Here is a 70624-nt window from a genome sequence, read left to right on the forward strand (position 1 = left end):
TTGGATAAGCTTCCCGAACAGAGGGAATGAATGAATAACCATCCTATATGATATTTGTTCAGCACCTGGTAGTTTACAAAGTGTTTTCACTTATCTTATTTGATCTTCACAATAACCCCTGAGAGGTAGACAGGGCACGGATTATAAGGATTACGAAAACCCCACATTTTTTTTTCTTTCTCAACAGATAAGTACTCTAAAGGCTTAAAGTCACTCGAGGGAGGTCAGAGAGTTTGGGGACTAAATCTCGGGCCTCTAATTCATTCATGAACATATTTCAAAAACATTTATCCGAAGCCTGTTCCAAGCCAGATGAGATGGCAGTGGGTACAAAGATGAATAAAACACGGTGTCTGCGTGGGAAGAAGATCACGTTCCAGCCTGGGGGGAGACAGCAGGGAGAAGTAAACATGTCCCTGCTTCCCAAGGTGATGAGTGCTCCAGAGAAAGGAACAGAGTGGGGGCCACGTTTCTAATCTGATGTTCTCACCGCAAACCAGCTCAGTTGTTATTGACAAATACCTGTACTCCAAAGGGGGGCGGCGGAGGAAGGGGGAGGAAGGGGCTTGGCTGTGTGCCTGGGGTCAGATCTCACCGGGGTGGAGGGAATAGGCCGTGGCGTGGGGACAAAACTCTCCCTCATTGGGCAGATTTTTCCCGGGGTGTCGCGCTGAACCCCGGGGGGTGCACACACGGGCTCCCCGAATTCCACCCCCCCCACGGGGTCTCTGTCTTTGGAGGGCCGTCCGCACACCCCTGCAGCCCCCGCGCGGCCCGGGTGGTCGCCAGCTGCCGTGGCTGCTCGCGCGCCGAGGTTCGGTCTGGCCGAGCGGCTCCCGCCGCCGCGAGCCGCGAGGTCCCCGAGCTACCGCCCAGCTCCCGCGGCGCGGCAGCCGCAGCCCGTCCTCGCAATTAACTCGCCCGGCGCCGTTCACTGGCGCTCTCGGTTCTTTTTATTTTAATTTATTTTATTTTATTTTATACATTTTTCCATTTGCCTCAAAGAAATTGTTCACATTAATTGTGAGATGCACAACGAGCGCAAGGGAGCATTCTCCGTTAGAGAAAAAGCACATGGTGGTGGCGGTGGGGGGGTCACTGGCGCTTTCCCCAGCGCCCCGGGTCTCGCCTGCGCCCCGCGGGGGCCGCCGTCCGCCGGCACCCTCGGCGAACCCTGGACCCGGCCTGGGGGTCTCTGCGTGTGCACCCCGCTTCGCCAGCACCGTGCTCGGCACACGGGGGACACCAGGAACACACATGTGTATAAAGTTTGTTCGATGCAGAGACAAAGGCAGGCGCGAGGCCCACTCGGGGGGCTGCAGGGCGACGTCCCTTTGTTAAAACCCCAGTCCCAGGAGCCCTGCCCGCAGCCCCGCGGGGGCCCGGCTAGCCTGGGACGCGGGAAGCCGGCCCTGCCAGGCCCAGGGCCGGGACAAGTGGCCGGCTCTCCGCGCGACCCCAACCGCTGGGGCGGGCGCGCTGTGCCGTGTCGACCCCCTGGGGCTCAAGCCTCGAAGTGGCTGCGGGCTAGACGAGGGCCTCGGCGGGGTGGCCGTCTGCCCCTGGTCGCCGCGCGCCCGCCCGGGCGGCTGGAGCCCGACGCGGCCCCTCGGGGCCCCTGTTCGAATCCCGCCGGGCCGGGCCTCGGGCGGCGTGTCGGGGTGCGCTGGCTGCCCCCAGGCCAGGCCAGTCGCGGGAGACCAGGCCGGGGACGCGGGGGACACGGGGGTCGTGGGGGAGGCGGGGCCAGGGCCCAGCATGTGGGCGCACAGGCCCAGGGAGAGGACAAAGTTTATTGGAGGGTGGGGGGCGTCTAAGTTTTCGGGGAACTTTTCCACTTGAGATTCCACAACCCTGCAGTGCCCCCTACAGAAAGCGGCAGTTGGGGAGGGTGGGCACCCCTCACGACCCCCGGCTGCTGGCGGCTGCACGGCCGCGGCGGCCTGGAGCTCAAGCTTCCTTTTTTTCCCTTTTTTTTTTTTTTTTCTGGTTGTTTTTCGGATACATTTTTTTTTTTTTTTTTCAGAGTTAAAAAAAAAAAAAAAAGCGAGCGCGCGAGCCGCCGCCTGCAGTGGAGCGTGCTTGGCCTGCAGAGGCAGTAGTCTCCAACTTTTCCTCTCCCGCCCAAACTCCCCGCGCCCAAAACTTTCTCAAAAGAGCCCAAATTTGCCTGCCGCACAACTTCCACTCTAATGCAGGCGCCAAGACCCCTGGCAGCGGTTTGGACCTTAGGGGCCACGCTCCCGAGGCTGGCCGCCCCGCTAGCCTGCTCCCAGTGCCTGGGCCCAGCTCGGGAAGAGGAAACCGGGAGTCCCGGGAGCACCTCTGGAGAGGGCGGAGCCCTCCCGCGCCCCGGGGCAGAGGGGCAGGGAGCTCCTGCGCCCGGAACGTTGCTAGCAAGGCTTGTGAGCGTCGCAGGGGGGCACTCGCGAGGGACGGACAGGAAGAGGGCCGGGGGGAACGCCAGAAAACGGGACCGTAGCACGGAAATGGCCTGGGACTGAACTGCACTGTGATCCCGGGATGGAGGGAACCAGAGAAGAGGAGTGAAAAGGCCGGGGAGGCAGCCCCTGTTGTCCTCCAGGAGGCCTGCAGTCTGCTGGCAGTGAAGGACGAGGCCGCCCAGGAAAGGAAGGGGTCAGGAGGTCGGGCCTTAGCAGGCTCAGACAAGGCCCAAGAAGGAAGCAGCAGGCACCCTAAAGTTCAGGGTCCTGGCCTGGCTCAAGTTTTCCAAAGAGGGCCTAAGCTAGGCCTCTGGTGGGGAAACTGAGTCAGAGCCAGGCCTCAGGGCACGGCCTAGACGCTTAAGAACCAAGTTAGGGATAAAGGAAAAAGACATTCGAGGTTCTAAGAGACTAAGGAGAGTAGGGGGCTTCAGAGCCTCCCACTCCAGAGCCGGATTGGCGAGTTGGACGCTTGTAGATCCAAGGCTGGATTGGGGAGGGGGTCTCTGAGCCGTTGGCTTGCTAAGCAACGATTGGGGGGATTCAAGTGCTTAGAGATCGAAGGCAGGCCTTGGGTAGGGGGATTAGACAATTGGAAAGCCTAGGTGGTTATTTGGGGAGGGGTCTTTGAGCTTTGTGGAAGCTCGAAGCTGCTGCCTTTTTGGCTTGAGGCCTGAGGCCTTGTCAGGGGAGGTTTCTGTGAAAGGGTGGGCTGGCCAGGCCAAGAGCAAGTGAATAAATCTGGAATATAATTGGGTGGGGGTCCCCTGAGCGGGGGGTCACAAAGGGTGAGACATGGCCACCAGGCGTTTAACCGACGCTTTCTTGTTGTTGCGGAATAATTCCATCCAAAACCGGCAGCTGTTAGCTGAGCAAGTGAGTAGTCACACCACCTCCAGTCCTCTGCATTCACGTAGCATTGCTGCGGTGAGTCTCCCGGCGGCCTCTCCGACACACGCACCGTGTGGACTGCGGCTCTGCCTGTCTGTCTGTCTCTGTCTGTCTCTCTGTTTAAAAAAGAAGATAAGAATAATAAGACTAATACGGAAGTGCAAGGTTTCTTGGCTAGGGTCAGGGGGCATCTAAAACCCTGGATGGGGAATAAACCGTATTAGGTCCCCGCTCCACCTCTGCCTGCCTCTCTCTCTTCACTTCCGTAGCACCCCCGCCCCCCTCCCGGCGTCACAGCACGACCGGCTGCCTGCAATTTACATATGTTTTAACACTAAGATTTGGAAGCGCTTTGCCTTTCTGAAGCCTTCTTTTTGTTTCGTTTTGTTTTTATCCCCCCTCCCTCCCCCCCTATAGTGAGCCTCAGTTTGGCTCTAGTGGCTGGGTTGGTGGATCGCGGACTTTAATCCTTGCAAATGAACGACTCCCTCCCCCACGAAAGGAAGGAGTTGTGTTGTTTTGGTTTTTTTCCTTTTTGCCCGTTTTCTTTTAATGGTCTCGCAGCCCTCTATGTGGCCGCGTTCCTGATGAATAATTGCTTCACTGTTTTTCCTGGGGGCTTGTGTTTGTGAGAATGTAAGGTGCTAGGCTCTTCGTTTTCCATTTCCCAGACAGGAAATTAAGCTTTCCTCTCCATTCGAACTTTTTTAAAAAACATAATGTGTATGTGAAAATTAAGCCCCCAAAATAGGAGATATGTTTTTATTTTATTAACCAGAACCTTTTAGCCTAGCAGTAGGGTTTTTTAGGGAGGTCCTGGTTTTTTGTTTGTTTTTTATGGGGGCTACCTTTCCCTTTCTGAGACTCAGTTTACTGCTCTGTTAAATAAGGGGGCAGGTCTGGATGATCTGTACAAGACAGTGATTATTAGCTCTGTAATATCTTTAATTAAAGAGTGAAGTTATGAAACTAGTTGTTGTGGGAGGCTACCTGCTGTATGTAGAAAGGCAAGGTTTGAATAGCAGCAGCACTGAAGCATGAGGGAATAGTCATCCCAAAACCAGATTCTTGGGGATTATGCTTGAAATACACAATTTTGGAAATCCCACACTTACTTCACCTCTTAGGAACTGTATTGTCTTTTAATTTTTTTTTATTATTTTATCTAAATGCTTCAGAAAAATTATGCCATGTGTCATGATTGTCGACATTTCTACAAAGCGTCTACAAAGACAATTTTTCCTTTTAGTAAATCACAAGTGGAAAATGTCTTTGGCCATATTGATCATAGGAAAGCGATTTTAAGCCATGTGAGCAGTTTTAGAAATAAAAGCATGTAAACTCAAGGGAAAAAGCATAGAAAACAGGGATGGAGTATGTTTGGGTTTTCATTTAAGAATTTGGAGATTTTTTTTTTTTACATTTATAAACTGAAAGAAATGACATTATACATAAGTATAGCACCGAAACAGGCTAATTCCAGTGCTAATTTTGAAAAGAGTATCCTGAAATAAGCCACCAAATAAGAGAGTAGAAATTGAATGAATAAAATTCCTCAATGGAACTTTAATTATGTTAAATCAGAACTGCGTATTCCTTATTGACTTGATTTTATGTTACTTATGGGGGGGGGACCAGAACTAAAACTAAGGTTAATGTTTCCAGGGTTATCAGTTTTAATTAAAAAACATTTTATTTGCTTATTAAATTTTAATCATATAAGGTTCAACACACCTTAGGGTAACATGAGATTTTTTTTTTTTTTAACCATTAAGTCAGACTGTTTAAGAACCTAATGTCTGAGAGATGGGAAGGCTTTCAAAAGTGCATCTCTGAGTCAAATCGCTTTTTAAAATGATTTACTAACTTATGCAATTTTTTAAAAATATATAAGCTAAGTAAAATAATTAAATATGGATAGCTAAAGTGTGCAGTTTGTAAAAATAGATATGTTAGCAAATGTGCATATACATTTAGCTAACTCAGTTTTTTTGAAAATAGATTTCTAAATCCAACTAAAAATACATGTCTAAGTCAGAACATTAAAAAATATTTTCTATATTTTTCTGTATTTCTATGTCAGTCATACCATTGAAAATGTTACATGCTTATATTAATCTGACCATTTAAAAATCTTTCTCAGATCATTAAAGCAATCAGATCATTTAAAATATCCTTGTAGTCAATTCAGACTGTCTAAAAAATAGATTTTACAAATCTAACATAAATAGTTTGCCTAAGTTAGAATTTAAGAAGAAAACACACATTTATATTTTTTAATTGTGTGCTTTAAAAAACACAGGGCATGTCATAAATTTCTGAAGTGTTTAGAGGTAAACTGTTAAATCTTCAGTTTGCTTACAAGTGATTTTACAGATACTATTTCTGCACACACACATACAAAATCAAATATGGCAAGATGCTAACATAACTAAATAGAGGTTACAATTTTCTCAACTTTTCTGGAATTTGGAAAAGCATAAACATTTTGGAGAAAGCCATGTCTAACACAGTTTTTAAAAACTGTTGAATAACTCATGCAGGGCTTTCCACTGCATATCTAGCTCATAAAAAATTTAAAGCCTCCTTGTTTCTGACTTGTAAATTTCAAAACCATGTAGCAAATCAAAGAAAACTATATCTCAGATTTGAATATGAACTAGGTATTAGGTGATATTAAGGAATTATTTAAACTTATAGTTAATTTTTTAATTTTATTAGACATGACTACTGAAATGTTTAGTAGTTAAATGTCAAGAAGTATATTACTTAAGTACTTAATCCCCCCCAAAAAAAATAGAGGAAGCAAATAAGGCAAAATGTTAGTAATTGGTAAGTCTAGTGATGAATATATGGAGGACATTATATCATTTACATACTTTGTATTTGAAAATTTTTAAATAAAAACTTAAACATATTTTTTATAGTAATGTAAAACAATTAAAGAGAGATATTTGTAAATGTGTATCTAAAAGTCAAGCAATTAAAAAGAAAGACACAATCTAAGAGTTTAATTTAATTTTAAAAATTATAACCTGAAATTTTAAGTTTCTAATTATAAGAAAAAGCTGTAGAAGTTGCTCTTGATGTATTTGTTATCTCACAACTAAAAATAAATCACAGCTAAAATAATAGATTTTTTAAAAATTATAATCCTGAATTTTCACATCCTTATTTGAGGAAAAACTTGCAGAAATTGATTGCAAAGTGATATGTATGTATATCTCACATACCTCAAAAGCACACCTAAAGACATATCATTAAAAAAATTTAAACTCAAATTTTTTACATCCTAGTTTGAGGAAAAAAAACTAGAAGCTGGTTGTTGTTGGGGGGGGTGTTTGTGTGTATGTGTATATACGTGCAGACTTGCACAGCATTCAGGCAGATACTCCACAAATAAGCAGGAATTTAAGAAGGATATACAGTGACCAAACAAACACAAAGTCCCAAGGGCCAGAAGGGACCTAAAGGTCAGTTGGCCCAACGTCCCCATTCGTGATAACCCCTCATGCCTGCCTTGCTTGACCACATTCTGTGACAGCAATAGGAAATTCCAACAGCTAGTCTCCCTACGTTTTTTACTACCAAAAATTCTTTACCTTTATGAATGCTGGTCTGTGTGTATCTCCCATCCTGTGGTCGTAGTTCTGGTCCTGTCCCTTAGGGCCTGTAACTCAGGCAGCCTCGTCGTTCTTCCGAGAGATAACCCTGCAGCCTTCTTCCCCGGAGTTTTTTCTAGGCTCGGCAGCCGGGGCTCACTCAGACTGCACAGTTAGGTTTCTTTCCTATGAATGATGTTTAGTTTTTCTATATCCTTTCTAAAGTTCAACACCCAGAACTGAACAAAATCATATTTACTTGTGTTCTTGGTTGTGTTAATTGTTAAAAGCAGACTGGGGTTTGATTTTACACTTTAAGCAAAATGCAGTTGTTGACATTTCTTATGAATTCCCTTTGTTACATTTTGGCCTCAGTTTTGGGTACCCCATCACGTTTATGCCTCAGGGCAGCATGAAATAAAGGAAAAAGCAGTGGACTGTAAGCCTGGAAATTTAGGGTTAAGTCCCATTCTGCTCCTGACGCAGCGTATGTTTTTAAGCAAGTTTTAAATGTTTCTGGGCATCTTTTGCCTGATTTGTAAACTGAGGGGTTTAAGTTAGACAATTTCTAGTGGCCTTGTCAATTCAACAGTGTTCTCTCAAGTTTTGTTTTACAACATTGTTTCTCCTGACCTTAGCTTTAATTTGAGAAGTCCATAATCATCAACAGTGTTGTGGCTCTCAGCCCAAGGTTACTGACAGAAATCCTTAGAAGTAGCCCAATACTGTGCAAAAGTAACTTTGACATTCTGTCGGTCAAGTACAGATTTTAAGACAGCACCTCATTCAAGCAATTAAAAGCCAATTGGCTTTAGGAAGCTGAATGGATTTATGAAGTTGAAAGAAATCATTCAATAAATCTGTAAAATCTTAATGAGTGAAAGTAGATGTTGAATTCTGTTCTGATCTGATCAAATTCTTTTGTGGATTTGTATGATTTCTTTTGAACTCTTGCAATGGATCTAATATAGGGGTTGGAGCTGCTTTGTTAGTGTTTACTGCCTAATCTATACTCTGCTTTAAAATAATGCTTAATCTATAATTGGAAGCTACAGTTAATTGGTCTTAGATTAGCTTGAAACTAGCACATTATTTTTAATAAAACATATGCTTTAGAAAAAAGAAATTAAAGATTAACTAACTATGGCTATAAGAAACCTTATTCAGTCTTGACTACAATATTAGCTGAGATTTATTGAGAGCTTACCATGTGCCTGGCTCTGGGCTAAGCCCTTTTGCCTGAGTAAGGTCATCTTCACAGTGCCCTATGTAATAGGTGCTATTATTTTTCTCATGATACAGATAAGGAAACGGGTTTAGAGGAGTTGGGAAACTGGCCCAGTGTCACTCGCATAATGGGTGGGTGGGTGGGTTGGGGTGCTGCTGTTTCTCGAACACTGGCAAACCTGTCTTCAGAAGCCAGTGCTCACCTCCTGGGCCACTCTGGTGCTGGCTGCATTTTCCAGGACTTGTACTACAGATCCTGGGAAATGGAAAGACTATTGTTTAAAATAACTTTTTTTTTCTTGCAATAGACTAGCATCTTTCTTTATCTCACTTTACAACGTTATATAGTCCATTTTAACTTGCATATTGAAGGTTCTCAGTTTGAGTCCAGGCTGAGTCTGTTGGAAAATTAGTTCTCTGTCTTTAGAATCCAAGTATGAAATCATTGTATATTTCTCTTTAGATCTATTTGCTTTTCTGCTTTTAAAGATTCCATTTGAGCAGTGAGGCTTACTTGAGAAAAAGGGTACTTTGTTGGGTAAAAGTGAAGCAAACTTTTATTTTGGCAGTAACAGAAATAAAGTAAATATCACTATAGCATAGACCTGTATTTCCAACTCATTTTGCTCAACTTTTCCAGACTTCCTGAGTAAACACAGATGGGTTTCCACTTATTTTTCAGTTTTATGTAGAAAGTTCTTTAGACTATAAATTCTACATGCTACTTGGAGTTTTCAGTATTTGCTTGATTGCATGCCATTGGCAGGTCAAAAACCTAGATTTAGACATTATAAAGATTTAGAAGGTGATGATGTGTAGTAACATGTTTTCATTTGGCTGTGTTTTGGTCTTTCCTGATGGTAATTCTAAATGTTTTAATTCAGTTCTTGATGATATTTCCTGGTAATTTGGTGGCAGGGAGAGTTTTGAAAGCCTTCTGTTTTTAAATACCAAAATAGGAGGAGGGGGTTTCTTTGAAACGATGACTTGAATTTAATTCCTGATGTTGTGCGATAGTAGCTGCCTATCACAAATAATTCCTTGAATTGTTAATAAAATTAAAGAGGCTGGAAGGTGGGGTGGAAAGAGGCCTGAACACCTGGATCTGTCCCTATCCTAACCATTAGCTCTGTGACTTCTGGCAATGCATTTATACATTTTGAAGCTTATTACAGAAAAGAAAAAGAGTTGTTTCTAGCTCTAGAATCCCATGATTCTGATTTCACCTCTTATTGACTAATAATTATAGAAATAAAAAGATCAGGGTGCGTGTGCTCAGTTAATAATCCAAAACGATAAGCTCATGTGTAGCAGAGATTTTTAACCGAAGGTTTGCAGTAATACTTGTTCAAAGATTAAATGCCAAGGAGCCACTGCAGAATAGGAAGATTGAGATTGCCTTACATTGTGTTTTATTAATAAAAGATTTCTGTGTTCTCTCACTGAAAATGTAAGCTTTTAAAAAATAAAGACTTGTTTCTTTTTAATGTAAAAGGTAATTGGATCAGATTTCCATTTGACACTATCTTCTCTGTTAATACCTTGTAGCTCTACTATTATGGTAGGATGTATATATAAATATAGTTCCTTTTTGCTCTTAGCAAACTGTAGAAGGAATAAAGAGGATTTTCAGCTTTCTATAATGTCATCTAATTGGATCTTTACATGGAGAAATGTTGTTTGATTACATTTTTATTGCTATCATTGCTTAGTAATATTTTGGCCCTGACAGACCAGCTTCATTTGCACTATTAATTTTTAAAATAGGAAAGTTATGGTTTTTATTTTCTGAATTTACTGTTAAACATAAAAAAATCACCACAGTTGATTATTGAAATTCACCACTAATTATTTCAGTAATCAATACTGTAAAAAAAAAAAAAAAAAAAAAAGACCTGGTTGCTAGTTGCTTAGATTATCTGTCATTAGTAAATGTCTGTTCCGAAGATAGAATTCCACGTTGATCTAGAAAAAAATCTTCAGTTTTAAATTGAAACTTAACCCTCTGGTGCCGTGCTTCTCCCTTCCAACTCCCTTTTAAAAAATCTCTTCTTCTTACCTTTTGTTTTGTCTTGTTTGCTTGCTTTTATAATAGCTTTATGTGCTCTTTCTGTACTAATAATAATACATACCAGGCACATGGTAGAGTTTTTCTTTTATTTTACCACCTGTGTCTCTCTCCGGGAAAGAGTGGTTTCTCAGCTCTCTTTACCAGGGATAAAGCCGTGTCTCCGGGATTTAATTTGCAGAGACCTTACATATGTGGTCAATCACATATTATTTGAATACAGCCATAGACAATTTTTGTGGTTTGTTCATTTTTTAATTTTGTTGCATTTGCAGGGCTGATTTACATTTTGAAATATACATTTATTTGACATGGTAAAATTACATTTTATCTTTGCTCTTATTTTATCTTCCTAAGGGAAATTTAGAATGTGGTACTATACAAGATATTTGATATTTGTGAAATAGATTAACAGTATATTTTAGTGAAACTAAAACAAGTATGTTTTATATGTTTCTAATGTATTTTAAATTTTACAAGTATTTACTGCTCATTTCCATTTCATTTACCAAAACAACAGTCATAGTAAATAAAAATAAAAACATATATTGATGTAGCTTATTTTTTTTTAAAAAAAAAAAAAAGGAAGACTCAGAAGAGGGATATTTTTAAATGCCTTGCTTAGTGGATCTTTATTTTTAGTCAATTTAGAGTTGCTTCAAATCTCGGTGTTTTCTCAACTGACCATGCCTTATCTGTCTGTCTGTCCCATGCATCTTTCCTTTTGCTATCCCTAACTGGATGGGACTGATGGGAACCACAAATCTCTTCAGGAGCTGGATGAGGTATTGTGTTTTGAATATTTTTTATATGTTAGATAATTTCAGTTTATAAAATACCTGCTTTTCATGAAGTCTTTGCTCATATATAAAATGCCACAGAGCTTATACATATTTTAGCATTTGTTTTGATTACTTTGTAATTGTGTTTAGCAGTTTAGTATTTAAAATTTGCTTAACATGCTTTCACACCATGTGAATTGATGATTTAGAAAAAGGGATAGGAACATTGTTTACTACTCTCGGGAAAGTGGCCTGACTTTGGAAGCAGTGAAGGTTGAACATTTTCTTGAACCTGAAGTAAGCCAGATTCTTTTTAGGATAATGTCTTAGCTTCCTGGTTTCTGAGAGATGAGTGGTGCAGCTATTCAGGTGGAGCATAGAAGGCCAGGATGTCTGCTGAAGGACTGGAACCACAGAGCTGTGGGAGAGTCTTCCTGGGCTCTCCCATCTGGGATGAACTGATACTCTGACACTCACCCCTTCTTAGCAGCATGCTTTTTGGTCTTTTCGTTATTTAATAGCATCTTGCCCAGAAGATGGAGAGAGTATATATTCAAAGCACTTTATTTTAGTAGCCCCAATAAAAAGGTTGAAGAAAAATGAGATCAAACTGCTGCTGTTAATGTTTTGGTCTATTTATTTCAGCAATGAAGGGGTGAAAATATTTCTCCTGAGTATAGACTTTTTAAATAGAGTAATGAGGGGGTTGTTTTTGTTTGTTTTAATTTAGAAGTATGAACAGTAAGGTGGGATTAGGATCACTGTCTTCAAAACCAGTGGGATCCTAACTAGTAGATTAAGATCTACCTATAAATTATAAAAACATTAGCTAGATGATAATAACAAACTGGGCACAACCTAATGTCCTTCATTGGCAACTGGTTAAATAAATCGTGTAGCATCTCTAGTACTCTGTGACTGTTAAAGAGTGAAGCCCATCTATGAGGGCTACAGTAGAATGAACTCCCAGACACATTGCTAAGGGAAGGAAGCTAGATGCAAAATAGTGTAGATAATGTGATTTCTGCTCCTTTTTTTTTTTTTAAAGAAAGATAACTCACATTTATGCTTATGTGTGCTTAAAAATTTCCAAAAAGATACACAAGAAACTGTTTACAGTTGATAACTCCCAAGAAAAAAATCTGTGATAGAGGGGGAAACTTCCCTTCTATTGCAGACCCTTTTCTTACAGTATATATATATTTTTAAATCATGTACATGTACTACTTTTGTCGCTAAAAAACAATTAGTATTTAAAAACAAATACTCAGCTGGTAACTCACTGAACTAGGTGCCATGGCCATGCCTACGTGGGGGTTTCCTGTCGCTGTGCAATAGCCTCACTGCCAGTAACCAAAGTTAGGGATCTCTAGGGCACATTGGATGTGGTTGGATTGCTGACCAAACCCTAAAAATGATAAGACTTGAGGGCTTAGAGGGCAGGCACTTTTAGAATAGATGTTACTCCTTACCGAACAGTTTGAAAATATGGAAACTGTGACCCCAAAAGGAAGTGTATGGGGTGGAGGGATAACTGATAATAAAATGACTTAGATTGAAGAAGCATATTTGAGTATCTTTCTGAAGAGGGAGCATACGTGGTCATAATTACTTAGGGTCTGCTATCTGAGCTGGTTTCCAGTCTTTCCTACTTCCTCCTCAGGCAGCAAGTTCTAGAAACTGGCTATGTATGCACTGTGTGAACTTGGCAGGCCCTCTGCTTTTCTTATACTTAGCCTCTGAGGGTTGAAAAGGGGGTCTTCACGTTCTATGATCAGAGAGCCACTTTCTCCTCCTCACAAGCTTTTGGACATGGGAGATAGATCCTTGAGCCCATGGTCAGGCTTTTCATTCTTGGTGCCTATGGCCAACTCCTCCCCTGTGCATTTAACTTGCCCCTTTTTCTCCTTCGTCCAGCACCATTATATTTTTCATGAAGTGTACCTTCCAGAATTGTCCATGGCACATACTTGATTTGCCTCATTCATTCATTCCATCCACTTATTGTTGACTCATTCAGCTAATTGTAATTGTGTATTTATTACTACAAAGTGCCAGGTGCTGAACGAGGAGCTGGGATGTAGTTGGGAATGGTGTCCAGAAGCTTGCTTTCCCGAACCTGAAGGAGGACTTTCAAATTGGTGTCTTCTGGGAGTAATAAAAGTGTTTCCCAGCTCCCTGGGTGGATCAGAGGGAAGCAACCCCTTTGTAGGTGAGGCCTGAGCAAAGTCCCTGACTGCATCTCTTGGGCCTCCCAGAGTGAAGTTATCTGATGGCCCCTGCTCACTCACAGGTGTCCTGCAGTCTGTCCATATTTATGTGTCGTTCTCCTACCCAAACCTGAGTACCCTAGGGATGCCACTCTTCATTCTTCCCAGAAAATGCTAAGTAAGGTGTCCCCTGAGGAGGAAGCCCTCCCACCATTCATTCTTTTACCCAGGGAAGTATCTGGCCTCTCCTTTGTTCTGTGTCTCTAATCTGCTTCCCCTCTTATGACAAAGTAATCTCCCAAGTTTTTGGTCTTTTTAATTCAAAATAGGAACTGTTAAAAAAAAATCATAAGATGTAAATGTCAACCTCCCAAACCACACCACCTGGGGAGGGCTGGGTGATCTGGTGGGCGTATGGGATGGTCACTCTGGGACGTAGCCTGGAGAGAGGCTCAGCCCAGCTGGCTCTCAGTGCCCATATTCAAAAAATAGGGGGCAGCTCCTGAAGGGTTGTTGTGGGACTGAAAAAGATCAAGTCAGTGAGGTGCTTAGTACAGTACTGACAGAAGACAGGTCATTACATAAATGTTCCCTATTTTGGGTTTTTTTTTTTCAAGCATGTATATATTAATTGTGAAAAAAGGAAAAAGTAGTGAAACTAACAACATTAATATCAGGGTGGTGTGGTTCTCAGGTTTTTTATTTCTATATTTTTGGTACAGTTTAAAAAGTATCTTGAACATTTATTAATTTCATAATCAGAAAAAATAAGCATTATTTTAAAATTATCACAGGTTTAAAAAAATGTAGTGTTGACATCCCCTGATTCTCTTTTATCCACAGGCTTATTACTCTTCCAAGCACTCAGATTTCCTAAACTTAATTGTCTATTAGTGAAGTCATGAGCCTTCTGAGCCCAGCGAGTTACGCTTGTGGTCTGACTTCATCATACATGCTCCCAGAGCCTCACATGGAAGCCAAGTTGCCAGGCTGTTATTTTCAAGGTCCCTTCTGGACTTTTTAAACGTTCATTGCCAGAGACAATCCAGAATTGTACTGTTCTCATTACCAATGCATTATGGCTAAACTTAGTTTATTTATTTTTTTTTTTTTTGATGGAGAGAAGATGTATCTGACTTTTCCAATCTCTACAGAGGCTTTGCTATTTCCTTATTCTTACAGTACACTAACCAGCCTTCACGTAAAGGCAGAGTTTTTAAAGAAAGGAAGGCTGTATATTTGGAACAGTAAGATTTATAAGAGAGTGTGTTCCTTCCACAGATCAAGGATTTGTCCATACTGTCCGGCACTCTTTACAGGGACAGATGTCAACGTCTGAAGTGGATCAAGGGCAAAAGATAACTTGAACGTGACTGGCAAGCATGCTATTTTTTTCTTTAGCATCTATTGGAATTTTTCTGCATTTCCCCTGAATGATGACCCTGGGTTAGGGTAGTATACCCCCATAGTTCTTGGAGGACAGAACTACAAATCAAAGATAAGAATTCTTAAATTCTTAATTCTCATAAGTACAGTTTTTATTTTTAAAATTTTCTTATTTAAAAAATATGAAAAGATTTTTTTACTTCAGAAGCACAAGTTCATTTTTAAAAAGCTTTAATAATCAATATCATACATTTGGTGGGGGACAGAGTTAAAATTCAACAAGGGTAAGTAAAGAGAATTAGGAATCTAGCAGTTTTTTAAGATCTATATGAAACAGGATGGCAACTTGAAAATTGATGTATATGCTGGATTTTCAACAAATAAGAAAAAACCTGTTTTTAAATGGAAAGTGAGGTTTCTGAATTTGAAAGGGTGCTTATTTTTCACTTAAAATTTTTTTTTGTTCTTCACATTTGTTCCCATTTCAAATAGTTGATATTTATCTTCAATTATGTTTTCCCTTCCCAAAACATACTTTCTTCTTTTTTAATAATACATACTATGATACAGATTACAAATCCATACCAATAAAAGAAATGACACATTTCTCAATAGGGCAGCATTTGTTTATCATGATGAGCTATAGCTATAGACTAGATCATAAAGGGGACAAATTATTTGCTATTTAAAGTTTGCATTCCTAAAGAATCAGCTGTTCTATCTTATTGGCAAAATCCTGATACAGTGTATGGGAAAGCTAGTACCAGCTGGGTGGGCTGGCATCTGTCCTGGTCATCTAGGGATCTCTTATTTGGCAAGCTTCCTCAGGACCCTTAAGTGTATTCTCCCCAACTTTGATTTACATCTAATTTTGGGGGAACACATCTATTATATAAAATTAAGTACTGCTTCAAAGGGTTGAATCCACTTCAGTTGATTTTTCATGTGTGGTTTATAATTTCTTATTTGTTTTGAATAAAATGATATTAATCACAATGCAGGTAAATTTGGTGAGATACCATCTCTGTGCATCTTTTTTAGTTTAATGAGTATTTGTAAACAGTAAAAACAGTACAAAATAAGATCATGAGTTTAAAAACTATGTAATCACTATAAATAAAACAAATTATCATTATTGAAATATGCTATAATAATAAAAATGGTGGAGGTTGATGGTGAAGATGCCAATTTGCTTTTAGGAATTTTGCTGTGAACTGTTCAGGATTTAGGACCTATTATTTAAAAAGTGCTTTTAATCTAGGTTTTTCCTTATATGATATTTTTTTTTCCCTTCATCTCTGGATTTTTAAATTTTGTCCTGTTCCTTTATTGTGAGAAAAGCAAATAAGCATTTACTGAATGAATGAAAAAATTAATTTAGATAAATGCAGGGAAGAGGGAAGAAAAGCAATACAAATTCTTCACCCAGTCCTACAGTGAAAATTTACAAAGTATTATCTATAAAGGACTTTTATAGACTATTTTCCATTACATTTTGATCATCATTTGGATCTTTTGAAACCGGCATGTGAAAATTCTGAGCTTCGGAGAGCTGCTCAAGAGCTGCTCAGCCCCCGTCCACTGATCACTGCCTCCAGGCAAGAAAACAGCTTAACCATTGCCAAACCTGTGGATTGCCTCCCATTCTTAAAGGCTTTCCAAGGCAGTGCATTATATGGTTAAAATAAACAAGAACTATCAGTATCATTTCAAAATAAGGGGAAATGTTGCCTGTGGACATTTAACTAAAGAAAAGAAATGACAATGTAAGATTGCACTGAGATTTTAAGGATTGCTTTTGCCGAATGGTAGATATTTTGCTAACCATTTTAGACAGTTGTTTCACACATTTTAGCACATGGTTAATGATCCTGTGACTGAGATAACTGGATTAGCACTATTTCTAAAATATGCTAAGTGTATGTAAGTAAACCTTGCTACTAATTTTGCATTAGTACCACTTACAGCCTAGCATTTTTTTTTTTTTTGACTTGTGTCTGATCACATTAATGGTTGAGATTCCTGCCGTTCTATCACAGTGCTAGTGCTAAGAGGTATTTCTTTTAAGGATTTTTTTGTTGACTTTTTCATTACATTTCTATAGCCAGATCAAGTCAAATTCATGTTCTCAAGTATGTCCAAGGAAGTTAAGAACTGGTGCATGAAAAAGATAGGAAAACAATTCCAAATCCTAGCAGTATCAAAAGCAAGTTTATAATACAGGCAAGTGCATTTACTCCTATGTTTCTGTATCTTTTTAGGGAGCAACATTTAAACGGGAGTAAGAATATGCTTATGTAAATTGAACTCGAATAATTCTTTTCACATCTCTTTCTTTCCTTATAGCTTGCTGATGATCGTATGGCACTGGTGTCAGGCATCAGCTTAGATCCAGAAGCAGCAATTGGTGTGACAAAACGGTCCCCTCCTAAATGGGTAGATGGAGTGGATGAAGTAAGTTGAATGTTAGTTTCACATTGTCTTATTTTTTAAAGTAATTATGACAACATATTAAGATATCTGCCGTATAGGCTGGTCCGAAGGTAGTGAGTTACTGCTGTCAAGTGTTGACAGTTCCAGATCAAATCCTTGTTCCACTGTTTCTCTCCTTCTCACTACTGCTCTTGACTAGTAAGAAAAAAATTTTAAAAAGAAAGTTATCTGCCATATAAACTGATTTGGCTATGCTTAAATTTGTGTCCCTAGAAATACTTTAGGTTTATTCATTTTATCACAGGAAAAAGTTGTGTGTGTGTTAATGATTTTGGCTCTAATTTTAATATTAGTAGCAACTACCTGAATTATAGGAAGAAGAACCATACAAGGAAGAATGGTATTTGATTTTCTGATAACTTGAATTAAAAGTTGCTCGCACATTAGCAAACCAAGTTTACTGAAGACCAAACTCTATATTCTGAGTGTAGCTAATTGTCTGGGAGGCAGACAGATACCTGCCAGGCATCAGTGGAGTTCTGGTGACTTCATTTGTTTAGATACAGTACGATGTTGGCCGGATTAAACAGAAGATGAAAGAATTAGCCAGCCTTCATGACAAGCATTTAAACAGACCCACCCTGGATGACAGCAGTGAGGAGGAGCATGCCATTGAAATAACCACCCAGGAGATCACGCAGGTGAGGATATGCAAGTGAGTCTGGGGAAACCAGCCAAGCCTTCTCCTGGCAGTCCTAAAAGCTATAAAGTGTTCTTCTAAATCAGTTGGCAGATGGGTTTCCTAGAATTCACTTCCCAACCTGAAGTTTTTACAGGGTTTCTCAGAGGCCCTGAGATCCTCCAAGCCTCGGCAGAGATGCATGGGATGTTTCAGAGGTCTGGGGGTTATTTTTCAAGATACTACTGTAGATTGTTAAATAAAAATCGAATTTTGAGCATTACCAAGTTTAATCATTTGATTTTAAAATGTATAACTTCTGTCATTTACTAGTGCTTAAAATTTTTTATGCTAAAATATAGTGCTCATAAGTGAAAATTTAGTATGCTAGAAAAATTTCTTGTAAAGTGTTAAATTTAACTAATTTTTAAATAACACTACTGGTGTTTAAACTTTAGTGTTTACATTTTTTATTTGTTTAAGTCTCCTGGGTCCTAATTAGCAGAGGAGTGTGATGCTAAAAGCCCTAAAGTGTTAGAATGTTTGAACCCTGGCCCTTACCATTGTAACAGTGGCATAATTCTCATTTACTCCCTCTGACTCTAGTGTTCTTATCTGTAAAATGGGAATAATAATAATAATAATATTACCTGCCTTATAGGATGCTCATAGGGATTAAATGAGAAGGCAATAACGCAGTGACATGATAATATAGGTTGAGTATCCCTAATCTGAAAATCCAAAATCCTCCAAGATCTGAAACTTTTTTGAGCACCAACATGATGATCAAAGGAAATGCTTGTTGGAGCATTTCAGTTTTCAGATTTCAGATTTTCAGATTAGTGTTGCTCAACTAGTAGGTATTCTGCAACTATTCCAAAATCTCCAAATTGAAATCTGAAACACTTCCAGTTCTAAGCATTTAGGATAAGGGATACTCAACCTGCATAGCCTGATGATACGTGCGGTGCCAGGCACACAGCAGGCATTGGACACCAGGAGTTGAAATCTAGTTAAATTTTTCTGTGTATATAAATGAAGCCTGAGATTACTTGTATCTGTTCACCTTTCTCTAAGCCAGCCTGTAGGAACAGAGCATTTCACTTGTCACCTCTGACTTGTGAATGGTGGAAGCCTTAGCCAAGGGGCTTCTCCCCTAGGCTTTCCTTGAGCCTTGGGCTTGTTCTCTCAGCTCTTCCACAGATGCCAGCGAGCTGTGCAGGCCCTGCCCAGCCGGGCCCGTAGGGCCTGCTCTGATCAGGAGGAGAGGCTGCTCCGGAACGTGGTGGCCTCCCTGGCCCAGGTGCTGCAGGAGCTGTCCACCAGCTTCCGGCATGCACAGTCGGACTACCTCAAACGTGAGTGCTGCTGGGCTGGGTTAGGGGATTTGAGTAAGAAAGAAGCTTTGTTTTCTTTGCTTCTTCTTTGCTACTATTTTTCCACATAGCCTTGTACCTTCCTTGTTAGCTTTTGAGCACTTCCATACCTTGTACAACCAGTGGGAGCCTCCTTCCCATGTGAAGTGAAGGCACAGCTCCAGGTGCAGACCCAGGCTGGTAAAGGCTCCAAAGTAGTTCACATCTAAGCACATAAAGTTTATTTCCTATCTGGCTAGAAGAATTTGGAAATCAATCTAGCACATTTTAAAAATCTGTTGTTTTCTAAATGTTGGGGGTTGAGGGAGCTGCTCCAAAAGAAATATGTAAAAAACGTTTTTTATCACTTAAAGCCACATGTTTGCATAACAATGAAAGTGTTTGAGTATACCTGAGAAAGAAACCTTCCTGGGAGTATTTTAAACACTTCCTCTGCTGGCACCCCTCATTTATGCAACAGACCTTTTCCCAAATAGTGCAAAGCCAAATTTAAGCTGTGTCCTCACTCAGTGCCCTGTAAACTGGGTTTTCCTTATTGGCACTGTATTCAATGAAGTCCTCACATACCCCAAAGAAACCTTGGTTCTCCCTCCCTCTGGCAACAGGCACATTTGTATTTTAATTTTATTACTTCTAAAATTTGATTAGAGCCATTTAGAATTCTTATTAGAGATGCTTCTAGAGAAATATTGATTTTTTAAAAAAATGTTTTATAACAGCAGTTAGATTAAATATTTCTGCTTCACTTAGAGATTCTCAGATGGTTATGCCATTTTTGTCTTGGCATCATGTGAATTGTACACATTTACAGTGTGACTTTGTCTTGAATAATCTCAAATGCTTGCATATTAATATGTTTATAATCCTGTACTCGCCTCCCACCCCCACTGGAGATAGGCTTCTTTAAATCTGCTGAGAATATCTCCATTTTGACTGTTGAGTTTATTCTAGATTTCCCCTTTTTAATCGTAGAACAATAGCTAGGTTGGTTTACATATTCAAGTAAAGTGAATTCCTATCTGTGATAGGCATGAAGAATCGAGAGGAAAGATCCCAGCATTTTTTTGATACATCAGTACCACTAATGGATGATGGAGACGATAATACTCTTTACGATCGGGTACGTGAAGGGGCTGCAGAGTTGACTGCTGTACATTTGCGCTCCATTCTGTTTTCTTCTCTTCCTAGACCTCTAACTTCTGTGCAATGCAAATGGATCAGTGCTGCTAGCTTGTATATCCATCAAGTAGGTTTTGCAGCAGGTAGAAGAATAGCCATACTGTTTCTTCCTTTCCAAAGGCCACAGGGAAACCTTGTTATCTGCTTTCCAGAACCTTCAGGAAAGCTGTCTGCACCCCACTTTTCTGGGAAGAACCCAGAGAGGCTTAGAATCATCCCTGGAGGTTTTGCTCCTCTGTCTTTGCAGAGCTGCAGACATAGACTTCTCTCCTTGGCCCCCACTTTGACCATGGTGCCTTAGATCCTGCTGGTTTGGGGGATTTGGATCTTTCTTGTTAGGAAAAAATAAGTGCTAATTTATGGTTTATGAGCTTTAAAGAAATATTTTCAGAATTCATTTTCTTCAAATTATATTTAAACTGGTATACCATAGCTTTCCTGAGAGGGAAAAAAATCTAACCTACAAATTCTGCACTGTTGTTTTGCTAGGGTTTTACAGATGACCAGTTAGTGCTTGTGGAGCAGAATACACTGATGGTGGAAGAGAGGGAGCGAGAGATTCGCCAGATCGTGCAGTCCATTTCTGACTTGAATGAAATATTTAGGGACTTAGGAGCGATGATTGTAGAACAGGTACGTGAGCTTCCTCATCAATGGGTTTTCCTACTGTAATATCTGGTCCTTTTCCAAATTCTTTGATCCTGTACACCTTTCAGGAAAAAAAAATTAAGACTATTCCCCCAATGTGTGTGTGCACAAATAAATGTATATGCAGGTTGTGTCCCTAATCTGAAATCCTCCAAAATCTGAAATTTTTTGAGTGCTGACATGAAGCCACAAGTGGAAAATTCCACACCTGATCCCAGGTGACAGGTTGTAGTCAAAACTTTGTTTTATGCACGAAATTATTAAAAATACTGTATAAAGTTACCTTTCGGCTATATGTATGAAGTATATGTGAAACATAAATGACTTTCATGTTTAGACTTTGGTCCCATCCCCAAAATATCTAATTATGTATTTGCAAATATTCCAAAATCTGGAAAAATCTGAAACACTTCTGGTCTCAAGCATTTCAGATAAAAGATACACAACCAGTATGTTTATGTATTTACCAATTAAATACTATACTATGTATAGCAAATATAGGCATTGTCTTTCCCTATAAAAATATTAATAAATCTTTTTTTAGATAAAAAATAAGAAGTTCTAATATTCTCTTTCCATGCCCCAAGGGCATTCATGGGAGCACCCTACTTTGGAGGCCTGCTTGGTTCTGACCAAGTTCAGCAGTGTTCTGGCAATATATAAGATTTCCCTTCTAATTTTGGCAGGTTATCTTGTAATGGCGATTGGAACCACTAGCTTTCAAGTAGAATTAAATTGTTGTTCACCGTTAAAATCTGATTAGGGCATTTTATTATCTTGCCAGCAGGGATTTGGGTCCCAATCCCCTGAAACCAACTGCAGAATGGAGTGTTCAGGCCTCAAGATCCAGTTATATTAATTACTCCAGCGGTTCCCCCATGAACTGCTATCTTTCTAATCTAGCATGTTTCCAATAAAAGCCCTGTTCTTCCTTATAGCCTAGTGTTCCTTTCTTCCTATTTGAACTAAGAGATTAAACAATTAAAAAATTCTCCTGAGGCCAAATTTTTAATTTTAGATGGTGGATTGGAGTTTAGTGTTCTCTGCTCTAACCCATGGAGACCTGTGTTCACGTTTACAGACATGATAGTCAATTTGCAGGTCTGATCATTACTGGGGTGAGCTTAGCTGCCATTCTCTGCCTACTTGAATCCAAGTAGTAAGCAGCAAATGGGCACAGAGGCTAGCCCTTTGTCGTTCAGAGCTATTTCCACTGAACCGTATATTTTTTAAAGTCCCAGTAAGTCTGAATGTGGCATATCCTATAGGGGCTAAATCCAAAAAAGAAACCTCAATTTTTCAGTATTTCTTTCTCATGAGCTAGACTTTATTGCAGCTAGCACAGCACTCTGCCATTGAGTGCCTAATACTGCTTGGGGATGGATTCCAGAGGCTCAGTGTGCACCTTTATGACACAGTTAAGTAAAACAGATAATCCCGTGGATGATGATGTCTGTAATTTGCATATCTCATTTTTGAAGTTCAGTTTTCCCAGTTGCAGTTGTTGATTGTCTATAACTGTCACTTATTACCCAGGGTACAGTCCTTGATAGGATTGACTATAATGTTGAACAGTCCTGTATCAAAACCGAAGATGGCTTGAAACAGCTTCACAAGGTAATAACATATCTTTCCTTAGTTGAGAATTTTAGGACTTATTATCAAATATCAAGAATTCATAAGACAGTTCTCCTCCATCGTAACTGTCTTCAGCATCCTTGTTTACTCTACTCAATACAGTAGTGTAAAAATGTACGTCATTTTATTTCAAGCTGACTGTGTGGGCTGTTGCCATTTTACTGCAGTTAGTGATTCTGAGTGTACCTCACACTTAGATCTGAATTTCTGAGAACTCCCATTTGTAACAGTAAATTCTAAAGGGATTGGGGTTTTCTTCCTTTTAGAAAATATTTCATCCTTTCTGAGTCTTCTTGTTTTAGGAAATCAATTGAATGGGCATTTGCTAAAATATATGTTGAAAAGTCTGTCTGCTTGTTGCTGCTGACTCGGGCGTCTCCTATTGTGACACATTTCTGATGAATTGCTAGTAGAGAATCATTCTGGAGAAGATAAAAATCTAATTTTCTCTTTAATTACCACACCGTATCTGTGTATTACCTTGAGAGAAGAGAAATTGGTTGAAGTGAGAGTAGACGCTCTCTTATTCTTTGCCAATAAAGTGGCTATTTCAGGGATGTTTTCATGATATTTGTTAATTTGTTTTTAAAAAATAGTTGAGAAGCATCTTAGAAATCTTATAATCAGTTATGAGAAACGTATGCATAAACTGCTGAGTGGCTCTCATATGTAACTAAGTGGGTACATATTTTCTTTAAAAGGAATGTAATAATGCTTCACAAATAAAATAAATTATGTCCATTTCCTTGTATCCTTGAGACCCAGTGGTGTTTCTAGCCATATAATGAGCATTTTTCCAATTCACTAATGTTCTACTCTGCCATTTTTCTGAAACCAGGCACTTTCTATAGCAGAGATAGCCCCATCTAATAGTAGTATCAGGTTTACAAAATGTCAGACCTTGCACAAGTCTGACCAGAAACCCTGAACTGTCTTTTTAGTGGGCTTGTTGCCACGTGCCTGGCGGGAATGAGACTCCGTCATGACGGAGAAGAGAAGTCTTACCCTGTGTCTGCACAGAGTTTTTAAGTATTTAGATTAACTTGTTTGCCAGGCTCTGTATATTAAAGTGAAAACTAACTTTAGTTTCTTACTCTATAATGCCCAGGTTTTGATATGCTGCTGAATTATGCATTGGTTTTGAAGTTTCCTAAATAAAAACTAGTGAAACATGTTTTGTAATATAACACAGATAAAGGGAAAGGCTTTCTCTGCAGGAGTGAACAAATCTAGTGGGAACTAAAAATTTTGTTTTAGATTCTACTTTATAAATCATTTTGAGAGGTTTCAAAGTATATTATTTAGTATTGGCCTCCCTAGTGTTCTGAGTTACTTATTAGAGCAGTAAGCATGCGCCGTCTTCTCTCGAGTCCCATTGCTGTTGGTGGCACAGCTGGCCGTAGCCTTGGCAGCAGGCTCCTCTAAGGGCGACTGAGCCTTGGGAGTTGCTCACGCTGACCAGACTCCCAAGATGGCCTTACCTGTCCTGATGTTTCCTCTTGGTTGATGGGGGGCTCCTCCAGGTGGGCGGGTAGACTCCCACAGGAAACAAACCCACCAGTCAGAAGGTTGGGGGTCATGGAGCTAGAACAGGAGAGATTGGTTATTCTTTCCAGGTCTTGCTGTTCAGCTGTCTACAATAGCAGCATCCATAGCAGGGCAGGCGTGCTGTTCCCGGGCGTGCTTAGGGACACCCTGCAACTCTCCTGTTCCCCAGCTCTCCTTTCTCAGTGTCCTGTGTCCGTCACCAGCAATATGGGAGCACTTGGGCATGTTTGCACCACAGGCGTGATGGAATTCCTGGCACTCCCGCCGAGCTTCCAGGGTACAGTGTTTGGGTGGGGCCTTGTCCCCGGGTTGAGCTTTGGAAGCTCCTCTGTTGTGTCATTATTAATGCTGGGAGGACTTGCCACTGTTGGATTCTTTCTGCATATCACACTGATGGGACACGTGTACCTGCTTTTATTTGAAAGGATGAGTTTTTTTCTTGTTTCCAAATGTAGGGGAGGTAGAAAATGGGCCTCTTTGGGACCATCCATTCCATACCTACTGGTATGGTAACTCTGGACAATTTTATTTCATAGTGAAAGAGACTGCGCTCATTCAAGGAATGGTGCACAGCAATAGGTGGCTGTCATTGCAAGCGTGGGTCACGACAGTCTGTGGGAGTAGAAGTAGGGAGACACAGCTCCCCCTTGATCCGGAAGCATAATTTTTGACTCCTCTGTCAGCCTTTGTTTTAATGGTAGATTTCCAACAAGTTCATTCCTAAATCCAGGGTAAATAGGCAGCTCCAGAATCCTGGAACTCTTCTACTCATGGTGATTGAATTCTCTTAAATTGGTGGAGGGATGGTAATTGCGTAGCTTGTAGCAGAGATGTCAGTTACTGTACAGATAGGTCCAGAAGCCTCAAACTGGAAATGAGCGAGACTTGATTTGGTATTTTTGGGAAAATGACTGCCTTTTTTCCTTTCTCTCTTTGTAGGCAGAACAGTATCAAAAGAAGAATCGGAAGATGCTTGTGATTTTAATATTATTTGTCATCATCATTGTCCTCATTGTTGTCCTCGTTGGTGTGAAGTCTCGCTAAGTGGCATTGGGTTCTCGTGTGTGTCCCAGGCGTGAGAGATCCAGCCTGCACCCCGCCAGCTGCCTGCAGAGGCACAGCCACAAGGACCCTCGGGCACTGGGGCAGAGAGCCTTTCCGTGGACCCTCTTCACAGTCCTGCTCAAGCAAGGGGAATGGGCTTTCATTTTTCCTTCACTGTTGAGAATTTAAGGACCTTTGGTACTGTTGCAGAATAGAGATTGAGTTCTATGATCAGCTTTAATATATATTTTTTTTAGAAAGAGAAAATGAATTGAAAGTTTACAGGCACTGTAGAAGCTGTTCGGTATTATATGTCTATATGCTATTTTTTTAGCAGTCATGTCTGAGCAGCATGTTAAAATAATTTTTGGAAAAATTTTTTTAAAACCATCTGGTTTTTAAGAAATTTGGTACCAAAAATTTATGAGTAGAGGCAAAAATGCCTCTTCATCTTTCTCAGTATATTTTCCAGTTGAAAACAAACTAAGAAGTCCTTTAAGAATTTATAATCCGTTCCCCATTAACTTAATTTAGCTTTTCCATCACTGTTAATGATCAGAGTAACAAAGTGTGAAAAATAAGAAACCATCATTGATGTTAATTAACACATTTAGATGGGCCAGTTAAAACAGCTTCATAAGTTTAAATTAATTGCAAGTGGAATATTCCTCATTTAAAATTTTTGCACTGCATTTTCTACTGTGTAAACCAAAAGGGGTTACTAAGCAAAACCACCTAAATTTAAAAGTTGGTGATTTGAATGTACCTTACATTAAAGGAAGCTTGACAGTGTCATGAAAGTCACCAGATTCAGCCAGTGTGCCCCTGGGTGTCCCCAGCCATCCTACTCAGCCCATTACTTATATGCTAACTACATAATGACCTGTTCAAACCAGACTCCATTTAATGAACTGTGAATTTACACAGAGGCCGTTTTAAATGGGTCACCCCATTTAGGATTAGTGGATCTCAAATTATTAACCAAACATCACTCCATTTCAAAGTAAAATATTCTGCCATTGACTTGATTTATTGGCTCTTCCATTGCTACTTAGCAATGCCCAGAAAGTAGCCATATTCCTGAGGGTTGTGGAAATCTTAACTAGGAAATGCCATGTTTGTGTGAGTGGGGATCAGATCGCCAAAGTAGGACTTTTGTCATTTACCTGCCTATTATCAATATGGTGCTTGAATATATTCTTGGAACTGTAGAATAATGTGGAAAGTGATAACTTTAAAAACTGAAGTTGTTTATGTTTCATTGGCCTCGTTTTGACACCAGTATAGTTTGAATGGTCTTTGTATAATTTTTGATAGCTTTTCCATTGTTTTTGCTTCTCTTAAAAAGTTTAAGAAGAGCATGACCTCATTAAATGTGTTACGTTTTATTTGGACCAGTCACATAAAGTGTTTCTCTAGAATTGACTTCGAAGTTGTTTCTGGAAATTTAAACTCAAGTCCAGAAATTCAAGTTGTTGTCCAAACAGATCATGGGCTTAACACTCAAACCCCTACCCCAGCCTGCCCTTCCCGAGTTGATGCCTCCTGGCAGCCACTGGTTTTCTTTTTACCGATATGGCTGTAGAATGACAATGACCTAACGGTGTCAATTCAGGAAATAGCCCGGTATTCCCTGACAAACATCTATTAGGAAAGAGGATCAGAGAATAAGAACCCAGTGACTCCTCAGTCACCTCTGAAACGTGGGGTTTCAATCCTGAGGTCACTGTGGGCATTCTTTAGTCTCACTCAGCAGACTATAACCATGGGTAGTTAGACCTGCTGCTTGGGAATGGGGCTGTACAACTTGGGGGAATTGCCTCAAAAACAGTCTACAGGGGTAATACTGGATTCTTATTAAAGCTTTTCAAAATGCTGAGTCTTACCCTTGAAGGAAAGTGAGCCTTTAAGAAAGGATCACCATTTATTTATATTTATTTTCATCGAATAGGGTGATTGGAGTTGGTTTTTGTCCCCCCACCCCATTTGGGTAGAATGATGGATCTGATTAGAAACTATCTTAAGGATCTCATGTTGGGATGGGGGAACTGTCTCTTTCTGCCTGAAACCAGTGCAGTGCCAGCTAAAGCTGTCTGCTGCCACGACTGGCATCCCCGGGTGGGAAACGAGCAGACGCGGCCTAGAGCTGGCCCCAGAGCCTGTGTGCTAACTTGTTGGGGTCCTCAAACCACTGTATTTTTCTTTTGAGCCTGTACTTGGGGAAAGATCAGTAGCATTTGAGGAGATAAGAGAAAACAATCATGTCCTGGTACCTCAGGGTTTCTTTTCCTCTGAATAAGGTGGACTCCTCTCCCTGCTGACAGCCATTGTCCTTGGGCGTGTTGTGCTCTTCTGGTCTCTGCTGGGCTGTGGAGGTCACAATTGCCCAGTCCAGTTTCTCCCCAGCCTGGGATGCGCCCTGGTGAAGAGGCCCATCTGGGAAGGCTCCTTCTGGACACATGCCCCGTTTAAAGTGTCCGGGGGTGGCTCTGCTTGAGCGGAGCTGGGAGGCGAAACAGAAACATTTACCCTCTGTTCTCCAAAGCTCCTGATCTTTCCTGAGATTGTAACTGAAAACTGCTGTCTCTTGTTTGTTCATTTTGGGAGTTGGTGGTGCTGGCTGGGCCATGCCGTGTGAAGCAGTGTGTGTCTCTAATTTAACAGATTTACCGCTTTCTCTGCTAATTGAGAGAGCATTATTTATTTGTTTTGACACAAGTGCTTTCAGTGTTTTATCCTAGCTAATGGCTTCTTAAAGGTAATAAAACCCTTCCAACCTAATTGGTCAGATTAAGACTTTTTTCCTTGTATGCTTAAATAAAGCAATTAGTGAAGTGCTTCTATCCAAAATGACTCTTTTTGTCCATTTTTAAATCTAATTTACTGTTACTGGAAACTTTTTGTACAATAAAGCAATCGTGCAGATTAAAGAACATCCTGCAATCCCAGTATTAATTTTAACTTCGGATGCATTGTGTTAGGGGAGGGCCCGGCCAATTTTGTGATCCTCTGGGCCAATGAGTGCTTGTTTTGTGCCTGAGGGTACCTCTGTCTGAAAGTTGATCTGTCTAGTGGACACTTTCACAGGGACCCGTGTATTTGCTTTCCAGTATACAAAAAGGGAAACTGCCTAAAAGGCAGATAATGATTTTTCTTATGGAAACATACCAAGAAACATTTGAAAATCTTGACATAAAGCTGCTGGGTGCTTTATTGAGAAGTATTAATAATTCTTGCACACAGGCTCCAGGAGACTTGACTTTCTGAATGACTTTGAGTGTTTCCTGTCCTATTACACCAAAAACTTTAGAGTGTTTGCCAGTTGAACTCAAAGCCAACACTGCATTTCCCCTCAAATGTGTGGGGGGGTGGGGGGGGTCCTCCTCAAAGCCTGGGCCAGCCCTTTGTCCTGAAGCTTGGCTTTCACATACGTATACCTGGTGGCAGATACGGTCATCGAGGCATGATGGGGGTGTATATTTTATTGAGCTAAGCCACAGAGGTGATGCATACAAAAACAAGAGTTGTTCCAGGTAGTCCGGTTGCACTCCGGGCGTTTAGTCCTGAGATGCTGCCATTGCTCATGGAAGTTCTCAGAGCCTGTTGGCAAACCACACAAAAGCAGCAGCCTCCTCCTATTGTGCTCTTGCCTTGTTTTTTGACTCAAAATTGCATCTCCCCAACTTGCACATCAGCTATTGCCTCTATCCGAGAATCAAATCCACCCTCAAAGGATAGATGTTTGCCATAGGGCTCAAGAACATTCTGAGCAGTGGTAATATTAATACTGAAGAAGTCCCTCATCTTGAGGGGGACTGCCTGCATAAGGGTGCAGCACACGTGTGAACTGTACAATATGTGCAGTTCTTGATTGGTAACCTCTTGGGTTATGTTCCCAACTGAGTCTTTGGTGGCCCAGTCATGAAATGGCGCCACAAGAGTGTGCAGATCCAGTGGGAGATGTCGCTGCTGAGTGAAGAGCCACAAAGACTCAGACCCTGGCCTGGAGGCGTGACTTGCCTGGAGACCTGGAAGTGGTGGACTTTTCCGTGTCCCTTTGAATGCTTACCTTGACTGTAGGAAAACGGGCTGGATATAGATTTGCTCTGCTAATTTTAGTGAACATCCTTTAAGAAGTCTGATCATAACCAAAAATTTGAGCAACCTAGAATTCTTCCTGGCCTGTCTGCCATAGCTGTGTACCACAGTGAGCCAACTTACCTAGTCCAGCACAGCTTGTATCTGAATTTAATAGCACAGCATGTTATTCTACATGCTGCCTTAATTTTGATCATTAGGATCCCTTACTTCAGTCAAACATGGGAACCATATGGAGAGAACTTTTCACAGAAGAGGATGTTCATTGGTTGGGTATGGGGAAGGCAGGTTAACACCAAGAATTCCTGCTTCTCAGTGGTTCTAATTCACTGAGTAGTTATAGTAACTTTCCATCTCTTCTAAGATTTAGATGGGGGCAGACTTGGTTAACAGATCTGATGTTAGCTGTATTTCAGAATTTAGAACGGTGCATGCATATAAATGTGTGCCTAAAATTGTACATCTCTGGGTACATTAGCCCTTAAAAGCTAATTTCCTTTCCAAATTTTTTGACCACCCAGATGCCACCTCTAACCTTGGTGCCTGATGTTTTTGTTTAACTCCATTTTGAAACTGAGGGAAAACAACCTCCTCCCAAAGGGCAGGTATTAGAATGAACTATTGGGGACCCAGGTGGCATGCGGAGATTTTCATCTCATACGAAAGTGTTTCCGATTTAGGACTCAAGAGTTAGATAGTGGGCGTCAGCTGTGGGCATCTTGTCCCCAACTCCACACCACCCTGGGTCAGACGTCTGGGTTTTCTTACTACACAAAGGCACATTCCACAGAGTCAAATGGCAGAGACTTCTGCACAATTATCTGGTCAATTGAGGCAGAAGAAAATAATCATTTGTCCAATTGTCCAAATTAGCTCTCTGGACTGTCCTGAATGCGCAGGATAATTGTGCGGTTCTCCACTTCAGCGCCATAATCTGGCTAAAACAGACCATTTAGATGAGGCTCCATTCAACATCATGCACATTTAAATCGGGCTCAGTTAAAATAGACCACGGGGCTTAGCATTTTCTGTTTGTCAACTATAACGTTATAATTGCTTTTAGCTAATCATCCAAATTCCGCCATTAGTAATCGCCATCGCTCTCTGTTTATAGATGTTGTAAGGGAGGCAGAGAGCTCTGGTTTGCATCATTTGGTCTCTTTTCCTCAGAGGAAGCGCTGAGGGAAGAAATGTTCTTGTTGTTTCAGCTCAGTGTTCTGACCCAGGACACCGTAATAGACCTCATTGTCATCAACTGGGGGGCAGGAGAAGCCACTGGGGGCTCACCCAGGTCACCTAGCCCTGGAACCACTGGCCTTCTGGTTTCCAGACCAGTGCTGTTTCTGCGTACGCCATTTTAATTGTTCATTTCTTTCCATAAAATTAAATGACCTTCTTCAAGAAAGATTTAATGGTCAAGATGTGATTTGGTAAAAAAGCTTCCTCAAGGATTTTTTTTTTCTTATACCAAGATGAGACAGGCTGAGGCTACGAGAGATCTGCAAACAGTGGCATGTCATTATCCCCAGCTCAGTTTTTCGTGTAATTGGTGCAAAGAGATTGCTGCTGATGAATCCGCCTGCTCCCAAACAGAAAAGAATGATTCCTGTGTGGCGTGCCTCGGTGTATGCACACGTATGTTTGTGGCTGCTTAGGAAAGGTGTATGTATACATAAAACACTTACCAAGATGGATAATGCCATTTTAAAGTAGTAAATAATAAAAAATAGTCTTGAGCAAAACTGGTTTTACAATCGTCTGAGAATGCAGCACTTCATTTCAACAGTATGTGCAATGGCTAGAAATTGATTTTTTTTAAATCCAATTAAGCCTCAAGGTTGGTTATCCATTTAAAAGGTCGGATGAGTTAAGCAATCACAGTACCTTCAGTTCATGCTAATAATTAGATTTACACAGAACTTGGGCACTTACAGGATGCCTCGTGGAGGCATACATTTTGTGTCTGTGCACAGTAGTGAGCTACCAAAGCCCCCAGCAATGTGCAGCTACACCAGCAGAGCCTGGACCAACCCCGACTTGGGGAGCCCTAAGCTGGCTGCCAGCCCTGTCACAGTCCCCCCAGAGAGCGGTGGTCTCAACAGACACCTGTATCTCGCTGTACCGACCAGCCCCACTTTTCTGTGGCCCCGAGAGTATTGGGAAATGCAAAGTAGCCTCTCACTTAAAGGAGAAAAATGTATACACTATTTGGTTTCATGCGCTGCCAAGTTTATAATGTAACAAATAAATCCTGTTTTAAAAATAGTACTTTATAGTGTGCATTTACTATGTATTCCTAACATGTTAAGAAGAAGTCTTCAAAATGTCTTTTTATGGTTCTCATAGGTAATGTTTAAGTATTACTGAATTTATGAAGATGTTAGGAAAACCACGAACCTGATTGGAATGCTTTTTACTCTGGGTTATAATGTCACTCAGGTTCTGTAAATCATTGAGAAAGGATAAGTGATCTTATTTCAAACCTAGCATTTTAACCTGCTTTGTAATGTAAGTAAGGTTGGTGCATTTCAGTACTTCCCATCCATTAATATGGACCAGCCCAAAATATGGAACCTTCTAGATTTAGGAAGAAAAAAAATACTGCATTTCCTTCTCATTGCCCGTAAAAAAACCCTAACAATTTCTGGTTAGTTTTTCCTTCCCTCGCCCCTTCCTTGAGCTGCTCAGCTGCCAAAGTCCTCAGCAACAGATTTATGATTCTTTTTTTAGTTTGTAAAAGATCGACATTCAGATACTACAGATAGATGTGTAATAAACACAAGGGTGTTTCTGGAAAAAATGTGACTCAGGTTTTTGAAGATTGAATCATTTTCAATGTACTAGGGAAACATACTATTAAAAAGGATCCTGTTAAGTGAAGGTTTTCCTAAAGAAAAGATTTCTTGATCAAAATAAACATTTACCCCCTAATTTTGCTTTTCTATAAGTCTCCATTTCCTATGTTGAGTTTGCATAAAGGAATGTGGAACCACATTTGGTCTGTTAATTGTTTCTCTTTTCCTTCTTCCCGCAGCCTCCCAGTCCCAAGGCTTCAGGTCTTCAACATGCCCTTGAAAACTTTTGCAACTACAAAAATAATTTTGCTGGTGTTCAGAAGTAAATAGGAGTTTAGTTCCCGAGACATGAGGGTTATTGCTGTCTTACACTGTGCACTTCCTGGGAGAATAATTTAGGCTGCTAGAACAGCTAGGGGCCTCAGAGAGCAACTAGTTCAGCCCCCTCATTTTACCGAGAAGTCCTAAAAACTGATGCTAGAAGGAATGCTTTTTGTCGTTAATAAACGGTTCTGCTGGCACATTTTTATTAACAGAGTCTCTCATCCCGCTGATACCAGAAAGTAAAAACACAGTGTTTGCAGATGAGGTTACAAAATGTATTTTGCAAGCAAAGTGCGAAAGATTACATATAGTATGCAACCTTGTGTGTAAGGTCCGTGAATATATATAATCTTATTACTTTCAAAAAGAAACAGGAAAGATAAACCAAAAGCAAATAAAAACAGTTGTGTATGGGGGTAAAAACGTTATCTGTAAGGGTCAGTGGGAAACGGGGAAGGGCCAGGGCTGGGGGAGGCTTCTCTGAGCATTCCTTTGTACAGTTTTGACTTTTGAACTATGTCAATGTTTTATGTATTCAAAAAAGAAAATGATAAAAGAATGAAAGCAACAAAACCCTACATCCAATACAAACACATGAACCTGGATGTACTTCACATCGATAAACCACAAAAACGTCAAGTCAATTTTGAATATATCAGTAGGATACACTCTTAAGAACAAAAAGAATTCAAAAGTCTTGACCTTCACATTGTCGGTTTGTCATCAGGCGTGGAGGCTGCGGGCGAGTGTTGCGGGCAAGAGCGAGTGAGCGTCCATGGGGGCGTTGGGAGCCGGGGTCCTCGACATGAGGAGAGGGACGATGGCAGGTGAGCAAGGGCCCTGTACTGCGGGATTTGAAGGGGAGGAGTCAGTATGAACCCATGGGATTAAATAGACCAGATCCTACCTCTGTCTTCCCAGAGGACCAGAAGCAGTGACAGCCAAGTAGCAGTGAGCACGCGGCTCTCAGAGCTGGGTTCCCACCCAACCATTCCCCCCACTAAACGGAGCCCGGGTTTCGTGGAGAAATGGCTGACTAGGTTTGGGGCAAGGAAGGCACAACTCGAGCCTAGAAATCATCCCCCTGTTCCAGAACCGGCAAAAGTCCTCAAAAACTGATAAGAACATGCCAAAAAGACAGGAGGCAGCCTGATGGGGCTCTTGCTGGCCCCAGTGGGCGCCTGGAGCGGTGATACTTGATGGCACACACACGCACGCGTTCACGCCCTGGGCGGGCTGGCTGCGCGGGCCTGGCCTGCTTTAACGCTCTGCCGTTGCCATCTCGAAATTGGTTTTGTTTTTTTTTTTCAAGAGGCTCCACATTTTCATTTTGCACTGGACTCCACAAATTACACAGCCAGTCCTGGGGAGCGGGGAGGCTTTTGCTACAGAATACCTGGTAATAAATGTAGAAGGGAGGCTAGAGCGAGAAGATCACCACGTTGCAACCAGCGCTTGATTCAGGCAGAATCACCCCTGGACACCAGAGACACTGGGGAAAACATTGTTGGGACCCAGAACATTCTAATAGTCTGAAAGTGTCACTCCACAGATCATAAAGAGGAAATTGATTTTAATTCTATTAATTATAAAAGGGGAAATGTACTTTTACCATGAAGAGATCTGGCAGACCCCACTTGGCCAAGAATGGGGACATGGATTCTGTGCCTCCCGGTGAGGTGCAGTGGGAACCACAGCAGGTATTTTTGCCAAAAACGTTTAACCCGAATTTAATCATGAGGAAACAGATGAATACAGACTGAGACCTTCTACAGGACATGTCAATGTCATGGAAGACAAAGGCAGGGATTGTTCCGTATTGAAGGAGACCAGAGAGGCTTGACAAACAGAATGCCTGATCCTTATTTGGAGTCTGGATTCAAAAAGAAAAAGCCATGAAGGACATAAGAAAATTAAGGAAATTTCAATTTCTTTGAAATTGGATAATAGGATATTGGATAATAGTATTGCTTCAGTGTTAAATTTCTACGAGTGTGATCAGGATATTATGGTGAATATGTGGGCTAGTGTCCTTTGTTCTTAAGAGATACACACTGAAGTAGGAATGAGTGTGTGCAACTTACTTTAAATGGTGCAGGGAAAAAAATACATGTACACACATCCCCACATGTATGCTTGTGTATAGGCATACCTCACTCTATTGCAGCGGTCGGGAACCAAGCCCACCATATCTCTGAGGTATGCCTGAATATATATATATATATATATATACACACACAGATATAAATAGCATGTGTATGAATCTAGATGAAGGGTATACATGTGCTCATTACACAGTTTTTAAATTTTTCCATAAGTTAATTAATTTTTCAAAAAGGTTTCTATAGAAATGTGCTCTTCATAGCAACGAGTTCCTTTTCATTCCTTCAGGGAACACTTAGTATAAATCCAGGTGGCACGTCTGGTACCGAACATCACAAAAGGTAAATGCAGGCACTCCCTGATGCCAGCACCCAGGTCATGGTGAGAGACGGCACAGACATCCACAGACAGTGTCGAGGAGGAAGGTCATTGGCACTCAGCCTGCCTCTGCTTCACGCAGCAGCAGGTGTTCTCAACCGGGGTGGGGGGGTGGAGGAGTCCTGTCTTTATTTCACATTAGGCCTGACTGAGGCACCTCCACTGGCTCTCAGTTACCAAGGTCAAGTCCAAACTCTGAGGCTCAGTGTGTATCTTGTGCACTTTATGTCCAGCCATATGAGCTTTTGATGGTGCCAGGATGGACCATGTCCCTTAATACTTCAGGCCTTTGCATGAATACCTTGGTTAGGGATCGGAATGCCTGACACACTTCAATCCAGCCCTTAAGACTCGGAGCAAAGCCTCATCCTAGTCCGAGGGGACTTCCCTGACTCAGTCTTCTCCCGGTGACTGGATCTCGGGATTTTACTGACATGTTTGTGAAATATTTGTTCCTCTTTCTTCTCCCCCGACACATACATGTGCATATACAAACACAGACACACACAAGCACGCGCACACACACCCCATTGCATTCCCAAAGCCTGACAGGGCCTGGAGATTTTCAAAACTGATGTTCGGTAAATGGATCTTGAATGAATGAATGAATGAATGAATATGCCAGAAAGCATGAAGCAAGTGCACCAAGGAAATGAGTGTTTCTTTGAAATATCCAAAATAATGATATCAGGGAGCCCCACAGAGATCAGAGGAGTCTCAAGCAGGCACTAGGAGATTTTACACCATGAACTCTGGCATGAAACTAACATAAAAATGCACATTTCAGACACCTACAGACATCGTATAGGACATGATTTCACGAATGTGTCCTAGAATGTGAACTGTACTAAAAAACCTCCAAATAAGTCCTGGCAACTTTATTCTGGTTTCTTCCAGAAGTTTGTAATCTGTCCTTCAACTTTTGAGCTAAGTCTGAACACCTAGTTAAGTGTGGAATGGGTCTCAAGTCATCAAAAACATAAGTTGCTTCTTGGGTTGCATTAAAGATCTGGTAATTTGTTTTAAACTTTCATTTTTTAAGGAAAATTAAATAGAGGTGAATTTTTCATTGACAGTGAAATATATACTAAGCCATGGATTAATACGTTCATAAAAATTTATCTAAACAAAGTGCTGCCTGTCTTATTTACGTTAAAGTCTGTAAAGTCTGCAAGGAAACGGGAAAGCACTTTCCTGGAATGTATTTGTATCTGTCACAAGCTGCATCTTGAGGAAATTGGCAGGCATTTGAAATGGAATAATTCCTTAGCCTTCTGTTTAGTTTGGCTTTCTTCAATTCAGGGATGGCTTAAAACCAGAATCACCAATATTTGCTCTTAACAAGCATCTAATATTTTTCTCTTGCTTTGTATGTAATAAGTGCTCAATAAATGTTGGTTGAATTGAATCATCTTGTTCCTCCTTCCTTGGGGCTGTCGGGGTTATTCAGTCTATTCTCCAATACAGAAGAATCCTAAAAGGGAAAAAATCTCCAAATGACCTCTCCACCAACAGTTTCTCTCATCTTCTCACTCCTTGTACACAAAACTGCTTGGATTAGCTTTCTGAAATGCTTCTTGGATCCCTCTTCAGTCTGCCAAATTCTATGGCGTGAACCAAAGACTCCAGTCTGTCTCCTCACCCACTCCTTCTCCATCCTACTGGAAGCCTCTGTTCCAGCCACACTGGCTTCAGGGCCTCCTGGACATGTCCTGCATCTGTGTTTTCTCCTCGGACGCTCCCAGGTGAAATGCCTCCCCTGACCTCTCGGGCAGCGGGAGTCCTATCTCACCAGTCGGGCGCAGCCTCAGTCTCCCACCCTCCTGGAGGATCCCCCCAAGCTGTCTCAATCCCCCTATGGAGCACTGTGTGATTGTCTACAATGTATTTGCAAACAGAAAAAAGAGTGATAGATCTTCATACACGCTCTTAGTACCCTTTACAAATGTGTGAAAACATTCAGCTGCTGTAAAATCTTTTGAAAGAAAATAAGACCCAATTAACATTGACTTTTATGTCGGGAAAGCCAAGGGTTTCAAAGGAATTCCTTTCACTCATTTAACAGCTATTTTTTTAGCACCTGCTCCGTGCCAAGCACTAGAGGAAAAACAAAAGAAGACAAAAAGACCTGCCTTCAGGAAGCTGAAGCTCTAGACTATGTGCTGTTTCTGAGGGTCTGCTCCCCGCCCCCCACCGGAGGGGATGAGGGAAGATGACAGTGTGGCTTGGAGTGGGCTGCCAGGCAGGGAAGGGGAGGCAAGCTGGGAGGTCAGTGGCAGAAAGCTTCCAGTGCCACGCACGGAACCTGGCTTAGCTATTTTTTGTTGTAAGGTTGATAATGAAGAAGAAACTCAAAAAAGAAGAGTGGTGTGTGGAAGTTGCTGGAAGTCAGAGAGAGAGGCGCCAACCAAAGGCCTGTGAGCAATCAGGATGTGGGCAGTACCAGGGGACAGAGTTTTATTTTTAAATGACTCTGGGGTAGAGCTTCCTCAACTGGGTCATCATCCCCTGAACCTTGTGTCTTAGCCTCAGTAGTGATAAGGAAACCCCCATCTATTACTTGCCATCAGCCACCTGAGATCCCTACCCCTCACGGAAGATCCGCATCAGCATAATACTAACCTATTACCTGGCTCGTTAGCCACTCGAGATTCCATGCCTAGGACCACCCCAACTTCATAAAATTGAGGAAAAAATCGGGTAGACGGGGCTCCGAATTTGGTGGTGAGACCTCTCTGAGCCCGCCGGCGAATAAACTTTGATTCTCGGACTCTCCGTGTGCGGTTCAGTTTGTCCTCGGGACCATCCGCTGTAACACTTGCTGTGACAGAAGCCAGGACGCTCACCAATGGCACATCTACCTGGTGCCCCTCCACCACCCTGTTCTCACACCCCCAGACTGGCCTTTCCTCTCCAACGAGAGTTGACCAAGGTGACCAAGTTGCTGTCTTGTAAATCACGCCACTCCCTCATCTCATCTCTCTTGTCCCTGCTCCCCCTCAGGGGGTGGGGGGCAGTGGGGACAGCTTGCTCAGACTGTTGCCCGATGACCCTTCTTGCAAAGCGGTGGGCTGGGGAAGGGTCCCTCACTCAGCAAGGCAGTGCCTGGAATTGTCCTTGGCCGTCCCAGAAGCAGTGACCTGGATGGAAACCCCTGTCACCCCCTCACATCCAGGACAGTGCCTAGCAAATGGAGTCTGATAAACGTCAAGGAACCGGTTATGAAATGAGGAGGAAGTGACTGTTGACACCGTGCCCACCATGCAAGGCAGTGGGGCCTCGGCAGGCCGCAGGAGCTGGCCCAAATCCTGGAATCGCCAAGCCAATCCCAACCCAAGGCTGGGGGCCAGGTGTGTGCTGTAAAAGGGGCGGCCCTGCCCTGTGGGGTCCGGGACGACGGCCAGGGGCAGCTCAGAGACCTTTGGGGGGCCTGCTTGGGGCGGCCTAGAGTCTGCCTGGCCGGAAGCGTTTCTGGCGGGCTTGAGGTTGGGCCCCAGGCCGCTGAGGACTCGCTGGAAGTCGGGCCCCTTCCCGGAAGCGACTCTGGCGAGCGCCTTTCCCGCTGCGAGGCCGGGGCTGCCAGCGCCAGAGCGGCCGGGCCACCTGCTCGGGGCTGGGGCGGCGCCACTGGCGGCCGGGCGAGGCCTGCGCGGGGCCTGCTCGGCTGCGTCTGCCCGCGCCCTCCCGCCCCGCCGGGCCGGCGCCCCCTCGCGCCCCGGGCGGGCCCTGCACGTCTCGCGAGCGGCCCGGAGCGGCGGGGGAGGCGGGGCCCGCGGGCGGGCCGGGCAGGGCCGGGGCGGTGCCGAGCCCGGGCCGGAACGGGCCGAGCGGGCCGAGTGGCGGGCCGGGCCGGGGGCGCAGGCCGGCGGGAAGATGGCGAACGTGGGGCTGCAGTTCCAGGCGAGCGCCGGGGATGCGGACCCGCAGAGCCGGCCCCTGCTGCTGTTGGGGCAGCTGCACCACCTGCTCCGCGTGCCCTGGAGCCACGTCCGCGGGAAGCTGCAGCCCCGGGTCACCGAGGAGGTGAGGGGTCGCAGGCCACCAGCGCCTCCGCGCGCGGAAGCCCAGGCCCGGCCGGCGGGGGTGGCCCAGGCTCGGCGGCCGCTGAGGCCCCGCCTTGCCACCCGCAGCCCCGCCGCCTGCCGGGCCTCCTCAACGGCCGGGCCACCGCAGCCGGCCAATCCCTTCCGGAGCAGCCACCAGGCCCGTCCAAGCCCGCAGGGGCCCAGCGCCGTGACACCTGCGACAGGGTAGGGGAAATGCGGGTGGGCCCTGCCTTGAGGCGGGCCCTGCCTTCTAGAAATCCCCGTGGCTGTTCTCCCTGCCTTCCCTGGGGCATCTGGCCCCCTGCCTCTCTGCCGTGGAAACTGGCTAAGCCCCAACAAGTTGGGGTTTTCAAGTGTTTTAAGCAAAGTGGCTCCAACCTGGCCTTTTCAGTTCTGAGCCTTAATCCCACACTGGTGGAAGAGTGCCAGCAGAGACAGACAGGGAGCTTCAGCAACACGATTTCTTAATTAGGGATCAGGGTGCTTCAAGTGCCTTTTCAGAGGAGGCTGCAGGCAGGGTGCTGGCATGTGGCGAGCTGTTTGAAGTCTGTCTGTCTCTGGTCTTTCCTTTCTCATCTAGCTCTGGCAGGCGGCCCTGAGCACGCTCAACCCCAACCCCACAGACAGCTGTTCCCTCTACCTGAACTACGCCACCGTGGCTGCCCTGCCCTCCAGGGTGAGCCGGCACAACAGCCCCTCAGCCGCCCACTTCATCACCCGGCTTGTGCGGACTTGCCTGCCCCCCGGAGCCCATCGGTGCATTCTGGTGAGTGCTGCTGAGAGGACGGCCACAGGCCTGTGTGTGCTGACAGCCACATGCTGCCAGTTGCAAGCAGCGCTGAGCTTGTGTCCCAGGGAACTCACAGCCCCCCACGCACTGCAGAGCTCTCTGGCCCATAGGACCTGGACAGTGTGATCCCTGCTCTACAGAGAAGCTGTCCAGAGAGACAAAGCGATTTGCCCCAGATCAGTTTTGGTGGCAAATCTGAGACTCACACTTAGGTTTCCTGAGGCCAAATCCAGTGTCTGTCCCTCTGTGCCCCAACTGTTAAGGCAGTTGATTGTGACCAAGGTGTTCTTCCTCGTGCAGGGCAGACAGTGCCACGGTATTCTGTGGTTCCGGGGAGGCACCCGGGGATGGGCTGACCTGTGCTGTTGGAACATCTCTGTCTGGATGTTCCCAGCACAGAGTTAACCAAGTTTGGAAGGTGCTAAGGACAGGACCCCAGGCACTTCCTGGTGCAGCTCCGCGTCACCCCTCAGCTGGGGCTCTGCCTCTCTCCCTGTGCTGCAGATGGTCTGTGAGCAGGCTGATGTCTTTGCCTCCGCCTGTGCCCTGGCCCGGGCCTTCCCGCTGTTCACCCACCGCTCAAGCGCCTCGCGCCGCACAGAGAAAAAGACCGTCACAGTGGAGTTCTTCCTGGTGGGACAAGACAACGGGCCAGTGGAAGTGTCCACATTGCAAGTGGGTGTCTGAAAGTGCAGACTCGTGTCCCTGGGCCCCCACGAGCTCAGGCAGCTGGAAGGGAAGCTCTGGCTCCTCTTTCCCCAGGAGAGAACGGGAGGGCTGCTTCAGTTCCTGTGAAGCCAAGGCTCCCTCTCCCTCAGGGCATCTTGATTCCAGGATTCTCTTCTGTGCAGCCAGTGTTTATTGAGCACCTACTCAGTGTCAGACACGTTCATGTTTTTATACAAACAATCCTGTCCATGTATATGGTACATCACCCTTTCCAGGGAGCACTTTTACATATGTTATGTCACTTGCTCCTAAAATCAAGCAAGGCTGGAAGTGATTTCCAACCTCACTGTCCTTGGATGGGCCTGACATGGGGCTCCCTTCCCATAGCAGCCATTCCAGACTCTACCGTGGCCCCCTCCGCCCACCACGCAGCCCCACGCAGCCATCCTCTCTGGGTGTCTCTGCCACCTCCAGACTCCATCCTGCAGCGGGACAGCGACGACTGTGCTTCCCCCCTGTCTCTAGTGAGTTCCCTCCGAGTTCCAGGCCCTCCAGCCACCAGATCCCGTCTGGCAGCCCTTGTCCCCTCCCCTCCTCACGGCACTACCTTCTGCCGTGGACTGCTATCCCTTGGACTTGCCAAGTTCATTCCTGCTCAGGTTCCCTCTGCCAGGGTCCTCTTTTCTCCAGCCCTGCCTGGCGTCTGTCGGTTTCTGCCGAGTTCCTTCCCCAGGGTGGCCCGGCCCTCCTGTCCAACTCAGCCCTGCCACGTGTCAGCGCTCTGGCCGGCTGAGCGCCCAGCCCCATGGACATGTCACATCTGGTCAGCTCTTTCCCCAGCTGCCTCGCAGCCTGAGCACACCAGGGTCTGGTACCCCACGTGACCCTTACTCAGCCTGGCTCCCCCTTCATCACTGTGGGAGCCTCCCCAGCTCCCAGGCTGGTCCCCTCTGAGTCCTGCGACCTCTCCTCATCCTCTGGCTTAGCATTTAATTGGAAGGTGGTTGTAATTCTCTGCTGGACCCGAGTCCCTTGGGCATCTTTGGATTCCCAGGGTCTAGTATGGTACCTAGCGCACAGTGGGTGCTCACATAAATGTGGACAGAATGAACGCATGATCCTCCTCTGGTGACACGCAGCGTGGCTCTGCAGTGGTGGGGGCACTGGAGCCGGCTCCTGCCTCCTGCGTGAGTGCTCTTGTGTCAGCTCCAAGCTCGATGGGGTCTGGGGTCTTCAAGGTGACACACGGCCTCCTTGGAGTCCAGTCTTACATCACTGACGCTCTTCCCAGACAGTCGTCATCGCGTCCCCTTGTGCCCTCTCAGGCGGGAGACGAGCCTGCTGACAGGCGGCAGGGACTGCACATTTCATATCTGAGCTGTCAGGTCCCAGGGATCTACCTCTGAGGCTTTGGGGTTTAATTACCTCAGGACAAGCAGAGGCTCTTGCCGAGATCAGACTGGGCGGGGGAGGCAGCCAGGCTGGCGGTATCGACCCAGCGCTTGCCCTCCTGACATTACAAGACGGCAGTGGTGATGACAAACTCAGTGCTGTCCTGTACCCCTGAGACACTTGCACCGCTTTCCTCTTTTTAATATCGTGTCTTATCGTGAGCGAAGGAGGCCACCACAGCTGCTGGCCTTCCGCAGCCTCTGAGGCTTGGGGGTGGGCAGTGGAGAACAAGGTGGGGCAGGGGTGCCCTCGGGTACTGCTGAGAGCAAGGCTCCAGGGGCAGAAGTGTGGCAGAGGAGAGTGACATGGCAGAGAACTTGCAGGGCCAGAGCTGAAACAAAGGTGGACAGATGTCCCTCGCAGAGTCGCGCGGTGGGCAGCCCGTTTCCGGGCACGTGTGGCTATTGCTTTTGTGTGTGTGCCCTTCTCTGAGCTGCCTGCCGAGTGTCAGCTCTCAGACCCCGCAAGCCCGTGTGGTCCGTGTTTTCAGGTCCTTTGTCCTTCCAGCTGCTGGGGTCACGTAAGCACCACCGGGCAAGGCCCATCTCTGTGTCCCTCCCTCCCTCACCCAGAGCAGAGCTGTGTCAGATCACAAGGGACTCATCTGCCCTCATGGCCTCAGGGACAGGCTTGCATGAGGAGGGCACCTCCCCAGTGGCCCAGAGGGAAGACGTCTGGGAGGGCACAGGTTCAAGGGCTCAGGATGTGGGTGCTTTTGCCCTGCTGGGAGGAGCTGGCCTTTGAGAAGTGCCTCCAAGGATGGCCGGAATCTTGGCGGGAGGAGAAGGATACGGGATCTGCAGAGGCCAGAGGTGGGGCTGGCGTGAGGAGACGGGGGCGGGGGGGTGGGGGGGAGCAGGACACGAGGCTTGGAAAGGACCCCAAGTATATGAGGGCAGGGCCTCAGGCTGCAGGGCTCCTGTGTAACTCTGGAGGTGCAGTGGGGGGGAGCAGTGTTGAACTTCCTTCTGCGGGGGAGAGGAGTGGGTGGCAAGAATCTTGCTCCCCCCTCCCCACTGCCCCTCACTGCCCTGTCAGCAGCCCCGTGGCCTCCCCTGGGTGGGGCATGTACCTCTGATGCGTTTGGGTTCCAGGGGGATGGACAAGTTGAGGACATCTTCCCCACCTGGTCCCAGGACCCCAGCGACAGCCTTCTGTTTTTTTCTAGTGCTTAGCGAATGCCACAGAAGGTGTGCGGCTGGCAGCCCGCATCGTGGATACGCCCTGCAGTGAGATGAACACAGACACCTTCCTCGAGGTTCGTGGCCCAGGGGTGGGGCCAGGCTGGGGGGGTGTCATAGACCCTACGGAGAGCCAGAGGAAACCTGGGGGCGGTCCACACTCTCTGACCTGGCGCAGGGACCCCGGGGCTACGTCCAGTGAGGTTGTGCTGTCCACTCAACTCTGAGAGGCCTCCAGAAGGGTGTGGGGAGGACAGGGCCTCGTCTTTGAGGCCCTTCAACGGGACTGCAGCCACGATCTGCAGGAAGTTGGAGAGCGCGGATGGCAAGCCAGCTCCCCTGGGTGTAATCACGCGGGACACTGAGAGTGTCAAAGCCGCTGGCTCCCGGACGGGCTCCTCTCCTGCCGCTCAGGCCTCGCCTTGATTTAAGCGTCTTCAGGTGTCCTTGTGTTGTTGTTTTTTTTTCCATGAACTCATCCAGGAGATTAACAAAGTTGGAAAAGAGCTGGGGATTGTTCCAACCATCATCCGGGACGAGGAGCTGAAGGCGAGAGGATTTGGAGGTAGGTGGGGCTGCACGCTGCAGGTCCCGGCCCCAGGGAGCCGCTGGGGGTGCTTTCGTGGCAGGGGTGGCGGGCCACAGGGCACATTGTCCTAACCTTCCTCCTGCTGGTGACTGGGACGGGATCGGCCTATGTTCAAACCCCAGGTCAGACCCTGGGAAGCAGAGCATCTCCAGGGAGAAAGGGGCAGCAGTCCAGATTCTGATTTGGATTCTGGAAGCTGCTAGATCCAAGTCCTTCCCCTGCCCGAAGCCTTTCCAGCCTGCTCATGTGCCTCACGCCCTTGTCCCTGGGCCAGTCCTCAGGGCTTTTCTGTTCCTCGAGTACACAGGTTCATGTCTATGTCAAGGCCTTCGTTCAGATGGCTCTATCTAGAATACTTTCTCCCAAGATATTCTTATGGTGGGGACCATCTTATCCAGAGCATCTCAGCTCAGATGTCACCTCCCCAGAGAGGCCTTCCCTGATTCCCCAGGCCCACCCTCCCCCCATGCCCAGGAGCTAGAGGGACAGACAACTGACTCAGACTGGCTCAGGGAGGGTGGCTGTCCTACTTATCTGTGGCTACAAAATAAATTACCCCAGAAGGGAGCAGCTGCAAGCAGCACTTGTATCATCTCACAGTGCCAGGGGCTCTGCCTGCTGCGGTCAGGTGCTCAGCTGGGGCTGCAGTCATCTGAAGGCTCAGCCGGGGCCGGCCACGTGCTTCCCGGAAGCCTCCCCATGGGCTGCTGGCAGGTCGCAGGGTCTCGTGGGCTGTTGGCTGGTGATTGCAGGTCCTTGCTGTGTGGCCTCTCCAAGGGCAGCTCCTGGCGCGCAGCCAGCCACCCTCAGAGCAAGGGCTCTGAGCGAGAGAGTGAGAAAGCGAACATGATGGAAACTCCCCTCTTTTGTAACCCAATCTCAGAAGTGGCATCTCATCACTTCTACCGTTTTCTTTTGGTTAGAGGTGAAACTCTAGGACTACACAAGGACACGGACACCCAGAGGTGGGGGTCCTGGGAAGCCATCTCAGCGTTATCCACCACAGACACATAACCCAGTTACAAATGGAGTGAGAGGTGGCCACTTGTGTCAGGGAAAGCTTCACAGAGGTGGCATTTGCAGTGGGTCTTGCAGGATGAGTAGGAGTTTGTTGGACAGCCATTATTAGCTCTTGTCACAGTTGCCGTGATTGTTCAGCTCAGTTACTGGGGGACCTTGAGGCATGGACTCTGCCCCCAAGTAGGCCGCTGTTTTCTTGAGAGATGGGCACATAAACCCACAAGTGAGACAACGGTGCAAAACACGTGGGCGTAAGCTTGGAAAGGGCTTGGGAACGGGGATCAGTGTGGGCTGGAGCAGCCTGGAAGCCTTATCCAGGGATCATGATTCTGCAATCCTGTTCTGTTCTTTCTGGAAATGATACAATGTTTTCTTTTCCTCAGTGGATTTTCTTGCCTACCAATATTTTGCATAGAATTCATTTGCAGTCCTAGGCATTGGAACTAATTTGCATTCCCTGATCCCACACTGGCCAAGGGGCAAGAGGCTTGGGCCGCGCTGGGAGCTGGTGTTTCCAGGGGCCTTTGGGGAGTTCTCTGCTCCGTTCAGCCTAGGCCTCACCAGCTCTCCCTGCGCTTTCCACAGGAATCTATGGAGTTGGCAAAGCTGCCCTCCACCCCCCAGCTCTGGCCGTCCTCAGCCACACCCCAGACGGAGCCACACAGACCATCGCCTGGGTGGGCAAAGGCATCGTCTACGACACTGGGGGCCTCAGCATCAAAGGGAAGGTGAGGTGTTGGGCCAGCACGGGCAGGTCCCGGGTGCGGAGGGGTCCAGGCTGGGTTCAGCCAGCTCTCTCAGAGGTGCCTTTGGAAGGCGGCGAGGGCTCTGGGAGTTAACGCAGTTGGGCCGGGTTAAGGGGAGGGCCAGTTCCCGTCCTGGGAAGGAGATCACTCCATGCAGGATACCTGGGTTTTGTGCCCACACTTTACACTTGACCTTAGCCAACAGGCCGAGAAGCGGTAAGTGCCCACACTTTAAACAGGAGTCTGGAAGTGCAAAATCGGCACGGGGGCCGGAGAAAAGCCGCAGGAATGATTAAAGGGATGGAAAACAGCCTGGGGAGGTGGGTTCAGAGGTTCAGAACGGGAGTGGCTTTGTCCAGAGGAGAGAAGGGCAAGGGGGTGCCCACAGCTCCAAATCTGCCCGACTGAGGTCTCCCCAGAGAGAATGCTCCGTGGGGCCTGCACATGACCCCGCAAAAGCCAGTGCAGTTGGGCCTCAGCACTGAAGCAAGTCACCTAGGCATGTCCCTCTGAGGCAGCCCTAGCAGCCTCTCCCGTGACGTGGCTCTCCGTCCGCCATCCCAGGAGGTTGGGCACTTGGGTAGTGCCAGTCACAGCTGCGTCTGTCCACCACGCCATCTCCATCTGTGCGTCCCACTCTGTGCACGGGCCTGGGCTGGGGCATCCTGGGAAGGAGTGGACAGTGACATGCATGCCCAGGACTGTGGGAGGACAGCAAGCGCCTCTGTCACGGTGGCTCACAGGTGTGTCCTTTTGGCCCAAATGGTCTTTTTAAAATTTGAATTAGTTTTCAACATTTGGAAAGAGGAAGAAATTTCATAAAAGACTGGATTTTTGGCCTTTGGTAAACTTAGAAGCTCTGGCGGCGCTGGCCCTAGGTTCTCGCCTGGCGGCATTCCACTGGAGCTGAGTGGGACTGCCCCGGGGCTATAGCCTGCCGGCTCCAGTCTGCTGCAAGCCCCGCCACTCCCTGTTGCCTCCCTTACATTGAGCCCCAGCATCAGCTGCTGCTTGGGGTGGGGATTACGCTGCTGTTTTTTGCACGTCAGCATACCTACTATTAAATACCTGGAATGGAGGATCTTTTTTTTTAAACATCCCTCCTCTTCTAAACAAAGAATTATTTTCTGGACTAATCAGGAAATGAAACTAATAATAATAAATGGTGTTTTTTAAAAAAAAAAACAAAGCACCAATAGTAAACATTCTCTTTTATTGAATTCCATACCATGATCATGCCAGTAAAAAAAAAATTAAAAAGAAGATACATACTGCGGTACAAATAAAACAGTAATAGATTAACACTTTAAGTAGCATGGATATTTGTTTTTTAATAGAAAAATACTTATGTCTCCATACTGGTCTATGGTGGTAACGGATCGTGGCATTAAATGTTCTGTTTTGGGATCTTGGCTTCTACATACTTGACGGTGACTTCATCAAAATTGATCTCCTTTACATAGTCGTGTTCAGTGGACAGAGGAGCCAGATTTGTCATTTGCCTTCACTCACAGTTGATTCCAGAACACAATTATTTTTTATTTTGAAGAGCTTCTATCATGTGAGGCAACTGATACACAAATACTCAGGAAGGGTTTTTAATGGGATCATTTGGCAGAGATTCCTAAAAATCCCATTTCACAATAAATTCCAGAAATTGCAGTACTGACCATGCATTCCGTTCTGTGGGATCCATTCTCGTGGCCTTCAAATGCCTGTGGAGTAGAAACAGTTTAAACACAGTAACTCCAAGGGTTCACGTAGAAGGAGAGAGTTTCAGGGACTCATTTTTATGTCACTGTGCCATTGTGCTTTGAGTCCGCCTTTCAACACAGGAAGGTGTAACATCAGAGGCTCGGGGTGCGCGTCTCTGCACCAGCGCCAGCCCAGACAGTTCTGAACCATCAGAACTGCTCTCAGAATGAGCGTGGGCAGCTGTGTCGGCGTGTGTCAGGGGCAGCTGGGTAATGAGCCATTACTAACATCCATGGAGAATGATGTTACTCTAAAGGATAGGGAATAAGGATAGGTGATTTTGAAGCCTTCATTTGTATGATTAAAGTGCAACAGTAGCCGCAGCAATTGTTTTAACTTCAACCAACAGCATTTTTTGAGGGAGGAATATTTTATCACTGACATCGTTTAGAGCAGAGGTCCCCAACCTTTTAGGGCACCAGGGACCAGTTTCATGGAAGACAATTTTTCCACGGATGGTTGTTGGGGGGCGGTTTTGAGATGATTCAAGGGCATTACATTTATTGTGCAGTCAGACCTCTCTGCTAATGACAGTCTGTATTTGCAGCCGCTCCCCAGCGCTAGCATCACCGCCTCAGCTCCACCTCAGACCATCAGGCATTACATTCTCATCGGGAGCCGCAACCCTGATCCCTCGCACGTGCAGGTGACAGTAGGGTTCGCTCCTATGAGACTTTGATGCCGCTGCCGACCTGACAGGAGGCGGAGCCCTAGTGGTGGCATCAGGATGGGGAGCAGCTGTAAATACAGGTGAAGCTTCGCTTGCTCACCAGCACTGCTCTGTGGCCCAGGGGGGCGGGACTGCGGGTGTAGAGATACCAGCACATGGTGTCTATGATAAGCAAACTGACTTTTAGTCAGTTCGACTTCTCCACAGACAACGTGCTCCCTTTTGCTACCCGCCGTTGCCATGGAGGCTGCCGAGGCCTGGAGGGCAGCACCGAGGACTCTTTTCTCCTTGGGTCACGTGCTTATTTTTGACACTGGCTTGTTGGAGGGCCAGCTTACCTTCTGAAAAGGACACGATAGCCCCAGCCGCCTCCTGGGGTCATACTGGCCTGCAGAGACCCCGTGATAAACAGAATGGCCAGGTGTCTCAGCTCTAGCAAACTATCCACGGTTTCTCATTGGAACTGTTCTACATCAATTTGGGAGAAACCAGCAGGCCCTTCCTGAGCTGTTGCTGGTGCCAGGTGCTGGGGTGGGCGCTGAGGCTCTGTCAGGAAAGATCCCAGTCCTGACCTGGAGGTGCTCACAATCTCACCCAGGGGCACGAAACTTCATCACAGCAGGCATTCTCCCAAGTGGCTGCCTCGGGAGCAAATCGTGCAGAAACTGTCACTTCTCAAAAAGCAAGCGGATGGAGCCAGCAGAGCTCCCAATTTTGCAGGAACAGTCACAGCTCCATTTCCAAAGATTTCAAAGGCAAATTGGGACCCACAGGCCTCAGAGGCCTCACTCAGGACCCTTTACACGCTTGGCAAGTACCGATCCCAAAGAGGTTTTGCGTATAGGGTGATACCTAGTGATACTGTACTGGAAATTAAAACTGAGAAATTTATGACATATTTATAATTCATTTAAATTATAACATGCAATATAAATCCATTGATGTTACCATAAATAGTATAATTTTATGAAAATAACTATATTTTCCAAAATGAAAAAAAATTATTAAGAGTAGCATTATACATTTTGCAAATCCCATTAGTGTCTGACTTAATAGAAGACAGCTGGGATCTTGCATTTGATTCTGCGTTTAGTCTATTGTATGTTGTTTCAGTTGAACTATATCAAGAAAATCTTACCTCACACATTTTGTAGTTGGAACGGGGAGAAGTATGTTACACCCTTTTCAGATAACTATGAACATTCTTTGCTATTATATTATGCCAAAACTCGACAGTAGTTTCTTAAAGGTTGGTTATAATGTAGAATCTAAAGCCACGTAAGTGAACTTTTGTGCAGTAAAATCTACTGATCTATCTTGAACTGGAAACACATGATTTTGTAATATCATGCATGGATCATTTGGAAAAATTGGTTCACAGAGTTATGCAAAACCTTCAAATTTTGACACATTGTATAATATCAAACAATCGTCTTTGCTGTTATCACCATTCATCTCATCAGAAAAGTCACTGAGTATGAGGAAGCTGCGTGGTAGATACAAGTTTTCCAAAATTCTGATTTTTCCTTGAGAGCTCAAATGCACACCGTCGGCAATAAATAACATCAGCTGTTTTCTGAAAGTGAGAAGCTCACTTTGTTCCTTTCCTAGGACATTTTTGCCAGATACCTAAGTCCAAATGACCATGACTCGTCTGTCAGTTCTTTCCGGTAACACAGGTGAGACTGGCCCAGGGAGCTCCGCGCTCAGCCAAGCCCGATCCCGCCCGAGCGCAGCCGGCAGAGCAGCGACGGTGCTAGGACCACCTTCCGTGTCCTCACACAGAACATTGCAAACATCTGTACTCAAGGGTTGAGATTTTTTTTAATTTAATTTTACTGCTTCAGCAAGGAAACTCTTAAGTGAAGTCGGCATGTTTCGTCTTCCTGGCGGGCGTGGAAACGGTCACCGCGCCACCTCGCTCACGCCGGTGCCGCGGCCTCCACCGTGGGTGCGAGTGTCAACCCCGTGGAAAGGGAGATAGCGTCTTAATATTGCTGAGAAAGTCGTTTCTTTGATGAAAACACAGACAACGTGTGGGGGTTGGTGGAACTTTACACAACCCGCGGGCTCGGTTCGCAGGTTCGGGGCCTGTTCCACCCGCAGCCGGGGCTGGCAGCTGCGCCCAGGGCCGGGGGCCGGCGTTCGGGGCGGCCCGTTGTGCACGTTGGACTCCAGATCTGGGGCCCCGTTTTTCCATTTAAACAGTCCCGTGCTTTCTCGAACATTAGGTCAGAAGAGACGGATCATTTTCACTTGACTTAATTATAAAAGCAGCTCAGTTTATATGTAAAAATACATTCCACTAAAATTCAGGGCTTGTGTAACATGATAAGGGTTCAAAAATCACTCGGTAAGTTTCAAACCCAAACCTTTACATCTGTGGATCTGTTGTTAATTTAAAATACGAACTTGCCGATTCACACTGGGAACCTATAAAATGTAAAAACGTGTAACCGCTCTCAACTAGTTTATGGAAAGTAGCACTTCCGTCTGCGGCAGGAAGGTGCCTCTGCATGTGGCTAGTTCCAGTGGCCCCTCCTTGGGCCAGTCGGAAGCAGGATTTGGGAACCGAGGGCCAGCAGGGCAGAGACGGCAGTGACGTGGGGGTGACGGGGTGTCCTCACCGGTGGCGGTGATGTTTGGGAAGAGCTCACATCAGCCCTAGCCGTCCTGCAATGCCACGGCAAGGTGCAGAGAGCGCTGGGGCCAGTTGGTGAGGAAGCTGGGCCTTGTGCCACGCGTGTCTGGCGGCCAGGGCAGGTCTGCAGTGGGGCAGAGTCCCAGTGGGCTTGTGGCAGGGGCGTAAGGGAAGACAGAAGGGCCTGCAGGAGGGCGGTAGGAGCATGGCATGGTGCAGAGAAGGTGGAGAGAGCGAGGGAACCCTTCCAGAGGAGACGCCGGGGGCAGCAGAGGTGGAAGCAGAGATCAGCTCTTGGAGGGCAGGGCAGGGACCTCAACCCAGGTGGAGGTGGGAGAACAGGAGGTGGCCGCAGTTTGGAGATGAGGCTTATCCTGTGCTGAGGTGTGGCCGCCCTGAGATGCTGCGGCTGGGGAGGACCAGGAAGCCTCTGAGACTCGGGTGTGGCTGCAGAGGCCATTCGTGGGCAGTGTGAAGGGCCCCAGGCCTGGAATAGAGCCCCGGGCAGTCTTTCCTGGCACCGGGCTTTCCAGGTAACCCTGAGCAGGCCTCAGAGGCTCCCTGGATCTCAGCTTCTTCCTCACAAACGGGCAGAGAGGTAGGTGGAGGCCCACAGGCTGACCTGGCAGCTGCATAACACAGTCAAGGCGCCAGTCTCTGAGCATGGGGTGCCGTGGCCAGATAAGAGCCCGGCCACGGCAGATTCCGCCGCTCTGGGCATCTGCCTGTCACCGCGCAGTGGCTGTTTGGTAACCCCAGAGCTCTACTAAAACAAAAGGGATCCCCACTGTCTCTGGCCATTACTTCCCGTCACTTGTGGAGAACCCCACCCGTGGTCAATGTCATGAGTCCTGTGGGTGTCCAGGCCGCATGGGCCTGGCGTGTGGGGTGGGCCCTGGGGGGCGGGGTCTGCAGCCAGGCTTCCCCCACAGGGCTCACCCTTGTCCTGGTCCCTTTGCTGCCTGCAGACCACCATGCCGGGGATGAAGCGGGACTGTGGGGGCGCTGCGGCCGTCTTGGGGGCCTTCAGAGCTGCCATCATGCAGGTGAGTGAGACTCCACCTATTCACCCGAGGGCAGGGGCCTGGCTTGGCCCAGGCCAGTGAGTGAGTGTGTGATGAAGCTTGGCCTAGAACCACAGGGCATGTGGCAGGCATAAGCCCACGTGCAGCACATGTGGTTCTGAGTATTCTGCCCACAACCGTCCTCCATCCCAAAGCTGTCTCTAGTGAATGGTCTTGCCAGGGTGACGTCCCTGCCCCCAGGCCAGGCCTCTCTCCACCTCACACTGGGCCTCCTCCCTCCCCCACCTGGGCAGACACCCCAGAGCGCAGTCCTTGCCCAGCGTCTGTGACCACGCAGGGGCTTGGGGGACATTCATATGGAGCCCAGCATCCCGGGGCCATAACGAGTGCTTATTAAACAAATGACGGTGTGCACCGACCGGCGCAAGCCAAGGCTTTACCCCCTGGAGTAGCCTTCTCAGGCCGGCTTTTGGGAGGCTGTGCTCTTTGTGGCGCTGAGTACAAGATATTCTCTCCCTGCAGGCACTGCCTGTGAAACCCTGTTTCTTGGGGTAAACTTGAAATTGAAAAACAAAAATGTCCTGGCAAATAATTTCTCATTCAGACTGGTCTGGTGTCCAGCAGTTCCGCGCCTTGAGAGAGGAGCAGAGACCCGGGGGGAGGGAGGCCGCCGTCTGCCGGGAGCCCCCTGGCTTACTGTGCAGCCTCAGCCTGTGCTGTGGCTTCCGCCTGCCCACTGTAACCCCAGCCGACAGGGACACTGGAGGTGCAGGGGGCGAGATGACTTGGGCAGGATGCTGAGACTGTCTGGAACATCCTTGCTGTGCCCTGCACGGTGCCTTGTTTGGAAAGGGCCTTCCTGGGGCTCACAGCTGAGTGTTCCGTCACGCAGAGCACACACGTGGGGCCGTGCGCTCAGCCCAAGAGCCACAGGCTCCCGACAGCCACAGGCTTCCAAGAGCACCTGTTGTGGCTCAGCCACCGCAGAGCCCTGTGGGGGGCGTTGGAGGAGGAGCTCGTGTACTCTGTGTTCTCATCCCCTTGCTGGCTGGAGACTAACGAGGGACACAGCCAGCAGCGGATGAGGATGCGACTGTCTCGGCACCTCCAGAGGCTTAGATTCCCTTTCGCAGGAAGCCACTGGGCAGTCAGCTCAGACTCATCAGCTGGCAGCCGTGGGGTCGCAGGACGCCCCCACCTCTGGGGGCTGCAGCCTGTGATCTGAAGGGTGCTGAGGACCCCTCCCACAAAAGCCCCAGCCTGCAGACTCCACCGTTAATGATGATGTCCTGTTTAGCTTTGACATGTCCATGCCAGCCTCTTGAAAAGCAACATGCTTCAGTTTGAGCCACAAAGTAAACTGTATTGTAACCCACAGAATAAAATAAGCACGTGCACATCTACACTGATAGGAATAAGTCATTAAATGAATAAATAAACGAGGGGAGAGCTGTCTTACGGCGGAATCCCACTTACTGGATGTAGAAGTAGTGATGGAAATAGAAACTGGAACATAGAAAAATCACCATTTGGCAAACACCACGGCCGGTAATTGTTTGAGATAGGAACGGTCAGTGGTGCCAAAGCCGGAGCGTGGAAGTGTGACGAGAGACAGGACGGTTAGACGGTCCAGAGCACATCCAGGCACGGTACCGCCAGTGTCGTCACAGGGGAGACGCCTGGCGGACCCACCTTGACATGCTCCAGGGCCCATCGCCGGGGTGGGGACAAAGGCTCCGGGAAGGACATGGCACTTCTGCAGGATCCTGCCACAGGCGCATGACCTGAAAGGCACGAGGAAGCCTCGAACACACCCAGCACTGGAAGGGCCAAGGTCACAAAAGACAAAACCAGACTGTGCGAGTGTCCAGACCAAAGAGACTAAGGGGACCCAACAGCTAGTGTGGCGCATGGCCTGCTGGGATCCTGACATCAGTGGGGCAAGTGGGCTCTGGTAGCACCTGGAGATGACAGTGTCATGCCAGTGATAACTGCCAGGTGAATGGTGTCAGGATTTGTTTGTGGCTATTTTTGTAATTTTTTTTTTTTTGCATGTTTGAAATTATTTCTCGATGAAATGTTTAAAACTTCCAGACAGAGAGGACGTGCAGTCCGTCGACATCAGGGTGTGCTGGGAGCAGGGTGGAACTGGGCTGGGGTGTCAGCAACCCTCCGGTCATCAGGACCCTGCCGAGGCCACAGCCCTTCCCAAGCTGTCCCCAGGGCACCATCCAGCCCCATCTTTGGCCACCCTCCTGGCACGTCCTTCCCCTCCCCGAACCTCTCACCTGTCACTGGAGCTTCTGCCTGCTTCTCCTTCCAGGGTTTCAAAGACAACCTCCATGCCGTGTTCTGCTTAGCCGAGAATTCAGTGGGACCCAATGCTACAAGGCCCGATGACATCCACCTGCTGTACTCAGGAAAGTAAGGCTGGCCCTCTCCTCCCCCAAACCAGACCCGCCATGCCCTGCTCACCTCAGCATTGCTGGGAGGGCCCCCGGGAGCTTTGGTAATGGGGGACCTCACAGTGGATTACCCTGGCACTTGGATGAGGTGCTGGGCTCCCTTAGGGTGCCTGGTCCCAAGTCTATACTCCATTAGTGGGACAAGCCTTTCCAGCCTTTAGGCTTGACATTCTTTGAGTGTCTGAAGCCTTGCTCCCACAAATCCCCTGCTTGGGGACCCTCCCTGCATCTCCCCCTTGAGGCTGGCCTTGGGCTGCTCCTTCTCAGTGGCAGAAGGACACACTTGAGAATCAAAGTTGGGCAGTAGCCAAGGCATAGGGGCCCCAGGGCTTGGGACAGGACACCCTCTCGCCCCCGCCCCACACCCTGGTGCCGAGTAGGTGCCTCCCCTCCCCATTTACCCAGTGCCAGGCACAGTGCACCAAATGCTAGTCCAGCCTGGTTTGTGCCACCCACCTTACAGATGTGGAAACTGAGTCCGAAGGGAGCTAAGCAGCTTGCCCCAGCTCACAGCTAAAGAGAGCAGGGGGCGGTTTGGCCTGGAAGCCCTTGCCCCCGGCACATCATTGCTGCAGGGGGTGTGTGTGCTGGAGCTGGGGGGCCACGGGGACAGCGGCTCTAGATGGGTCTCCCCAGTTCCATGGGGACTCACCCCAGCATTGCAGGGAACCCCATCCCTGAGCAAGGGTCTCTGTGCACCCAGGACGGTGGAAATTAACAACACGGACGCCGAGGGCAGGCTGGTGCTGGCAGACGGCGTGTCCTACGCCTGCAAGGACCTGGGGGCTGACATCATCCTGGACGTGGCCACACTTACTGGGGCTCAGGTGAGTGTCGCCATGCACCACCTTGACCGTGGCGCCAGGGAGCTTGAGCACCCCTGGTCTCCAAGGCAGGCGGGTGGGGGCTGCTGTCCCCAGGCTCTTATAACTGGCTGAGGGGGCAGTGGGGACCATCTCTTGCGCCCAGTGAGGGCACCAGTGGCCCAATGGGCCTGGAGCTGGGGCACAGAAGCAGAAACCGCCTCTGCGCTTGAGAACACGGTTCTCTTTCTTCCTCGCTTTGTTTCTCACCACCTCTCTTTTGCTTTCCTTGTTTTTCTGTCTGCCTCTCTGTCCTTCTTTTGTCTCTTGTGTTTCTCTCCTGCATTCCCCATCCTGGGTGCTTCCTGGGTCCCTGCCTGGCCAGGGCATCGCCACAGGGAAGTACCACGCCGCGGTACTCACCAACAGTGCCGAGTGGGAGGCCGCCTGCGTGAAGGCTGGCAGGAAGTGCGGGGACCTGGTGCACCCCCTGGTCTACTGCCCCGAGCTGCACTTCAGCGAGTTCACCTCGGCCGTGGCTGACATGAAGAACTCGGTGGCGGTAGGTCTGGGGCCCACAGCTGTGCCCTTGCGGGTGGAGCAGGGTACAGGGCCCCCGGGGAGACAGAGCACCCTGAGAAGCAGCAGCGGTGCTGAGCAGCAGTGTCAGGGCACAGACCCCTCCCCAGGACTGACCACCCTGCCTTGCAGCTGTGGGTCTGCCTCGGTCTCCCCAGCAGGCCCCTCGCTGGCTCCTAATGCCCTAGGGTGGAGACAAACTCCCTGCCCTACACTCAGGGCCTCCTCTGCCCGGGCTCCTTGCAGACTCCAGGGAGGGGGTGCCCGGGAGGTGATGGAGCATGGTTGACAGTGCAGACCAGCCCCCGTGGATGCTCCTTGTGGAGCAGAATGTCACTGTGTGTCCTCTCGGCCTCCCCAGGACCGAGACAATAGCCCCAGCTCCTGTGCTGGCCTCTTCATCGCCTCACACCTTGGCTTCGACTGGCCTGGGGTCTGGGTCCACTTGGACATCGCCGCACCAGTGCACGCCGTGAGTGTCAGGGCCACCCTCCCGGGGTCTGCCTTTCCCACCGCCCAGGCTGCTCCCACCCTCCCCTCCACACAGAGCCCCTCCCTGGCCCTGGAGCCGGCTGAACACGTCAGAAGCATTATGTATCCCTGGCCCCCGACCTCTGGTTCTCCTTTCTGGGAACAGAGTGGCTGTGCCTGCGGTCCCGGCCCTAGCCCTGGGACTCACCCTTCCCCAGCTAGGAGAGTGGGGGCTGGGCCAGAGCACTCAGGGAAGACCCACACTCCAGCTCGTGCTCCAGGACCCCGTTACTGAGAAGGGAGGAGCAGTGTGGCAGGTGGGGGGACCCTTGGGAGCCGTCCATGCAGAGTTCCCGCCCACCCTTTGCCCACAGGGTGAGCGAGCCACGGGCTTTGGTGTGGCCCTCCTGCTGGCGCTCTTCGGCCGTGCCTCCGAGGACCCTCTGCTGAACCTGGTGTCCCCGCTGGGCTGTGAGGTGGATGTACAGGAGGGGGACATGGGGAGGGACTCGAAGAGACGCAAGCTCGTGTGACGGCCTGGCCTCCGCTCGGCCCCCTCGACACAGGGCTCTTTTACCTCACTTTGCACTGATTAATTTTAAGCAATTGAAGATTATCCCTTAAGATGGGTTTTGGTCTGTTTTTTATTTTTAACTGTGGTGGTGATGGAAATGGCTCCTTCTTACGTCCCGGAAGACAGTTTACAGTTTGGCTGGGGCCACGTGGAAGGGACCAGGAAGTTCTGGGCCTTGTTTCTGTCTGAGTTACCGGCGCCCACGCCGCACAGAGCCCAGGCTCTTGCCCCACCCCAGCTGGGGTCACCGACACATCCAGCCACGGCCCCTTTGAAAGGTGAAGTGACTTACGGCAGGGGACCCAGTTTTATGGAGCACGAGGGCTCATACTCTGCCCGCTCCGGCGTCACTAGAGGCTGAATTAAACTTGGCCACACCACACCTTGGCCTGTCTCGTTCTTTCTCCAATGCTCGATGCTCTGATTTAGAAACAAGCCCTGGAGCCAGCCTGGGGTCTGAGGCTCAGGGCTGCATCCGCCTTCTCCCAGCGTGGCTCCTGCTTTGAGATCCAGCCGGTCAACCCTGATCTGCAGACAGGAGCCCTGAGGCCCTTGGGTCCAAGCCCACACTGTTTGGCCCTCTTGGTTTTCTTGGTCTTTGAGGGTGCTGTGGGCTTTGGGGGCCTCCCATGATCCCGCAGCCTTCAGGGAAGGCGGTTCTGGCTCCCAGGCATGTCCAGCGAAGTGTTGTGTGAGGCCGAGTGTGTTTGCTCAGCACCGAAGCCCCCGGGCACAATTGCTGGTGACGCACAGAAGCCTGCTCCCACCAGTTTGGGTGCAAGTCCCTGCCCCCACCTCCTTTTGTCCTCAGCCCCAAGGGCTCTGCCTGGGCCCAGAGGACACCACACCGGGTTGAGGCGGCTGCCACACCTCTGCTGGGGACGGCAGGCGAGGACTCCGTGGCAGCTCTGTGGCAGCCAAGCCCCGGCAGTGCCCTGAGCCCCTGACCTCCTCACCCCCGGGATCCACAGCCCTGGAAATCAAGGTGACTCTTCCTGGGTCTGATCCCAAGCTAATATTTATTAATTGCCTGCTGTGTGCACAGCCCTGGCTGGGCCTGAAAGGGCAAAAACCGGCGCCGAGGCCCAGCCCTGTCTGAGGAAACCGTGGCCCAACACAATAATAGCACGTGCGGGCAGCAAGAGACTCGGCTCCCGGGCAGAGGGGACGCAGCCAGGCGGCCCGGAGCCTGCACGGGTCGCTGGCTGGCTTAATGGCGCTTCAGTAGGCCGCTCGCGCCCGCTTCCCTCTGAGACACCCAGAGGAGGCAGAGGTCGCCGAGGTGGTCTGGCTCCTTCTCCGAGGCAGCTGGCACCATCTGCTTCCCCTGCCAGGGGGCTGCGCGGCACAGGCGCAGGATGCAGGGTCAGGGAGCAGGAGGAACTGAGTCTCCCTTGTGCGGGCACAAAGGCGGCCTCAGGGCCGGGACCCAGCTGTGGACCAGCTGCAGGCTCGGGGTCTGGCCTGCGTGCCCAGCACTGGGGGTCTGCGGGGTGAGCCAGAGGCCTTGCTTTCCCCAGGGCCAAAGGGCTTCAGGATGCAACGGCTGCTTCCCCAGGCCCCACCGGAGCCCCGGCAACAGGGTCACAGGCCGGCCGGTGGGGGGGCAGGTGGGTGCTCTCGGGTCCACTCGGGCTTGGTGTCCGGCAAGTGCGGCAGGATGGCAAGCGTGTCGAAGAGCTGCTCTCCAGCAAGCGACCAGGAAGGCGCGGAGCCCCAGCAGGTAGGCCACACCCGGCAGCTCTTCACACACAATGGGGCACGAGAGGCTGTAGAAGTGCTCCCAGGTGAACTTGGCTGCAGCCATCACTACAGACACCTGTGGCCCAAGGATGCTGGGAAGGCAGGTGGCGTCAGGACCCCACCCACACAGCCCCCTGTTTGGAATCCCAGCACCCACTTGGGGTTGTGTTACCCCGAAGACAGAGACAAGGGACAAGAGGATGAAAATCTCTCTGGGGAAAGGGGTGTGGGGGTGGGATGAGCTTCTCCGGAGCTTGGGGAGCAGCCGGCAGGAAAGGGGGACTCACTCTCGCCACCGTGTTAGAGCAGGGAGCCCTTGATTCAAGCTCCAGGTCCTGGCCACTGCCCCTGTTCTGGTCACAGCCTGGCCGCCACTCCTGGATGCCACTCCTGGACCACCCAGCCACCAGGCCATCCTCGGGGCCGTCAGCAGGCCTCAGCTGCTGCAACCGCGCCATGGCGTTGCAGGAGGCCAGCTGTCCCCATCCCGCAGCCTGTGGGAGTGGGCTGTGCGAGAGAGGGGTGCAGTCAGCAGCCCGGGAGGGAGACCCTGATTCAGGTCCCCAGAACTGAAGGGAGAGACTCTTCCCGAAGGTCAGGACTGTCCGTGTCAGCAAAGGTGGGGAAGCCAGGAGAGAGTCGGTTCCAGGCCCCAGAGATACTTGCAAATGCCCTGCCACCGTGCAGACCTCGGAGACCTGGGGCCACTCAAGGTGACTGTGTCAGGGGAGCTGCCTCTGACAGGCCATGATGGATGTTTGGGGAAGCAATCGATTGTCACCTGGCTCCCCGGAGTGCCAGTGGGGCTGAGTATTGGTCCCTGTGGGCTCCGCCTCTGGCAGGGGGCCGGGGAGACCCTGGCTCGGCAGCACCCACTGGGGCACGGCCAGCTGTTGCCGACATCCCTGAACCTGGGGACAAAAAGGGGGCACTTCTCACCGTCCATTCCCTGGCGCCTGCTGCCAGGTGGGTTCCAGAATGTCAGTCTCCACCAAGAAGGAGAAACTCCAGGCCCAGAGCATGTCCCTGTTTGCGTGCGTGACCATGGCGTGAGTGTGCGTGTGCAACGCGGTCTGTGCTTTCCACAGGGACCTCTGGGGGCTGGAGGGTCCTCCAACTTCCCTCCCCTCCCAGCGCTCCCCAAGCCACATACATACCAACCTGTGTCACTGCACCTTTCTGTGCCACCAAAAATGGTGGAGATAGACTTCACAGAAGAGACTGGAATGGAATGAAATTGTTTCTACCGGGCAACACTGGCAGGGCACTCGATCATCTTAGAAAGTCCTGCCCCAGCTCCCCCACAGACTAATTAGTCTAAGTGCCACTGCAGTCAGGGCCGGTGACTCTCCAGGAAATCACTGAAGCTGCCTCAGACCATTCCCAGCGCGGGACCCCCACTCAGGCACGCAGGACCCCAAGCCACCCTCCTTCCTGTAGCCGCCTCCTGCGCCAGCGCCTGGGGTCCTAGCAGCTCCCCCACCCTGTAGATGCTTGTTGGATTTGCTGCCGTGAGCTCTGCCCAGAGCCTCGGCTCAGACTGTGTTCCCTGGGGAATTAGTGTTCAGCATTTTTGTTTATTCTTTAACAAGAGGTTGTTTTGGTTTGAAGTTCAGCAAAAACATTGCATTCTGCTTCCTCCATTCGGGATTCAGTAAATTAGTTGTTTTCCCGTCTGCTTCGAGTCCTTGCCTCAAATGAGCCTCCAACAAGATAATATATTTAAAAGCCCTTGGAAAAGTACCAGGCCCCACGCACCTGTACAGCGTTGTCACCATGCGAGCTCTCTGAAGGCACGGCCTGCAGCTCGCAGCACTCCCGCCCACCCTCGGGGGCTTAGCTCCTGGTGAAATCTGGCGGACAGGGCTCCTTCCCGAGACCTCAGGGAGGGGGCTCAGGAAGGGAGGGGCCGCCCCACGCCCCCCCAGCGTCCAGGCTAGTCCCCAGCACCCAGGCCTGTGCCTCCATGGCACGTGGGGGTGGGCACAGGGATGCAGCAGGTGAGAAGCCAGCATTCGACCGGGCGTGATGGGTCCCTACTGACGTCCAACCAATGGGCCATTTTTGCTTCCGTCCTGACTGTGGTCCTGAGGGCTTTTGAGATCAGTCCAGGGAGCATTCTGCAATCAGGAAAGCAAAATTGAAAGCCAAAACCCCAAATTAAAAAGCTCAGAAGCCTGGTTTACGTTTACTGTTAGCATGGTTGGAACACAAGGTGGCCTACGGCTGAAACGATCTGCTCCTATTGGCTGTGTAAGAAATGCAGAGCTGTCCTGGACCCCTTCCCCCAACAAGTCAATTTTGGGGTAACCAGGGAAGTTCCACCAACTTCGTAACTACAGACCTCTTTTTAATGCCTGAGACGCACACACAGCATGCAGTTGCAGCTGGGATACATCCAAGTTCTAGTGCACGCCCAGATTTCTAAGCGAGGCCGGTGAGAATAAGCCTCTCAGGCTGATTCACAGGCTGCACAGTTCCAGGTGGCAGCCACCTCCTCGTTCCCATCCCCCTCCATGCGTGGTTAAACGTGGCTCTTCAGCCTGGGTGGCTTCTGCCACTTCTTGGCCATGGGACCCTGGCCCAGTGGCTTTGTTGTCTGGAATTTTGGCCCCTTCACTGGTCAAATGGAGAAAACGGAACTGATGAGCATCTCTCAGGAGGCTGTGAGGGTCCAAACGCAGCACCGGAGGTGGCGGGAAACCCTTGACAGCAGGTGGAAGCTCTTAACAACGTAAAACTTCTGTGACGGTGCCGGACAACTGAAAGTAACACAGAAATATGGCCCCCAAAAGCCAATAAATAAAATAAACAGAATGCTAAAAAATTTTCAAATAATTCAGAAGAAAGCAGAAAAGGGAACAGATAAAAATGAAAAAATAGAAAAATAATAAAATGGTAGACCTAAATCTAACTACCTCAATAATGACATTAAATGCTCTAAACACAGCAATTTAAAAAACAGAAATTGTCATATTGGATTTTAAAAAACCAGGATCTAATTAGATATTCTCTATAAGAAATGCACTTTAAATATAATTGTATAGATTAGGGATCAGTAAACTATGGCCCAGAGGCCAAATCCAGTCCATGACCTATTTTTAAGAACAGTTTTTACATTTTTTAACGTCGTGAAGAAGAGGAGGAGGGGAAAGAAGTGCAGAAACCACACATCACCCTCGAAGCTTAACTATTTGCTAACTGGCGCTTTACAGACAAAGTTTTTTGGCCCCTCATATTGACAGATTAGATATAAAAGGATGAAAAGCAATATAGCAGGCAATCACTAATCCAAACAAAGCAGAAGTAGCTGTATTAATATCAAAGACGACTTCAGAACAGAGAAAATTACCAGCTACGAATAGGGCCACAACACAATGATAAAAGAATCAATTCACCAAGAACACAAAACAGTCCTAAATGGGGACAGAGCTCCCAACTAGATGAGGCAAAAACTGATAGAAAATAAGTAAATAAGAAGACATACTTATTTTCAGTATGGATACAGAAGCAAGGACACAGAAGACCCAAATAACACTTTCAGCTTGACCCAGGTGACATTTATCAATCACTGTAGCCACAGTAACAGTACACGTTTTCTTTTCAAGTGCAAATGAAACATTCACCAAAATAGATTATATTCTGAGCCATTAAAAAATTAACAACCTTAAAAGAATTAAATATTATACAAAGCAAATTCTCTGACCATAATGGACTTAAACCAGAAATCAATAACAGAAAGATATCTGGAAAATCCACAAATATTTGGAAATGATACAACATACCTCTAAATAATCCATGCATCGAAGAGGAAGTATCAAACAAATAATCTAAGATTCCACTTTAAGAAACTAGAAAAAGAGCAAATTAAATCCAAGAAAAACAGAGGAAAACAAATAATAAAGATAAGAGCAGAAATTAGTATAATTGAAAACAGAAAAATAGAAAAATATATTAAACCAAGTGTTAGTTCTTGGAAAAAAATCAATACATTCGGTAACGCTCTAGGCAGACGGACTCAAACAGAGAGAAGACACAAATTATAAATATCAGAAATGAAAGAGGAGATATCACTACAGATGCTACAGAATTAAAAGGATAATAAGAGATACTGTGAACAACTCTACCGATAAATTAACAATTTATATAAAAATGGTCTAATCCCTTGAAAGATACAAAGTACTGTAATTCACTCAGGAAGAAAGCAATAACTCGAACATGCCTATCTCTACTAAAGAAATTGAATTCTTAGTTTAAGGCCCTCCAACAAACAAAGCTCCACGCCCAGATAATTTCATGGACAAATTCTACCAAACATTTGATGAAGTAATAATAGCAATTATACTCAAGCTATTCCAGAAAATAGAAGAGAGAAGAAAACATCCTAACTCATTTTATGAGGCCAGCATTACCCTGACATCAAAACCAAAGACATCAGAAGAAGAGAAAACTAAAGACCAGTATACCTCGTGAATATATACACAAAAATCCTCAAAGCAATGGCAATAAAACAAACCCAGCTGTGTATAAGAAGGCATACGTTATGACCGAATGAGGGTTATCCTAGAAATGCGAAGCTGGTTTGACATTTTAAAAAATCAATGTAATTCATCATATTAGCATACGAAAGAAGAAAAGTCATGTAATCATGTCAAAAAAATAGGAAAAAAGTACTGGACAGAATTCAACAGCCATTTATGATGAAAACCCTCGGCAAACTATGAACATATGAAAATGAAAGTTTTCAACAAATGGTGCTGGAGTAATTGAATATCTGCAGGCAAGAAAATGAACATTCACCTAAATCCTACACTTTATACAAAAATTAACAAAAAATAGATTATGAACTTAACATAAAACTATAAACTTTTAGAAAAACACATGGGAGAAAATCTTCAGGATCTAGGGCTAGGAAAAGGGTCTTAGATTTAACACCAAAAGCATGATCCATAAAAAGAAAAATTGATAAATTGAACCTTAGCAACATTTTAAAGTTTTGGTCTACAAAAGGCCCTGTTAAGAGAATGAAAAGAACAACTATGAGAAAACATTTGCAAACCACATGTTCTACCACAAAGCTAGTATAGAGACTACAGAAAGAATTCTCAAAACTAAACAGTAAAAAGCAAACAATCCAATTAGAATATGGGCAAAAGATAGGCACAGACATTTCACCCAAGAGGCTATACAGAGAGCGAATCACATGGAAAGTTGTTTAACACCTTTAGCCACTAGGGAAATGCAAATCAAAACCCCAGTAAGGCATCACTGCACACCTGGCAGAATGGCTAAAATAAAAAATAGTAATAACACCAAACACTGACAAGGATGTAGAGAAACTAGGTCACTCACACATTGATAGTGGGCACATAAAACATTACAGTCAATCTGGAAAATGGTTTGGCAGCTTCTTATGAGATTGAACATGTACCATGACCCAGCAATTGCACTATTGGTCATTAAGTCCAGAGACATGGAAATTTATGTTCATGAAGAAAACTGCACACAAATGTTCATAGTAGCTTTTTTTTTTTTGTATTAGCTGCAAAGGAAACAACCCAGATGCCCTTCAATGGATGATGGTGGAACAGACTGTGGTAGAGCCACGTCAGGGAATACTACGCAGCCATAAAAAGGAAGGAAGAATTGATTTATGCAACAACTTGGATAGATCACAAGAGAATTATGCTGAGTGAACTTTATCAAAATTAAAGAGTTTTGTTCTTTGAAAGATACTAAGAGAAAGACAAATACCACATGATCTCACTCACATGTGGAATCTAGCAAAGTTGAACCCATAGAAGCAGAGAGTAGAATGGTGGACACCAGAGGCTGGGGGTGGGGTGGATGGGGAAAGGAGAGATGCTGGTCAAAAGACACAAAGTTTCAGTTAGACAGGAGGAATAAGTTCTGGTGCTGTGTTGCACAGCATGGTGACTATAGTTAACAATAATGTATTCTATATTTCAAAATTGCTAAAAGAGTAGATTTTAAATGTTCTCACCACCAAGAAATGACATGTATGTAAAGCAGTGGATATGTTAATTACGATGATTTAATCATCTGACAATGCACACACGTATGATAACATCACATTGTACCTCCTAAATATATACTATTATTATTTGTCAATTAAAAATTAAATTAAATTTTAAAAGAAGAAGAAAAAGAACCCCCCCAGAACTGTTACAAAAAGGCAAAAGCAACCCACAATCTGGGAGAAAATATTTGCAAAATACATAATTGATAAAGGACTTTTTCTACAATATGTAAAGACCATTTACAATTCGTTACTAAGGACAGAAACAACCAACCTAAAAATGGCCTGAAGATGTGACCAGATAGTTCACTGGAGAACACAGGTAAATGTCAAATAAGCACATGAAAATCTGGCTAAGTAACTGCAGATTCAAGCTGTAACGTAATATCATTACACACCCATAGAATGGCTCAAATGTGTTAAACTAACCATAAAATGTTGCAGAAAACGTGAAGCAACTGGGACTCTCAGACACTGTCGATGAGAATACAGAATTATACGACTGCTTTGGAAAACAGTTGGGTAGTTTTTTTTAAAGAAAAGTTAAACAAAAACCTACTGTACGATCCAATCATTCTACTTGTAGGTATTTATCCAAGAGAAATGAAAGATTTACCCGCACGCAGGCTTACACATGGATGGTCACGTAGTTTTACTGTGACGGGCAGAATCTGGAAACAACTCCGATGTTTATCACCAGGTGAACAAAGAAACACATTTTGATATTTCTTTGGAATATGATACTCTTCAGCCATAAAAATAGAACGAACTTGTGATACGTGCAGTTATATGGGTGAATCTCGAAATCACTATGCAAGCGAAATAAGCCAGATCAAACAATACAGTATATACTACATAAAGTTATCTATATAAAGTTCTAGAAAATGCAAACTCACCTGGAGTTACAGAAAGCAAATCAATGGCTGCCTGGGAACGGGGGTGGAGGCAGAGAGGAATCGCCGTGAGGCATCGGTAAACTTTTGTGAGCGATGGAAATATTCGCTATCTCAATGTGGTGATGGTGTCACAGATGTTAGCGTTCATCAGATCATCAACTTTACACCTGTGCAGTTTGTTACAGACCAAGCACACCTCAATAAATCTCTTTAAACATCCCTAGCAGGATTGATCAAGAATAAAGGGGAAAACTCACAAATTATCAGTATCAGAAATGAAAGACAGGACATTATTATAATTCCTACAGACATCAAAAGGACAACAGAAGAATATCACAAGAGATCCCATGCCAACACATGCAACTGCTTACAAGAAGAGGGCAAATTCCTTGAAAAAGACAACTTAACCAGAACAGACACAACTTGGAAAAGAGACTGGTCCAATATCTACTAAAGAAATTGACTTTGTTATTGAATCCTTCCCACAGGGAATTTCCAGGCCCAAGGGCTTTACTGGCAAGTCCTGTCAAATATACAGAGAGCAAATGAAACTATCCTTGCACAAACTCTTTCAGAACATGGAGAAGAAAATACTTCTCAAATCATCTTAGAATGTTAGTATAATCCAGATATTAAATCCTGACAAAGGCATCATAAGAAACTTACAGACCAATATGCCTCATGAAGCAGACCCAAAATCCCTAACCAAACACTGGCAAATTAAATCCAGTCATGTATAAAATGATAATACAGTTTTCTCCCAAGGAACATAAAGATGGTATAATATTTAAAAATCAGCCAATATAACTCACCATATTAACAAAACAAATGGGCAAAACCATATGACATTTCAAAAGATACAGAAAAAGTGCCTGACAAAATTCAGTGGCCATTTATGACCAAAATGGCCAGCAAACTTGGATAAAAAGACAAATTCTTCAAACACAGATACGGGGCATCAGTGAAAGCCTAGTAAATATCATATTTATTGCTGAAACATTGAAGCCTTTTCTTCTAAGATTGGGAACAAAGTAAGTATGCCTGTACTCCCCGTTCCCATTCACCATTGTAGCGAAATTCTAACTAGTGCAATAAGGTAAGAAAAATAGAACACATGTGGATTGGGAAAAAAAGAATAAATTGCTCTTACAAATGCCATGACTATTTACATGAAAAATTTTAAAGAATATACAACAGTAACCACTAGAACTAATAAGCACATTTAACAAGGTCATAGAATACAAAGCAAAATATAAAAGCAATTGTATTTTTTTATTCTAGCAGCACATAATTGGAAATGAAATTTCAAAACAATTCCATTTATAATAGCACCAAAACCATAAAATAGTTACGAATAACTTTAACTATAGATATTCAAGACCTGTATGTAGAAAAGGAGAACACATTGCTCAGGGAAATTAAAAATCTAAATAAATAGGTAGATAAATCACGTGTGTATGCCTTGGAGATTCAATATTGTTAAAATGTGAGTTCTCCATAGATTGAACTATAGATTTCTATAGATTCAACACAGTTCTAATCCACACATATCAACAGGATTTTTGTAAAATTGACAAATTGTTTCTAAAATTTAAATGGAAATGCAAAACACTTAGAAAGTCAGAACAATCTTGAAAATAAACAACCAAGTTGGAGAACTCACACTTAACTGATCATAAAACATATCAAAAGCTACAGTAATCAAGATGGTGTAGCGCCAATGGAATCGTAGACAAACAGATCAATGGATCATAACGGAAAAACCAAAGATAGACTTGCATGTGTTCAGCCAATTGATTTTTTTTTTTACAAAGATGTCAATGCAAAATGAGAAAAGAAACATCTTTTCAGCAAATGGGCTAGAAAAACTAGGAACATATGTAGGAAAAAAGAGTGTTGACTATTACTTCACATCACATAAAAATTAATTTGAGATGGATGGATCATAGACCTAACATAAAATCTAGAACTATGAAGCATCTAGCAGAATACATAAGAGAATGGACTTGAGGTAGGCAAATATTTCTTAGATACGACCCCAAAATTACTAATCACAAAAAGAAATATTGACAAATTAGACCTCATCAAAATTAAAAACTTCTGATCATCAAAAGTCAACGTTGAGAATATGAAAAGGCAAACCACAGATTGGGAGAAAATATTTGCAATACATACATCTGACAAAGAACTGATATCCAGAATACTTAAAGAACCCCTACAATTTAGTAACAAAACAAAACAACAACAACAAAACCAGAACAAGTTTCAATAGACACTTCACAAAAGAAGACATACAAATGGATAATAAGCACATGTAAACTTAGTATCATTAGTCATCAGGAAAATGCAAATTAAAAGTACAACAAGATAGCACTTCACATGCAACAGAATGGTCAAAATTCAAAAGACTGATGGTACCTGTTGTGGGTGAGGATGTGGAGCAACTGGACCCTCATACCTCGCTGGTGAGGGTGTAAAATGTTACAGCTACTTTGGAAACTTTCCAGGTTTCATGATAAGTTAAACGTACAACTACCCCATCATGAAACAATTCCACTCCCAGCTGTTTACTCAAAGGAAAAGAGAACATATGTCCACAAAAACGGGCACGACCCAAATGTCTACTAATGGAAGAATGGATAGATAAATTGTTGTATATATTTATACCATAAGATGTTACCCAGCATGAAAAAGAATAAATGACACGTGCAATAATAGAGATGAATCTGAAAACACATTATGTTGTGTGAGTACGTATTCTATGATTGCACCTGTAGAAGCTCAGATCAGGGAAGACTGATCCCCAGTGATTGAAATCAGAGCAGTCCAGTCTAGTGGGCCAGGTTTTCTGCAGGTGGAGGCCTGGCCGCAGTCACTGCGCCAACCTGGATGAGTGCCATTGGGAATACTGTGGGCATTTTGTCCTCCAAGAGCCACTTGGCGAGGTCAGTGGCTGAGAGTTTCTAGTAGGGCCAGAAAGCCGCTTAGGAAAAGCCATGGAGACTCTCCCTGCGCCCCGTGCCTGCCAGCCTCAGACACCTCAACTGCTTCAGCAGACATCACCTTCCCCAGGTGGGTTTCAGGGCCCCTTTGCCCCCCAACCTGAACTGGGGTGCTGGCCTCCATTGCCTGCTGGCCCCACCCTGTCAATCTCCCTGCGCACGGCCCCTCTAAAAACCATTGAGCATCCATTGCTTGTCCTCTCTCCGTCTCTTCCTTCTCTCTCTCTGTTTCTGTCTCTGTTACTCTCTGTGTCTCTCTTTCTCTGTCTCCTTCCCTTGCTCCTGTGACATGACCTTCAAGGCCTTGTTCCAATGTCTTCTGACTCCAGAAAGCCCTCCTGATTTTCCCGCCCCTGTTCTCAAGCAGAGTGGTCATCCTTTTTGCACTCAAGGACCCTGACTGGCCTCGTGGCCCATGAACTTGCTTCCTCTGGCGTGGACTGTGGTTTGCTGTGTGTCCCATCTCTCCAGTTTGAGTTCTCAGTACCTTGAAGACTAGTGCTGCCTTGACACTTCCATGAGCCCCAAGACACAGAGCAAAACACGCTCCCTGAGCTCTGTAGCTGGAGGGGATGCTGCTGTCCCCACTGTCACTGCCCCCCAGCCCCAGCCACTGAGCACAGACAGAGCTGAGGGCATTATTAGGCCGTCTGGTCCCTCCTTACAACCCCACCTAGATGGCAAATGTCCTTTGTTCTCAGAGTGAGAGCCCAAGGCCTCGATGAACCCTCAAAGAGGCCAGGAGCCTAGACAGAGAGGAGGTGGCAGCCACAGGGCCGCAGCTTGGTGCAGGACCTGTCCTTTGCACTGCAGATCAGCCCTATTTGTACCTGGCTTTCCCCTTAATTAGCAGGAGCATTTCGGAGAAGCAATAAAACAACAGCACAGCAACTGAGACAGGGCACGGATGGCAAGAGCCATTTCGGTAATGGAGTCCGTGGAATTGCTATTCTACAAAGAGAGAGAGTGACCACTCTCTGCTATTAAGAAAGCCAAGGGCAATGCTATCCTGTCCTCTGCCCGGTTATTAAGGATAACTGATGGCCGCCTCCGCCCCTGGCAACAGAAGGAAATTGCAGCTCTGCAAATCCAGAGTCCCGGGCAGCGGTTCCCTGGAAACCAAAGTGCTGAGCTCGGCAGTCTGGGGAGCTGCATGGACCCTCGGGCTTGCTGGCGACACCCAGGCCCCGAGAGGGATGACGGCAAAGCCCAGCACCTCCCCCAGGCACTTCCCATGCCAGCTGGCCTGGGGGCGTTGAGGCTGCAGAACTGGTGGATGGGGAGGTAGTGCTGGGGGGTCCTGTGAGGAGAGGGGGTGCTGCGGGCTCCCCTCCCTTTTGGACTACACCCCAAAGCCCGCTGGAAGGTGCATGTCGTAGCTGACTCCCTGGTTTGGCAGACGGGACCCGGAGCACAGCGCATGTGTTCATTTCCCCAAACCTGCATCTGCAAAGTGCGCAAAGGAAGCAGCCCTTGTTTGGGCGCCCACCTTTCAGGGCGGGGAGGCGGCGGGGGGGAGGCCAGTCTTCTTTTTCTCAATTTCAACCTCCAGGGGAGCCCGCTCAGAACTCTAACCTGACTGCAAGCTCGTATGCAGCTGTGGTAGAACCTGCACTGAGATCAGGTCCTCCCCGTGTGACACTGAGCAAGTTGCTCCATTTCTGGGTTTCTGGTTCGGCACCTGCCGAGTAGGGGTGACGCGCCCTGGCCTGACTATGCCACGGGGGGCCACAAGGGCAGATGTTGGAGTAGACGTGAAGCTGCACCAGAAACCAGAACGTGCATCGTGCATGTGGGATGATCCGTGACACGCAGGGGGTCCTACAGCTGAGTGAGAGCACGGCAGGTGGTGGGGGATGGGTGGGAAGAAGGAGGGAAGGGTGGTTAGGGCAAGAGGTGACGCATGGAAGGAAGGAGAAAAGGGGGCAGGAAGAAGGGCAGTGTAGAGAGCCGGAAGGAGGGCCGGTTGGGCAGATGCAGAGAGGGTTAGGCAGATGGATGACTGGACAGACAAAAGGGGAGAGCAGAGTAGGGACTGACAGACGCCTGGGCAGGAGCAAGGAAGAAAGAACAATCTCCCACAGTCCTACAGACCAGCGGGGCGGCCGGCTCCAGCCCCACGACGGGCTGGGTCTGGGCACACGCCCGCAGAACCACGCAGCCCTGCTCAGCCGCGCCAGCTCGCCCCGCAGCCTAGAGTTGTCTGCGAGGAAGGGGGAAGGCTTCCTCTCAGGGTCCTCTCCCAGGGCTCCGGAATGAGGGTCCCGCAATGACCTTTTAATGACCAGCTTCCTGGCTTTCTCCAACTGTTTCTCCAGTGGCCTTTTGCTGAGTTGCTTTTGGCCGAATGGGAATTTCCTGAGTAGGCTCCATCTCTTCCTGGATCCTAGGTCTTGGGGACCCCCTGGCAAGACACAATGCTACAGGCCCTCCCCGTGACCTTTTCTTCCAGGAGCTATTTCAGCTGGTCCCACCCTGCCCCCTGTCCAGCTGATTCCCAGCCCCCACCCCCAGGCTGGGAGGGAGGGAGCTGGCGCCACGTGGTTTCCGCCAAGGCCTGGGCTGGGGCTGGGGCTCTGTCTCGGCTCTGATCCCTGGGGGCCAGGTCTGGAGC

At 46.7% G+C, this 70624-nt stretch overlaps 2 protein-coding genes across 6 annotated transcripts; both read left to right on the plus strand.

The window, feature by feature from the left end:
* Positions 1–2441: 2441 nt before the first annotated feature.
* STX16 (syntaxin 16) lies at positions 2442–28044 on the plus strand. 4 transcript variants are annotated; one of them, XM_069495692.1, is made up of 9 exons: positions 2442–3371; positions 11006–11017; positions 16957–17064; positions 17604–17744; positions 18915–19080; positions 20127–20218; positions 20767–20910; positions 22462–22542; positions 25051–28044. In XM_069495692.1, the coding sequence occupies exons 1-9, from the start codon at positions 3240–3242 to the stop codon at positions 25153–25155; spliced, it is 981 nt and encodes a 326-aa protein (XP_069351793.1). In that variant the 5' UTR covers positions 2442–3239; the 3' UTR covers positions 25156–28044. The 4 variants fall into 4 exon arrangements, with proteins under 4 accessions (XP_069351793.1, XP_069351792.1, XP_069351795.1 ...); XM_069495694.1 differs by having other exon boundaries at positions 2443–3320; XM_069495691.1 differs by lacking the exon at positions 11006–11017.
* A 10596-nt stretch (positions 28045–38640) lies between these two features.
* NPEPL1 (aminopeptidase like 1) lies at positions 38641–56691 on the plus strand. 2 transcript variants are annotated; one of them, XM_069495393.1, is made up of 12 exons: positions 38641–38876; positions 39480–39665; positions 40194–40364; positions 42979–43068; positions 43475–43556; positions 45186–45328; positions 51381–51458; positions 53761–53861; positions 54606–54729; positions 55091–55267; positions 55646–55756; positions 56130–56691. In XM_069495393.1, the coding sequence occupies exons 1-12, from the start codon at positions 38727–38729 to the stop codon at positions 56286–56288; spliced, it is 1572 nt and encodes a 523-aa protein (XP_069351494.1). In that variant the 5' UTR covers positions 38641–38726; the 3' UTR covers positions 56289–56691. The 2 variants fall into 2 exon arrangements, with proteins under 2 accessions (XP_069351494.1, XP_069351495.1); XM_069495394.1 differs by lacking the exon at positions 38641–38876 and adding an exon at positions 39047–39103.
* The last annotated feature ends 13933 nt before the right edge of the window (positions 56692–70624 follow it).

Source organism: Eulemur rufifrons, chromosome 20 (assembly GCF_041146395.1).
Source record: "Eulemur rufifrons isolate Redbay chromosome 20, OSU_ERuf_1, whole genome shotgun sequence".
Lineage (NCBI taxonomy): Eukaryota > Metazoa > Chordata > Mammalia > Primates > Lemuridae > Eulemur > Eulemur rufifrons.

Excerpts from the sequence above, each read along its gene's own strand:
- NPEPL1 (XM_069495393.1), top strand. The coding sequence starts at position 38,727 with ATGGCGAACGTGGGGCTGCAGTTCCAGGCGAGCGCCGGGGATGCGGAC. Across the intron at positions 39,666-40,193 it reads GAGCCCATCGGTGCATTCTG|ATGGTCTGTGAGCAGGCTGA; the intron begins GTGAGTGCTGCT and ends CCTGTGCTGCAG. Across the intron at positions 51,459-53,760 it reads TCAGAGCTGCCATCATGCAG|GGTTTCAAAGACAACCTCCA; the intron begins GTGAGTGAGACT and ends TTCTCCTTCCAG.
- STX16 (XM_069495692.1), top strand. The coding sequence starts at position 3,240 with ATGGCCACCAGGCGTTTAACCGACGCTTTCTTGTTGTTGCGGAATAAT. Across the intron at positions 17,745-18,914 it reads CCACCCAGGAGATCACGCAG|CTCTTCCACAGATGCCAGCG; the intron begins GTGAGGATATGC and ends TTGTTCTCTCAG. Across the intron at positions 19,081-20,126 it reads ACAGTCGGACTACCTCAAAC|GCATGAAGAATCGAGAGGAA; the intron begins GTGAGTGCTGCT and ends TATCTGTGATAG.